The sequence below is a fragment of the Oryctolagus cuniculus genome, chromosome 12, assembly GCF_051225735.1.
Source record: "Oryctolagus cuniculus isolate XC-2025 breed Fujian yellow rabbit chromosome 12, ASM5122573v1, whole genome shotgun sequence".
NCBI classification, from domain to species: Eukaryota; Metazoa; Chordata; class Mammalia; order Lagomorpha; family Leporidae; genus Oryctolagus; species Oryctolagus cuniculus.
Window position 1 is genome coordinate 12,337,996 of NC_142878.1, and position 68,891 is coordinate 12,406,886.

The 68,891-nt window shown below is 57.1% G+C and overlaps 1 protein-coding gene, 1 long non-coding RNA gene and 1 pseudogene across 2 annotated transcripts; 2 read left to right on the forward strand and 1 right to left on the reverse strand.

Moving 5' to 3' along the window:
- The first annotated feature begins 286 nt into the window (after nucleotides 1-286).
- Nucleotides 287-45,882, forward strand: KLF13 (KLF transcription factor 13). The gene is made up of 2 exons (XM_051822252.3): nucleotides 287-1,334; nucleotides 40,588-45,882. Exons 1-2 carry the CDS (start codon nucleotides 791-793, stop codon nucleotides 40,875-40,877), a joined length of 834 nt encoding a protein of 277 aa, XP_051678212.3. The 5' UTR covers nucleotides 287-790; the 3' UTR covers nucleotides 40,878-45,882.
- Nucleotides 45,883-50,758: 4,876 nt separating this feature from the next.
- Nucleotides 50,759-50,853, forward strand: LOC138844847 (U6 spliceosomal RNA; annotated as a pseudogene).
- Nucleotides 50,854-62,315: 11,462 nt separating this feature from the next.
- LOC138844533 (uncharacterized) lies at nucleotides 62,316-63,957 on the reverse strand. The gene is made up of 2 exons (XR_011380443.1): nucleotides 63,821-63,957; nucleotides 62,316-62,777 (listed from the first exon to the last, which is right to left on the reverse strand). It is a non-coding gene; the product is annotated as an uncharacterized LOC138844533 (long non-coding RNA).
- Between the last annotated feature and the right edge of the window lie 4,934 nt (nucleotides 63,958-68,891).

Here is a 68,891-nt window from a genome sequence, read left to right on the forward strand (position 1 = left end):
GACGCGCCTGCCGGAGTCCCCGCGCCGGGGAGCGGCCCCGAGCGGGTGCACCCGGCCCGCCGCCCTGGGACGTCGTGCGTCAGCGCGCCCCGCGCCGGCTCGCCGCCGCCCCCGTTCCAACGAGGGGGCACGCCCACTGGGGTCGCGCAGGCCCCGCGGCGGGGGACGCCCCTCCGGCGGCCCGGATTGGCCGGGCCGAGTGCGCACGGGCCAATGGCACTCGCGCCTGCCCCCAGGCCACGCCCCTTCCCAGGGGCGGGCGCGCGACCGCTCCGTGCGGCCGGTGCGCGCTCCGGGATCCCCGCCCCCTCCGCGCGCTGCTCCCCGCGGCCGCCGCCGCCCGTAACCTGCGCCGCCAGGATGTGGCTGGGGGCTGACGTCGGGTCCAGATGTGGCCCCGGCCCCGCCCACCCTCGGGGCCGGGCCGCCCACACCGAGCCGCGGCGCGCACGGCGGCTGTCCCGCCTGCCACAATGCGCGGCGAGGCTGCGGCCGCGGCTTGACGCGGGCGTCCCTGACGTCGCCGCTCGGCATCCTTAGGACAGGCCGCCCCCGAGGCCGCGCGGAGCCCCCTGGCCCGCGCCCCCCCATGCGCTCACGCCTCGGTGGCCGGCCGGGCGGACGCGGAGCCGCGCGGGTGACGGCAGACAGAGGCGGCTGCGCGCCCAGCCTAGCCCAGCCCAGCCGAGGAGAGGGCGCGCCGCGCCCCCGCCCCCCGCCCGCTCTCCGGAGGCCGTGGGTGCGGATGCGCGGCTGACGACTCGCAGCGACCAGCACTGGAGCCCGCAGCATGGCAGCCGCCGCCTATGTGGACCACTTCGCCGCCGAGTGCCTCGTGTCCATGTCCAGCCGCGCGGTCGTGCACGGGCCGCGGGAGGCGCCGGAGCCCCGGCCCGAGGGTGCGGCCGCCGCCGCCGCCGCCGCCCCCGCGATGCCCCGCGCCGACGAGCGCCGCGACGGCAAGGACAGCGCCTCGCTGTTCGTGGTGGCGCGGATCCTAGCGGACCTCAACCAGCAGGCGCCGGCACCCGCCGCGGCGGAGCGCAGAGAGGGGGCCGCGGCCCGAAAGGCGAGGACCCCGTGCCGCCTGCCGCCCGCCTCCCCCGGCGGCGAGGGCGCCGCGGCCGCGCCCCCCAGCCCCGCGTGGAGCGAGCCCGAGCGGGAGCCGGCGCCCGCGGGGAGCGGCGAGCCCGGCCTCAGACAAAGGGGCCGGCGGGGCCGGAGCCGCGCCGACCTCGAGTCCCCGCAGAGGAAGCACAAGTGCCACTACGCGGGCTGCGAGAAAGTTTACGGGAAATCCTCGCACCTCAAGGCGCACCTGAGAACTCACACAGGTCAGTGGGCGGCCCGGGCCCCCCGAGCGCGCGGGCTGGGGGCCACGCCCCCCGGGGCGGCCAGGGCCGCGCCCCGAGCTCGCGCGGCGCGAGGCGGCCCCGGGCCCTCGGAGCCGGCGCCCGCCCGGCGACCGCGCCCCCGCCGGGCACGCCCCCTCCCCGGGCGCGCTGGGGCGGGGCCGTGGGGGTGGATGTCGTCATCCGGGCCGGAGCGGGGACCCCGCCCAGGCCGGGGGGCGGCGCGGGCAGGTGCGCGCGCGCCGCTCGCGGCGGGGGCGGCCCGGGCGCGGGGCTGGGGGCTCCCAGCGGGTGTCCGGCCGGCCGGGCGCGCTCTCGGGGTGTGGGGGGGAGGTGCGCGGCGGGCGAAGTTCACTCCGGGACAGGGCTCTCTTCGGCCACTCGGCACATTCTTCGCTCTCCTCTTCCTGTAATTTTTCCAGCGCTCTAAGGTTTAATTTGTCGTAACCGGAGCCGGCGGCCGCGCTAGCCGACGCGGGGGGCGGTCCCGGGTCCCTGCTCCCCGCCCGCGGTTCTTTGTGGGCGCCCCCGCCCATCCGGCCGGCGGGGCCGCGCCCGGCCCGAGGGGCTGCGGGGCGGGCGGCCCCCGCTCTCACCTGCCCGAGGCCGGATGCGGGCAGGCAGCACCTGCGCGAGGGTGGCCCGCGACGGCACGTCCCGTCGCCGACCCGGTGGTTTGTAGTTGATTAATCTCTGGGTGTGTTTTTTCTATTTTCTTTGAATTTAACGCAAAAATGCAAACGTTGGACGGATGGCAACTACCCATCCCGGTTCTGGTTTACATAATTAACGTGGTTCCCTAGAGCTCACGTGCGATCCTTGGCGACACTTAAGTTCTCCATCTCCCTGGCAGGTACAAAACTTGGCTCTTCATGCCGTGACTTTGTTTTCAAGGGCTGTGCCTTCTCCTCCGTGAAATAGTGCACAGCCCGATCGAAACGGGTAAAGTGCACCTTCAAAACCCTAGCAGAGAGGGCCCCTTGCTCCCCGCACATTCGGAGCCCAGCAGGCCGGGCTCTGCAGGTGCGGAGCCCCCGGCCACGTGGCAGGTGCGGAGGTTGAGGGGGACGCGGGTCAGAGTTACCGCAGCGTGGGCCCAGTTGCGGGTGGGATTAGGGTAAGGGTTCAGCTGGGGTGAGCGGCGGCGAGGGTGGGTGCGGCTGTGGGGGAGGGGCGGCATGGAGGACCCGGGAGGGGCAGAGCTTGGGGAGTGGCTGCGGGGCGAGGTCTGCCTGTGGCCGGCGAGGCTCGAACTGGGCGGGGACGCCGGTGTCTGAGGAGCCCCGCCGCTGCAGGCCGCCCTCCGGCCGGACCGGAGTATCGGCCCGAGAACCGCCGTGGGCGGGGCCTCGGCCAGGGGACATCTTTCTGGTCGGCTGGCGCACTCCTCCACTCTCAGTCGGCCCATGGGTTGGAGAAAGAGCCCGGGGCGGCGGGGACCGCGGCCTCCCTCGTGGGGTGAGGGCCCTGCCCTCGAAGCTCCTAGGAGCCCAAGACAGGCTGCGGCGGGTGGAACCGACCCCCTGGGTGCTTGCGGAGAGCCGCTGGGACGTCTGAGACGTCCAGGGACCTGAAGCTCAGGGTTCTGGGCGAGGAGTGGCTGGCGGGGCAGAATGCAGTCTCCCAGGCCCCAGGTGCCAGCCTATACATCGAGTAGCCTGCAGCTTGGATCCGCGGTTTAGCTGGTGCCCTAGGTGAATCCGGCTGTGAGAGCTGCACGTCCCAAGAAGCTGCCTCTGGCCGGAGTCTGGTTCAGCCCTGATTCAGGGCAGTTTGGGAAGCCCTATTCCTGCCCTTGCTCAGGTATGCAGAGTATAAGTGACTGGTGTTGGTAGGGAGAGAAGGGGCACCCACGGGAGGAGGAAGCAGCCAGGCTGGCCCCTGAGGCCAGGCTCCTGTGGCTCCCTGGCTCTCAGGTGGCTGTCGGGTCTTAGGTCTGCAGGTGGGGGATCCTCCTCCACCTCCAGGCACCATTGTGATTTCTTTGCAGGGGGTGAATACCAAAGCCATCTTAGCAGGGAAGGTGGCTGGCAGGTCTGTGCTGTTTAGCTCTGTGACCCGGGAGGGGGCTCCCCGACATCCTGCAGCTTGGTGGTCGCTGCCCAGACCACCTGGACAGTCTGGAGGAAATGAGGTCACGTGTGTGTATACACGTGCTGCCAAAGCGAGCACGAGGTCATGTATGTGAAAACCCTTTGGGAAGTACAGGGTTCAGCCTTGCTTCTGGGGACACCTGGTGTCTTTCTGCCCCAGCTCTGTTCTCCCCCTCCCCCACCACACCCCAGCAGCTGCTTACAAAGAGCTGTCTGCTGGTTGGCTGTGTGGCCCTGGGTTCTGTGATCTCTCTTAGTAGTTACTTGGTGGATAGGTTACCTCTCATGTAGCAGTAATTGTTGATGTAACAAGTGCTCGGCAAGACAAACCAAAGAAGCAAGCATGCTTGCCGCTCAGGCCAGGTGGTTACTCAGACCTGGGGAGATTGCTGAGGGGAGTAGGAAGACCAGGGGCTTTGCTGTGGGAATTCCAGACTTGCAGAAGGCCAAGCCTGACGGCCAAGTCCTGAATCTGAGGATCCCAGGTGGTTGTCGCCGGCCTGGCAGAGTGGCCACTCCATCTTTCTTGGCAGAGTACCTGTTCCCACCAAGCATTGTTTTCCCTTGCTGAGAGCCCTCCCAGCGGGGCCAGGGGAAGGGGATGGGTGGCAGGAAGATGGGTGCCTTGCTGTGCTAGCCCTGCCCCCCAGACCTTGAGTTGTGCTTGTGCCCCCCTACCCCCATGGGGTGGGGGTGGAGGGAAAGTGAGATCAGATCCCATTCTCGGCCGCTTCCTGGGGCAGTTGGGGCGGGCTCGGCATAGCCCTTGGCCTCTTGGGGCAGGATCTGGTCCTGGGCGAGATGGTTGTTAAGGAGCCCTCCCCCAGCATGCAGGCCTTAGAGCAGACTCCTCACAGGTGCTCCCTGTCCCTTGGAAAGGCAGCCGGTCAGCGCGGAGGGTGACTGGGCGGGATCTCCTTTCTCAGGGCAAAGCCCTGCTGGAAACTGGCCAGTGCTTTGTCCAAGGACACGCCCAGGCCAGTGGCTCTCGCCCCTGCACCCCCACAGTCCCGGGTTGCCTGTAGGCCCCGTTGTGAAACTGAACAATGCAGAAGTGTGTGGCAGGAACTTGCCAGCCAGGCCTCCACCCCAGCTAACCAGGGGATGCCGTATGCTGGCCTGCCTCTGTCTCCAGACCTTGGGGATGGGTTTAGGTGGATGTGTGCATGTGCAGCCTCATAGATACTTAAAAAAATACATGGATAGGATGGTAGCAGGCATAGAACACATGGATAGGATGGTAGTTGGCATATTCCCAGCAGGCTTTTGTTGGATGTCTTCGTTCTTGTCCACGGCTGCAGGGCTGTTCCCAGGTGTGGCTATGGCTGTACTCTCACCTCTCACCTCTTCACTTGTTGGAAGGACAGCTGTGTGGCTGCATTTTTGGTTCTTGGCTGCTATGTGCTGTGCAGCAGTAGGCTCTGGGGTGTGTGTGTGTGTGTGTGTGTGGTGGCGCAGAGGAGCTGGTACTAATTTCGGTAGAGTTTCCTCTGCAATTTTTTTGCCTAACTCTTCCCTGAGACCGCACTATCTCCACTTTTTTTTTTTTTTTTTTGACAGGCAGAGTGGACAGTGAGAGAGAGAGAGAAAGGTCTTCCTTTGCCGTTGGTTCACCCTCCAATGGCCGCCGCAGCTGATGCGCTGCGGCCTGCGCACCGCGCTGATCCGAAGGCAGGAGCCAGGTGCTTCTCCTGGTCTCCATGGGGTGCAGGGCCCAAGCACTTGGGCCATCCTCCACTGCACTCCTGGGCCACAGCAGAGAGCTGGCCTGGAAGAGGGGCAACCGGGACAGAATCCGGTGCCCCAACCGGGACTAGAACCCGGCGTGCTGGCACCGCAGGTGAAAGATTAGCCTAGTGAGCCGCGGTGCCGGCCTTCTCCACTTTTTTTAAACTATCTTCTGGACTGGAGCAGTAAGCTCCCTCCTTACTCTGCCATCTTGGAACCTCCACTCATACTTCTATAAAGAAACTTTTTTTTTTTTTAATTTATTTGACAGGTAGAGTCTTAGACAGTAGGTTTAGACCTAGCAGTGTCACTGGTAGTGTGGATGAATGTTGATTAATTCTGACCTGAAGGTATTGTGTTGATTTAAAGGGCACAGTGTCTGGTTGGGTTTTTTGGCATTATGTTTTTAAAGGAAATGGCCTACAGTTTTTAATCTACCATGTGCTGGGGAAGAGACCTGCTATGCCACTGCTCTACTTTTTGAAAAAGTTATACCTCTCCCAGTTCTTTGGCTCTTAGGAGAGTTTTGGAATCAGGATCCCTATTGAAAACATTTAAACATCAACAAAACCAGCCGCGCCTTCAGGCTTGCTCCGAAGGCCTGCCAGGGCCTGGCCGTTCTTTTTTTCCAGAGTCTGGGAGCACTTGGTGGTGGGCACTGCAGCTGTTAGGTGTGGTATCTGGGCACATGGACGCTGCGGCGGTAGGGAAGTTGGTGTGGGGCCATCTCACCCCGCCCTCTCTGGCTGACAAGGCTGGAGGCTGTCCTGCCTGAGTGAGCTGATAGGACCACAGCTCGCTTAACCAGAGGCCCTGGGTCTGTGAACACAACCCAGTGCTGGGCCGATGCCTTCAGAATAGGGGCCGTAAGGTTGTAGCATCAGAATGGTGTTGTGACAGCTGGTGGTGCCTTTCGGTATGTTTCTTTCTTTCTTTTTTAGAAAATTTTTTTAAAAAGATTTATTTATTTACTTGAAAGCGTGACAGAGAGGGAGAGGGAGAGGGAGAGAGAGGTCTTCTATGCTGGTTCACTCCCAAGTGGTTACAACAGCCAGGGCTGAGTCAGGTCGAAGCCAGGAGCTAGGAGCTTCATCTGGGTCTCCCATGTGGATGGCAGGGGCCCAAACAGTTGGGGCATCTTCTGCTGCTTTTCCCAGGCCACTTGCAGGGAGCTGGATTGGAAGTGGAGCATCAAGAACAGGAACTGGTGCCCTATGGGATGCTGGTGTCACAGGCAGTAGCTTTACTCCCTGTATCACAGTGCCAACACCCTTTTGGTCCTGTTTGCTCTCACCATACACACAGTGTAATCTGGTTGATTGATTGGTTCCTAGATATAGCAAATCAAAAGTAGGATGGTGAAGCTAAAGGCAGAAATGGAAACAAAGCAGCAAGTTACTGACATCCGTGACTGTGTATGTGTGTGCGTGTTTAGATATGACTGAAGAGGAGCTGGCATTGTGGCATAGCGGATAAAGCCACCGCCTGCAGTGCCCCCGTATGGATGCCAGTTTGAGTCCTGGCTGCTCCACTTCCAATCTGGGCCTCCACTAAAGGCCTGCGGAAAGCAGTGGAAGGTGGCCCAAGTTCTTGGGCTCCTGCCACTCACATGAGAGACCTGAAGGAGATCCTGGTTCTGCTTGGCCATTGTGGGCATTTGGGGAGTTAACCAGCAGATGGAAGGTCTCTGTCTCTGTCTCTCCCTCTCTATTTGTAACTCTACCTTTTAAATAAATAAAATGAATCAAAAAATTAAAATCCAAAAAGTTGTAGATTGTACACTCAGCTGTCACAGTCATGTCGTAAGACTTGTAGACTGCCTGATGGGGTTTATATGAAGCTATTCAAGTCTTTACGAAGAGTCTGGAGTAGACACTGTCTTGACCACTCTTCAAAGAAGGAAACTGGGGTCACATGGGCTGAGTATGCCCATGTCAGGTGTACCCCAGCTCACCACTGCCACGCCTATCTGCACCACGCTGCAGGTGATGGCAGGTGAGCCAGGCCCCTGGCCTGGGCACGCAGCTTCCCCCACCGATTTTCCTTTCTCTGACATGTGAAGGGATCCCCACGTGCACACGCGTATCTCTTCCAGGAGACACGTTGGTTAGCATTTTACTGTATTTTTCTGCCTATCTCCCTTCCCTTCTCTCTCTTAACAATGTATTTACTCTCCCTTTAAATACTGTATCCTGTCAGATGTATAATCCGTGGTACTCAGGTCCCCTGATGCTCTCGCGAGCGTCCTGGTAGGATTTGGGATCCTCCTGTTGGTCTCTCCTGGGTTCGGTTCGCCTCTTCAGTTTCCTTTCGTCTGGAATAGTCCACCTTTAGGTTTGGATCTGTTGTTACACTGGCATCTGAAAGGTCAAAGCCACTTGTCCTGGCCCAGCTTAAACAACTTTCAGTCAGCAGCGTGACCCAGGTGAGGCTTGGCGCTTCCATCGCCCGCAGCTGGGACAGGGGCCCAGGAAGTCAGCTGGGCCCTCGCTGTGCTGTGGGGTGAGGTGGTGTCTGCTGCGTTCCCCTGAGTGGAGGAACGGCTTCCTCTTGCTCCTTACCCTGGGGCCTCAGGCTGACGCTCAGGGATGTGGTTTTCTCGGTGGGTCAGGGAGCTGTGTGAGGGCAGGTGCTCATCTGTTCATCTGCAGGTCTTTGGCCCCCTCTGCACCTGGTTGGTTTCTACTTCATCTTCCAACTTCTTTGATTGGACAAGCGTTGGTGTCTGGGTTGTTACGGAAGCCTGTGAAGGTAGCAGGACAGCCCCAAAGACGACCCGCTAACTTCACGAGGATGAAAGTGTGGCTGGGTGGCATGTTCGGCCAGCTCAGAGGGTCTTTGACAGCATGTGCTTAGACCATCTGCACCCTGGCTATGTGGCCACAGGTGGCCTGGGCAGGGCCTACAGCCAGGGACACCCTTAGAGTCTTGGTGAGTCTGTGCTTTCAAGAAATAAAAAACAAATATTGTCTTGAGTTCACACACCAGAGCCTGTTTTTGTTTGTTTTCACAGCCCCAAGTGGGATTATTTTCCTGCAAAATAAACTTTGTAACAAGGTGGGAACACTCTTTGAGCTCTGCAGTTCTAAAGCAGCCACTGTGCTGAGATCCGGCCTGGGGTGGTAGAGACAGCTGCTGACAGCCCCTAGGGTGGGGACGTCAAGTTCAGAAGGTTTGGCTACCTCTGGGCCAGTATGATGACAATTTGACCTCAGTGTTTCATTCTTGTTGTCAGCAAATGAGCAGTCAGCACTCACTATAAGGAGAATCCTCACCTAACCGGAAGCACGTGCCTGTCTGTGCATCGGTACCCACACATGTGAACGTGTGCATACACAGACATGCTGCTGTGTGTAAGTGTGGCATCCTGTTCGTTGTTGGCATCTATACCTGGGTCGTGTTGGCCCTGTAGAACCCCTGATTCCTGGCTCAGGGTTAGATCCTAGGGTGTGCCCTCACCCTAGTAATTGTGGATCTGTGAGTCAGCTCGCGGGAGAAGGCATGGAATTCCCTCCACTGGGGCTGGGGCCCTGGTAAAGAGCCCCTCTCCCACACTGTTTCCTTCACTGCCTTCCGCCCTGTTCCCTTGCCCTCCTGGCACGAGGCTGGGGTGTGGTCGTCACTTGCTGATGAGCTGTGTGCAGTGGGGGCAGAGCCTTGCTCCATGTCTAGTCCGTACCAGCATCCTTCTGCAAGGTCAGAACCTCCACAGGTTGTTTTTTTTTCTTTTTTTTTTCTTTTTTGGTTGGGGGGAGTTGATTCTGTTTATTGTTCTCCTTTTTAGAAGTTCACACAAAAACACTTGCTAACCAGGAACTTGGCCATGCTCTGTGGCCGTCAGCCAGTCTGTCCCAAGGTGACCTGTGTGGAAGAGCACTGAGGCTTGATGCCTCAGGTGAGACGTCCCTACGCCACCGCTCTGGGGCGAGGCCCACTGCGAATGGGTGGGTGGCCCTCCACCCCGGCACAGGGTGCAGGCTTATCTCCTTGGAGCCAGAACCCGGGGTGCAGCAGCTTTGCGAGACCTTGGGAGCCCAAGTTAAAAAAATCACTCAGCAGAGAGCATGTGGCGCAGTCTTGCCTGGGGCTCCTATCTCAGAGCTCCATTCTGCAGGCAGAGCTCTGGCGCATAGCCATCTCCAGTAGACACCAGGGGGCAGGGGGAACAAGCCTGAGGGGGGGGGGGGCGAGAGTCATGTGGGCTCATCCTGTCCCCCAGATGAGGTCTGCCACTTAGACATGGAGTGAGGCTGCAGGTGATGACTGAGCAGCCCGGCCAGTGGTCAGGAGCCCTCAATGGGCTTCCTTGCTTCTGTTTGGAGAGCTGGCAGTGACCCCTTGGGGTACATGATCTTTCCTCAGCCTGGCCTTGTTGGAGGACACATGTGCCCTCCTTCCCTGGTAAAGAACACTCATACCCAGTGGTGACTTTGAGGCTTATGGCAGTTTGGACCATGGGAGTCTTGTCGTTCCACAGGTGGGCCCCTGGGGTGAGCTGACAGCTTTTCTAAGATGCCCGTCTAAGGACTGGGGTGCCTGCTAGGGGCAGATCCAAGCTCCGGACTGGAGGGCAAAGGGTTGTGGCAGGGCAGCGAGGGGCTGGTCTGCCCTGGAGACCTTCCAGAGCCCGAGTGGAGGTTTTTGCAAGGGGACGCAGTGTTGGGGATAGAGAGAAGGACACGAGTGGATCTCAGGAGAGGAGAAGGGAGCCAGACCCGGCAGGCTGCTGGGTTAAGGTTGCTCAGCTCATAGGCAAACTGCTCGAAGCTTTGGCTGCAGGCGAGCATCAGGGAGCTGGTAGTGGGCACCAGGGTTACCCCAGAGCATGTTATACCTGGGACCCCATCGGGATGATCAGCATGAGGTAATGTAATTGCATTGGTGCTGTTCATTGGCGCCTGAGATGTGAGAGTGGTGGGTAGGGCCCTGTTGTCTTGGTTAATGCTCTGTTGTGTACCTGCTTTCCTTTTATGTTCCCCTCATCCTCACCTCTGACCGCCTCGTGTGGTTTCCCCACTGCTCCCTGTGCTGTCCTCCCCCAGGTAGCTTGCGTGAGGTACAGGGAGTGGGTGGGACCCGGGTCCCTCTTGTCCCCTCACAGAGGTCTCCACCTGGAAGGGTTTTTTTTTTCTGCACTTGCCTGTCACCTGCCTGTCATCTGCAGGGGCAGAGTGGTAGGAGGAGGAGGCCCAGAGCCCTGGTCCCTACAGCCATGGGTGCTGAGGCCAGATTCCCCCACAGCCCCAGTGGCTTTCTGTGGTATCCCGTTGCCTGCATGGCAGCTTCTTTGGAGAATTAATTCCCCTGCTGCTTGGCTTAAGGTGGCAGGGCATTGTCTGGGTGGATCTGAGGCACTTTTTAGGATACCACCTCTTATCCCGATTGAGGTACAGTTTCAGCATTTTGGGGTGGATCGGTGGAGCGGGGAGCCTGCGAGTGTCCACTGTCACAGGCATCCCACTGCTGTGTTGGGGACACAGAGGTGGTTGTCCTGACTTCCTGTCAGGCCTTAGGGTGTACATGAAATTCTGCTTGGTTGCTCCCAGCTCTGGTTTGAAGCTGTCCTGAAGAGGGCTGGGCATTCCCTGGTTGCTTTGGCCAAACGGGTTACTCTCCAGTCCACTCACTGTGGTCTGAAAAGCTCCCACCTCTATGCCCCTTCCCTGAGGTTCCTCCTTGCCTCGAGTTGGGAGCCAAGAGTTTGAACTCCTTGGCAGCTTCAGCACTTGACGCCACCTCAGGAGACAGGTATTTATGTGTGCACATGTGTGTGCGTGTGCATGTGTGTGCACGTGGTCAGCCGTGTGGCCAGTGCTCTGGACAGTTGTTCCTTTGGGAGCCAGCCAGTCAGAAGGCATTCAGCCCGGTGGTACAGGCGCAGTGGGGACTTTGCTTTTCCTGGCTCCGTGAACCCCACTGGGGCTGTGTCACTTAAAGGCTGATGCCCTGCAGGAGGAGGGAAGGGAGGGACAGTGTGTGTGTGCTTGGCCCTGGCTGTGCAGGCAGGACCCTGGAGCTGAGCCTGGGGGTATCTCTTCTCTGGTTCTCTCTGCTCCTCCTCCACAGCCTGGTGTGGGGTCCTGGCTCTAGCCAGGTGAAGGGGTAGGAGTTGTGCTCTCTGCTGCCCAACTCAGGGTCCAGCCTGGCCCTGCCCTCACTTCAACTCCTCTGATACTCTCACGTCTGAGCAGTTTGTAACCAGAGGTTTCCACCAGCCCCCGTGGACATGGTGGGGAGTGGGGCCCCGAGGGGCTGGAGCAGGCAGGATGAAGGCAGTGCTCCTTTGTGCTGGAGCCTGCTCAGCCTGGGAGACCCGCGGGGGAGGCTGTGGCTTCCTCCTTCCGCCCACTGGGGACGCCCTGGCACCCATCCCACCCCGTGGGGTGCTGGGCGGAGGTGACCTGGTTGGCTGTTCCCTGCTGCCGTCAGGGTCCTCCTACACTGCGAGCTGGAGGTAAACACTGGGTTGCCGTGGCAGCTGGGCCAAGGTGCAAAGTGTTTGTGGCTGGAGAAGTTCTCATTGTCTCAAGTTTCTAGGATGGGTTTCTATTTTGATTTTTTTTTTAAATTAGCTAGAATGACTAAGATCCCAAAATGTCTGACCTGGTTCCTATAATGTCTTAATAAACATTTATATTCCCTTCATAGGGGGAACGTTTTAGTGATTCACTGACTTTTAGACAGTGGTGAGACCCTAGCAAGGCAGGGCGGGGGCAGCACAGAGGGTTCCCCCCCACCCCCACTGCTAACAGCAGGCACAGCCTGCAGCCCAGAGCACTGGCCACAAGCCAGGGACTGGGAGCGCTTATGTAAACACCATACCAGGCTTTTATTGGCTTTGAGCTGATTAAGTTCCATGGAAAATTTCGGGACGATACTTTTCTCCTCTTGGAGTATTAGATGCCCATACCTGGAGCTCCCAGAAGCCACGTCACAGACCTGTGAGTCTGTCTGAGACTAGGGAGCGGCGTCCCCACCCAGTGCCTGAGGCTCTCGCCAGGAGCAAGGTGTGAAGTGGTTAAATTCTCACTGCTCCCACAGGTGGCCAGCTGCACCCAGGCTGTCCTGGAAGTGGCCTGGCAGCACCTCACCGTGGGTGGGCCCGGCATCAGGTTCTCTGGCCTCGGGTTTCACTGGGCTTCCCTGCTCTGCCTGACAGTAATTGCCTTGTACAGAGTCACCTGTCCCAGCAAGAAATGACTTCTTTCATTTTATCATCAGTAGGGCTGACTCAGGCCACCCTGGTGAGTGGTGGGTGGTGTTTCCTTTGAGTCACCCTGGAAAGCTACACCCAGGCTTTTTTCAGGGTCCTGTCCTCTTTGTGCAGGGCTGTTCATCCCTTCCCATGACAAAGACAGAGAAATCATATGCCCAGGGGGGCTGGGCTGCCTGTGGGCCCTCTAACCACCCGTGGGCGGGCACTTGTGTGGAAAACGTGTCCCTGAAGCAGCAGCTGTTGTGGTCACCATGGGACAGGACCCACCTACCCAGCACTAAAGGAAGTGCCCAGATCTGTCATTGTTTCACAATGAGCCCCTGGTGTTGCCTGTCCCTCCCAGAGTCTCCCAGCCTTTCTGTTTCCCCTGTTGACCTGGGCGGGTGGGCGGGGGGCATCTGTCCTTGGCCTGGTGCTGGGCCCCCACGTGGAACAGACTGAGCCCTGCCCCAGGTTTTATCTGTAAAGAGGTCACCCTGGCCTCTGGGGAGCAGAAGATTGTGGACAAGGCAATCAGCAGGAAGGAGTTTGTATGCAGAATTTACCTCCTGCAAGATGGCTCTCGGGCACCTGAAAGACCTGGCATTGTGGCTGCCTTCTCTCTTAGAAAGCAGCAGATAAGCGAGCAGTTAAGTGGGTGTTGGGTCCTACCCCAGGATCCGAGCAGCTCACCCTGCCCATCCTCCCAGGGCATTCTGTGGCACAGTGAGGGGTACGAGTGTGCCAGCACCACCAGCACCACCGTGGTGCGTCTGCCTCAGCTCCTGCGTCTGGGAAGTGCTCGCCTTGGGGTCTCAGGAGGCCTTGGGAGGGTGGCACAGAAGGTGAAGCTGCATCTCACTGTTGTCATGGAAACCTGTTGCCAGGCACTGGGCTGTGCTCAGACTAGGGAGGGCGGTCCCATCTCAGGTGAGCCTTGTTTGCTGCCAGGTAACTGAGCCTTCCCGGGCACCAGCAAGTTCTACCTGGCTGAACTGGAACCACCTTGAGGTGAAGGATTCAGTCCCTGGTCACCAAAGCATTCCGGATGCACCCATTGGCCTGAGGGGGGCCATCCCACGGTGACAGGTGGCGGTGGCAGTGAGGCTACGCAGAGGAAAGGTTTTGGAGCCAAGTGCATTCTGGGAAGGATTTCAGAGGCCAGTGCCCCACCAGGGGTCCGAGGGCCCCAAGTGCCCTTCTTCAGAGATCGTGTTGGACGGTTCCCTCCGCCACTGGGCAGCAGCACCTCAGCCTCGGGCGCTGGGTGTGTGGGCCAGAGAGCCCAGGGAATCCCTGGGGCCCGCACTCCTGTGCTCTGGGCAGGCGGCTGCCTGCTTGCTCACAGGGGCTGCGGGCCATCTGCAGATACATTATTTCTTTCCTTTCTTGTTTGGGGGCAGCAGTTCTATGTTTGCCAGCAGGCGGATGGTTTCCTAGAGGGAAGTGCAGGAGTGTGAGGCTGGCTTTTTGCTGCCAGCCCTAAGCTGTGCCCCTTTCCTGTGCTGGCCCTCTTCCTGTGTATTTGGCATCACAATGCTTCCTGTGTGGTCTGAGTGGATCTTCTGAATGACTCTGAGAAAGAGGCTTCCTTTCTCTCTCTTGGCCTCTGATTGTTCCCTGGGGACACCTGTGAAGGTGCTGGGGGCGGGGGCTGTTCCTGAGCCCAGCCCCTTCGCTACCGCAGGGGAGTGCAGGAGCCATTTCGGTGCCGTGTTCCTGCGGTCTTGAGTGGATCTCTTCCCGTATCTGTTCCGAGCTGCTGGGTGTAGAGTGGACCAGAGGAGGGCGCTGTGCTGCAGAGCCGCCCTTGAGGTGCCTTCTTGACACCAGCCTGGGGGCAGTGTCGTCTCCACCCAGTCCTGAGCACAGCGTGGGGAAGCTGGGGTGGCCCCACTCAGGCAGGATGCACCCAGCTTCTCCAGCAGCCTCCTGTGTCTGCAGCACCTGGCCACAGGCCTTCGGGCTCCTCACCTGCAGGAACAAGGCCTGGAGGACCGATAGGCCGGGGCCTGGGCACTGGTGGCCTTGGCAAGGGCTGCATGCCCACCTGTGCTGTCAGCACCGGCCACAGTACTATGAACTGGATTTCGTGTTAGGTACAGTCTCCAGCCACAGGAGCTGCCCAGCTCGGGTTTCTCGACAACCCTTGTAGCCCAGCGGGCCCACCTGGACACAGGTCTACCTGGACAGCCTCCTTGGCGAGGCCTCAGGCAGACGGCCCCAAGGGCGCCTTGGGTGCAGCTGGGAGAATCAGCCCAGGTTCCTGGAGCAGCTCGAGGAGGTGCGGGGGCTTCTGCCTCCATGTCCTGGGAGCCCCACGGGGCCGCCCTCTCAGACATCTCCTTGGGGGGGGTCTCGTGCTGCCGACCTGCTCACACTTTTCCTCTGTCTCTCCCATGTGTGCAGTCGTTTGTCTGGTGCTCCCCCCCACCACAACTACACGTCGCCAGGCAGAGATGGGTGAGCTATGTGAGGCGCTCAGTAAATAAATACTTGAGCGCAAATGGCCTGGCTGTCGGGGGGGTGACCCAACCCCCCTGGGACAAGAACCCAGCCACGCTTCTCCAGCTGCTGCCATTAGCAGCTGCTACCCGTGGGCTCCCAGCCCTGTCACTCTAGAAGTGTCCCCCAAGCTATGCTTTTGCCTGTGCAGGTGGGAACACCCCTGCTCTGCCCAGACAGCAGCCTGCACTGGGAGCACAGGTACTTGGTCTTGCCCTCATCGCCCAGGACTGGCAGGGTCAGCTGAGTGGTCTCCGGCATGGCTTCGTCCCCTGCTTTGGCCTGTGTTTTCATGCCAGGCCATGCTCCCAAGAATGGGCTGTGGCTGTGGCAGGAGTGCCAAGGACCAAAGCTAGGACCCCCCAGACCCCAGCGTGCTCACAGGTTGGCTCCCTGGAGCCTGGGCTGATGGCCTGAGCCTCTGGGTGCACTGCCGTGGGTCTGGCCCCCAGTGAGAGGGGTTACCCTCCCGAGGAGCTGAGCTGAGTCAGGCCAAGAGACCTGTTTCTGTGCCATGTGGGGAGGCAGGCCCATGTTGCCTGCACAGGATTTGTTTTAAGAATGTGGAGAATGAGACCTGTTCCTTGGGTCTGTGGATCTTTCCTAAAAGCTGCAGACTGTTTGTTTTAACCAAATCTCATGGAATTCCATGCAGACTGGAGAGGGTTGGTGGGGCGGGGCAGGAGCAAGGGTGAAAGAGGTTTTGGCCATGGCTCCCTGCCCCCAGGACACTTCCCACACTCTCCTTGAGGACTGTGAGACCCTGCGCTGGCCCCAGGCTCACGGAAGGTCCTCCCTTGGCCCTGGGTCTGGAGTGGAGCCAGCGGAGTGGAGAGGGGACAGAGCCTCCGGAGGGAACCAGGAGAAGACAGGTCCCAGCACAGCTGCTGCTCTCTGTTGTCCTGGGTCACCCACACGTCCTGTTGCGGGCTTTGTGCAGGCTGGGCCTGGGGTGAGAGCATCCAGGTCTGGAGCAGGTGCTTTCTGGGTGGTAGAGCCAGGTCCTCTGCCAGATCCCCAGAGGGGCGCCCCTCTGGGCTTCCCGCCTTTGAGTGATGGTTGGGTCTCCTTGCAGTTTGGCCATCGTGAGAAGCAGAGGAGGGAGGTGCCAGGTGGCCCTATCGCACCCGCTGCTCTCTGGACCCTTGCCCCATTGGGCCCAGGGCCTGGGAGGGCTTCCCTCCTTCGGGTGCCTAGGGAGCTCTGGGGGTACAGATCCAGGCTGGGTGACTGCCACGTACCTGGCCGCGGGCAGCAAGGGGATGATCGGAGGGTGTTGCAGGGTTGTGTCCTGATCCCACAAAGAAGTGAATGAGTGTGCAGAGGAGTGGGTGGATTCAAGAAATCAGGGAGATGGGCTAGTCCCGATGCCCCCCACCCAGACTCCCTCAGCAGCAGCCCTCCCCCGCCTTCTGAGCCCCGATGTCACCCCACCTGGCCAGTGAGCCCTGCCCAGGGACCGTGGCCGCTGTTTCCAGCAGCCATGCCCTCCACACCACACTGGCGCAGGGCTTCGTGCTGTGTTCCAGCGTGCCTGGCTGCCCCACCAAGCTGCTCTGAGGTCCTCGGATGTCATTAGCTCTGTGAAGTCATACGTGCCCTGCCAGCGTAGGGAGAGCTGATGACCACCTGGAAGGCTCCTGGTGCCCTCCCTCCACCCCCGCCTTGCCCCTGCTGCCGCCTGGTTCAGCCTAGGGGAAGAGTATCAGCTGTGAGGGAGTCACCTCTCGAGCACCCACGTGTGCTGGCCGTGGGGTTGGGGTGCCCCCAGCCTCGTCCTGACAGGGACCCGGGGCTGTGAACTCACAGCCTCCTCTCCCTCCTCTTGCCGAGTCCAGAGGCCGAACTTCGGGTGGCTGGGACCTTACTTTGGCCGTGTGCCTCAGCGCCTGCCCTGTAGCCACTGGGTTTCCCCTGCTGGATTTGGTTTCTCTAACAATGCAGCTCCTCTGGGGAGGAGTGAGTGAGAGGATGGACTCGGGTTCCCCACTCCATTCCCCATGGTGCCCTCATTATTGGGCTCTTCCTCTTCAGTTCCTGCCTAGACCCTCTGACCTCTCAGGGGCCTTGGGGACTTCCAAAGCCTCACACTGTCCTCCTGTGACCCAAGCCCCGCCAGTGCAGGCCTCTGGCTGTCACAGGGCAGCGAGTCACTTCTGCATCCTCATTTCTCTTTCAAAGGTAGGGCCTCTGTGTGGAAGAAGAAATGAAAATAGCACCCGTGCCTCGAAGTCTCTCAGTTCCTAGCCAGGCACTTGGTGTTGGGGCCAGAGCTCCTGCTGGGCCCCCTTGCGGTCAGCGCCAAGGGCAGCTAGTGGTCTCACCCCTTCAGTCATCTCTGAAGGCAAGGTGAGACCCAACCCCAGGTTTTCTTGCTGGGGGAAACCAGGGGTCAGGTGTGAGGCTGGGATGTGAGCTGGCTTCCCTCGGCAGGGCGGGGTGGAGGGCGTGCAGCAGAAGCACCGAGGGTCGGCAGGTGCCTCTTCCCCTCTTCCTCACTCTCTCTTTAACTCTGTTTTGTCCTAAAGTGATGCTTAGCTGTGTCAGTCCAGCTTCTGGTGCCTCCGTGGTGGGACAAAACACCATGTCTGCCACACACACACACCCCTGCACACATCCTCACCAACATTGAAAGTGATAGGTTTACTGCGGGCAGTTTGCTGATACAGAGAAGCTCAAAGAAGATTGAATGGGCCCCACAGTTTGGCCTCCCAAGGGGGTGGTTGGTTGGCCCTGTCCTCATGAAACTTGTGAATTTACAGCTCAGGAAGCCCTGTCTGCAGCCCGAGTGCCGCGTGCCTGCTCTGGCCTCTGAGAGCTGCAGTTTGAAGGGCTAAGGGTTGGGCCTGCGCCCCGGGACTCTGTTCCTTGGGTTCCATCTGGGGGCCTTAGTAGCTGGCATTGGTTTGAGTATTGGCCGGGGCCACTTAGGAGACCCCGTGTCCTCGTCCGTTTGGGTCACAGACAGGGTGGCCTGTGCACCGCAGTTCTGGAGCTGAGAAGGCTAAGATTAGGCACCAGCGGACTCCATGTCTCCGTCATGTGGTGGAAGAGCTGGGGTCGCTCTCAAGGCGCTTTTTTTTTTTTTTTTCCTTTTTAAAGGTTTATTTATTTTAAAGGCAAAGTTACAGAGAGTGGGAGAGACAGATCTTCCATCCACTGGTTCACTCCCCAAATGGCCGCAATGGCAGGCTGGACCAGGTAGAAACCAGGAGCCAGGAGCTTTAGCCGAGTCTCTCCCAGGGGAATCAACAGGGAGCTGGATTGGAAGTGGGGCAACTGGGACTCGAACCAGCGCCCACTCATATGGGATGCTGGTGTCGCGGATGGCAGCTTCATCCGCTGCGCCGCAGCACTGGCCCCTCCGGTGCTCTCACTCCCGAGGCCTCTGCCTTCAGAAGCTCTGGGTGCCCTCCCCCTGGGGTCAGGGTTGTGCACTGGGGTTGTGAGGACACAGACACTCAGGTCTCACACCCGGCCTTCTGTCCAGAACACGCAGCCGCCACCGTCTGGACCCAGGGCAGTGCTGGACGGGGAGATGCTGCTTTTCCAGGGACTCGCCTGTGTAGAGCATGATGTGGGCGTGGCTTGCCCAGGGCCTGGATGGACTGACGGGAGCCGTTCCTGCCCACACACTGGCCCACATGGGACTCACGTGTCCAGCTGGGCAGTGTGGGCACAGCAACCCTCTCGTTGGTAGAATGGCAGCTGTGTTCGAGTACTGCAGATTGAAAGCCTGCTTGCCTCTGGTTGTGCTGACCCTGGACCTGAGTGTCTGGGCCTGGGCACAACCTCTGCTTAATCACCCCACTCGTGAGTGTGGCTTGCTGCTTCCTGAGCTTGTGGGTGTTACCCTCTTAGCATCTAGCGGAAGCCCACCAGTCCCTGTGAGGCAGGTATGGGTCAGGCCTGTGCTACTGCAGCTGTGACCCAGGAAGCAGCAGTGGGAACTTCAGGTCTCTGGGGGGCTGCTCTAAGCCCGTTTCTTCTGGGTCTGGATGGTCCCAGGGTGGGAGGGGGAGCTGCATCTTCTAGGGCCCCTTCTGCCAATGTGAATTCAAGTGTGAATTAATGGAAAGCAGATGAGTGCTGATGTCCCTGGAATCTCACATAAAGTTAAATGGTAAAATGTGATCAGCCATGTGTCCTTGGCTGAACCCAAAGCACTCAGAGTTATTGAAGTTGCCAAGTCCTCGGATTAGCCTTTGCAGATCTTGTGAACGTTTCTCGGGACCCTGGAGAGAATTTCCTTGACCTAGCTGCCGTGGAACTGAGAGGGTGCTCCACCTGACAGCTCCGTTTTTAAGCCAATGTGCACGTCGCAGGTTTGGAATGGTGTGGGGTCTGCCCAGAGCACAGTGAGTACCCAGGGATCCTAGTCAGGCAGGCTTTGGGGCTGGGGAAGGCGGTGGAGGAGCAGGACCCCTGTCCGCAGCCACATGGTCCCATTGTTAGAAGCGCACAGGCTCCCCAGCTGACCCAAACGAGGGGCTGCCTGTGACCTTCGTCTCAGTACGGATCTCAGAGAAGAGAAGTATCTGTGCCTCCAGCTGAGGGTGCCCACTGGGCTCTGTATCAGACACTTGGAACTCAAGAGCATTGGGAATTACACCTCCTGCCCCCAGCAGAAGGAGCGAGACTGGGGGCTGGGTCCTTCGTATGTTTCACTGCTGAGTGTTCAGAGGAAGCCGTGGGATGTGGCATTTAAGGTGGTCTCTGGTCTGACTTCCATGGCGTTTTTGGAGTCTGGGACTTGCTGAGGGACCGGCTCTTTGGTCCAGCTCTCAGACCCTGAAGGATCTGTCGGGTCACTGGGTTGGGTGCAGCCCTGCAGAGGGACCTTAAAGGTGGCCTCGGACAGTGGAGAAGGTAAGGCCCAGCACGCTCTTAGATGTCCCCTCGGCCAGGCCTGAAGCCAGGCTCTGTACTCCCTGTCCAAGCTCCCCAAGGGCTGCAGCAGTGGCGCCAGTGATCCATGGACTCCCAAGGCTTTTCTGTGGGAATGTGATGGTTACCGGGAGAGTAGGGAGGCAGGGAGGGAGCCTCAGTAGACAACCAAGTGCAGAGTTCACCTGGGTCTCCAGGAATGACTTGCCCTCTACCCCAAGTTGAGTCAAGGCCTGAGAAACCAAGTCAACAGCTGGAAAATGTTTGATCAGCCCACAGCACTGCCCTGGGTGTCCGCGTGGTGTCAGATACGTGTTCCTCCTCTTGCGAGTAACTGCCCTTCCAGGAGACTGTGACTGGCTGCCTTGCACGTGTTCTTATCTCTGACTGTAAAGGTTGAGTGTGGCGCTTAAAAATGTTTAGGAGACAGGAAAGTGTCAGGAGAAAAATTAATGGGAGACTCGATACCCTTAATCCCACCACCCACAAATCTCTACTGTTAATATTTTTGCATGTGTGTATTTTAATATAAAACTTGGGATCAGCCCATACAAGTATTTGATGTTCTCATTTTTCTGCTTTAACATTCCGTCATGACCACATCTCCAAGGCATAGCCGGCTTCTCACCTGACCTTTAACGCTTGCCCAGCGCCTTAATCTCTTCGTCTTCAGAGTCCTTAGCTGAGCCCAGGCCACGAAGCTGTGCCGGCTCCAGTGACTTGCTGGTCTTGCACACCCTGCGAGGGCATCCAGGCTGTGTGTGTTCTCATCATTTTTTTTCTTAAAGATTTATTTATTTATTTGAAACACAGTGACAAAGAGACAGAAAGTATCTTCCATCTGCGACTAGTGGCTCAGCAAGTTAAGCCTCTGTCTACAGCCCCAGCATCCCATATGAACGCCGATTCCAGTCCTGGCTGCCACTCCACTTCTGATCCAGCTCCCTGCTGATGTGCCTGGGAAAGCAGTAGGAGATGGCCCAAATGCCTGGGCACCTGCACCCATGTGGGAGACCCAGATGGAGCTCCTGGCTCCTGACTTGGGTCTGGCCCAGCCCTGGCCATTGTGGCCATTTGAGGGGTGAGCCAGCCGAGGGAGTGGTTGGAAGATATGTCTCTCTGTCTCTCTCTGTCTCTGTCTCTCCTCTCTGTAACTCTGGCTTTCAAATAAACAAATAAGTAAATCTTAAAGAGAAGGGGGAAGAAAAAGAAAGGAAGAAAGGTCTTTCATCTTCAGGTTCACTCTCCAGATTTCTGCAACAGCTGAGGGTGGGTTAGGCCGAAGCCAGAGCTTCATCTGGTCTCCCATGGGGCTGCAGGAGCCTGAGCACTCAGGCCACCCTCTCCTGCTTCCCCAGGCCATTAGCAGGGACCTGGATCAGAAGTAGAGCAGTCGGGACTTGAAACAACATCCATATGGGATGCCAGAGCTGCAGGTGATGGCTTAACCTCCTGTGCCACAAACGCTGGCCCCAGTCCTTGTTATTTTCACCGTGTGAGTCCGAGGAGCCAGTTAGGAGTAAGTTGCCTTCTGGAAGGAGAGTGAATTTGCTATATACCAGCAAGTCTTGAGCATGCCTGTGTCCCGCACCTTGGCAGGGAGGGTGGTAAGCAGACGAGGTGGGCCCCAGACCCACTGATCACCTAGGACGCTGGGCTCTGCCGATGAATATACTGCCTCTGGACCCTTGGGTCTGGAAGGATTGCCAGCTGGCCTTGGATACCCTGGTCTGGAGACCTCACAGTCCAGGGAAAGGCAGAGGCCTGGCCTGGGGGCTTGTGCCTCTTAGCCCAGTGTCCACAGGAGCTCCTGCACAATACCAAAGGAGCTGGACGAGAAGAGGCGCTTTGGGCTCTGTGTTTCTGCTCTGCAGGCTCCTTTGGCTCCCAGCAACCTCAGTCCTGCTCAGAATGCAGACGCGGTGGCACCAGTGAGAAAGGATAGGCTATGTGAGCCCTGTCCTGCCTGGCCTGACTTCGGGCTGTGCACTGCCTGCGCCCACCTTCTCCATGGGCCACAAGGTCGGCCGGCAGCCGCAGCAGCTGCCAAGATGAGTGGCCATGTGGCTGTGTCACTGGTGCAGCTCAGGCTCCCTGGGCTGGTGCTGGGAGAGGGCCGCTCCGTCTGCTCTCTCCCTGACACCAGAGCGCCACCCGCAGGAGGGCCTCTGTGTGTCCTGTGCACCTCCAGCTCCTTGCTTCCCAGCTCTGAGTTCCGGCCACTGGCCTGGTCGATTTCACCGGACATCCGCAAACTGTAGGGTGGCAAAGATCAACAAGTAGAAACCTAATAAAGGCTATGTTAAACCTTGTGCGTGTTGCAGGTGTGACGGCCCCAAGCTGTGGGTATCACCAGAGAGAACCCCAGGGCGCTTGGCATTGCGGCCTCCAGGGTGTGGGAGGAGGCAGTTCCCTGACCCTGGAGTGTGACCAGGCCAGACCATCCTTCCTGTTTGCAGACTGGGGGGGGGGGGGGCTTCTTGAGGGAGGAGCGGCTGCAGAGAGTGGAGGCAGGGGAGGGGTGCTGGACCAGGGGGCTAGGCTTAAGGATGGCCCCACTGTCTGCCGGCTGTATGAGCTGATGCCCCACTCAGACCCCTTTGGGCCCCGTTTTTTGGCCTGTCAGCTGCAGTTTTACGGGGTCACTTTAAAGGTGAGTGCCCAGCTGTACCAGGGCAGGGGCTTGCAGCCCTGGCCCAGTACAGTTGCCGGGGGCTGGCCTGCTCAGGAAAGGAAGTCACAGCCAACTTGGTGCTTGGGGACCCTGTCCCAAGCTTTCTGTACCTCTCTGAGGGGTGCCTCCTGGCTGTCGGAGGCCCCCTTGGGAAGAGGGGTGCCCTAGGGGACTCTTGGGCTGGGCCTGGTCCCTGCCATCTGGCCGGGTCCCTGCGGGGGTTGGGCTGCTTCCAGATCTGTTTTCATTTTCAATTCCTTTTATTGCTAAACCACCCTGGGCCGCAGAGAACAAACTGTTGTCCTCAGCTGACCTCGGAGTCCTCCGGGCCTCGGTTGTTTGCCGTTTGCTAATTTTAGCCTCTGATCATTTCTACCCGTATCTCCCCTCCCCTCAATGGGAGGTGCAGACCAAGAATAGCCTCGGAGAAGGGGGGGCTGTGGTGGTTGTGGCTGGTTCTCCCACAGTGATCCGATGGGTGAGGAGAGGGCCTTAGCATGTGGGGATCCCCTGCCCCCCTCTCTCTGAGGAGCCTACGCCGCGGGGAGGAGAAGAGGGGCTCTTCTCTGAGTTGGTTTCTACTTTTAGGCAGAAACCAGGACTTCCAGGAAAAATGTGTCCCTGCATGGCCCTGTCTAGCTCAGACTCCCGAGAGCCCCTTCCCTGGTCCCCCAGACCCCAGGACCCCAGGTGCAGAGGCTGAAGAGCCCGGACACGTGCAGCCTGGCATGGCTGAGCCATCCAGCCCTGGGGGTGAGTGCCGGGCCTGCGTGGGCCTGAGTTGGTGGACAGCAGTGGAGAGTGCAGGGCGTCAGGCCCAGACCTACGGGAAGGACCCCCAAACCATGGGTGGCCAGCAAGCTTTCGGAGGGAGAAGAGCTGTGAGTCAGGCCTGAGGCCTGGGGCTGCCCCCTGGCCCACTGCCGCACGTCACTCGGCACCTGCTGCAGGCTGCTCTCGTCTCCCCCTGCCCCTGCAGGGGCTCCCCGCCCCCCGTGTTTGTGGGCAGTCCCAGACACATGTAACCCCCGTGCTGCAGCCCTTTAAATGTGGCTGGTCTGCCAGTGTAACACCAAATAAGGGTGGCGCAAAGAATCTGAAGGCCCGATCCTCCTCCCCTTGAGGTTGGAGCCACTGCTGGAAGGTGAGGGGGCCACCTACTGCCCATGGTGGGAGCAAGAAGGCAGCCGGGAAGCAGCCCTGTCAGCGCCGAGTTCTGTGCCCACAGGTATTAGTGAAATCAAAACCAGCAGCAATTGAGAGTGCTGAGGCGGGCACACCGGGAGGCCAGGAGGAGGCCCTGCCGGTCACAGGGGCAGGTGTCCTCCACTCCCTGGAGGGGGTGGCAGGGCCTACACCGTCCCTCTGCTCCTGAAGAAAGGCTACCTGGGAGGCAGGGCTGGGCTGTCTTAAAGTCCTTCGAGGTAGCACACGCGGTAACACACAGTTGTACGGTAAACTTGTCCTCTGCGGCGCCCGGCCCTCTGTTCCCCGTGCCTGCGGCCAGGGCCGTGAGACTCCTCAGCGCTTGCCCGGGTCTTCTCCTTCCTGTCTCTCTGGAGCGGTCTTGGGGGCTCATCTTGATGTTCGGGCTTCCCTGATGGTGGTTGAGGACGTGTCACCCCCACCCCACCATGTGAGGATAGGAAACTTATGGTTAGGTCAGCGTTCCTCATCTCCGCCATCTCTGGTTGCAGGTGAGGCGTGTGTTACCTTTTCTTGAGAATTCACAGCTGCCTTTCTTTGGTTTTCCCAGTGCTGTTGTCACTTGTCCCGCACCCCGTGGCTGTGTGTGGTTGTACACAGTCTCCTGAGACCCCTCCCTTAGCATCCAGGCCTGTTTCCTTGGGCAGTGCCTCCTGCCCTTTGGTGGTGCTTGTTCCTGAGTGGCCTAGAAGGGGCGGGGTGGGGTGGGGTGGGGTGTTGAGGCTTGGACCTTTACCCAGGGTTGGGGTGTGGGTTTGCGTGGCGCTCCCTGGCTGTGCCCTGTGGACAGGGACCAGGCCTGCACACTTTCTCTGTGAGCAGCTCCTCTCCCATGTCTCCGAGTTGACTGGGGGCCCTCTGATTTGGGGCTGATCCTTACATTTTCCTGTGTTTTCCTTCTGTCATCCCAGTTTCCCATGAATTTTCTCAGTGCCCTTGTCTTGCCATCGGCACTGTCACCTCTGCCGGGGTGGTTGTGTCTTTACTCGGACTCAGGTTTGGGGCTGCTTTTCGTGAGCAGCATGCTCCGCTCGCTTCTGCTGAGCCAGCTTTGTCTCGGGATCTCAGCACTGCCCCTGGAAGCCTTCTTTCCCTGCTTGGCCCCTGCTTCCTCTGAGCGCCTTTTCTCGCGCACGGGTCTGCATCTCTGGTGGCCTGAGTCAGGGGCCCTCTCATTTGTTAGGTATCTGGAGACGCTACCCAAAGGGCCGAACACTGAGTGTGGAATGGGTGCAGTGGCTCCTGGGAGGACCTGCTGGGCCATTTTCTCCAGGCGTCTCTTCCGGGAGAATGGGGGTTGAGGGGTCCTGCGCATTCGAAGAGGGCTGGGATGGCAGCCTCCAGCTGTTCCCAAGGCCCTCTTCAGGAAGCTGCCCCTCCCTGAACCATGTCTGGGGTCCCAGTCAAGGCCCCCTCCCATGGTGACTGCTGGTCACCCTCTGATGTCCATCAGGTACAGGAATGACAGCCAGCTGTCAGGGAGGAGAGAGGTAGCTGTGGGTGTGTCTACCAGTAAAAGAAGCAGGGGCCCCCTCTGCCAGCCTCACTGTCTGCCCACCCACCAGAGGGTGCTGAGTGTCTGAGGGGCACATTGGGGAAAGAGTAATGAGCTTATTTTATTGCCCGCTCTGCTGCCTAATTTCCAGCTTCCGAATTAGAACTGTTCCTCCTTACGATGGGGCTGTGTCGCCATTGTAAGTAGGAAATGTCGCATGTCAGAGTGTACTAACGCCCTAACCTGCTGGGCACCACAGCTGGATCAGAAGTAGAGCAGCCAGGGCTTGAACCGGCACCCATTTGGGATGCTGGTACTATAGGCAACTGCTTTACCCACATGCCACAGTGCCGACCCCAGCTTGTCTTATGTTCCTCTTGGCTGTGGCAGTTTCTTATGTGTTCCTTGTTCTGCATGCTGGCAGTTTTGAGGATACTGTCCACACTTTGTCCCATGTTTTTCTCATGATTGGGTGGGGCTTTGGATCTTTAGGAAAAAGGATGACAGAGGTGAAGTGCTGTGCTTAGTACCACATGTCCGTGGAGCATGATATCCACACGACTTAGCCTGCTGTTCGTGTCGCTGTTTATGTCCCAGCCTCGGCCAGGGCCGGACCTCTGGGTCCCTTTGGTGTGACCCTCCCATTCTGTCTTGTGTCTGCTGCCCCACTTGCTGGCATTACAAGACACTTCAGGCTCCTTTTGTATTTTTCCTGCCCCAGCTGTGGAATCAGCCCGTTCTCCCAGAGCCCCTTTTCCTTTCATTGGAAAATGGGACTAGAACCTGAGATCTGGGTGCCAATGAATGACTCTGCTTCTTCAACATAGCAAAATGCATTTTGGTGTAGCTGGTGAAGCCACCACCTTATAGGCACCGGTTAGAGTCCCAGCTGCTCCACTTCTGATCCAGCTCCCTGCTGATGGCCTCAGAAAAGTAGCAGAGATGGCCCAACCGTTTGGGTCCTGCCACCCACATGGGGGACTTGGATGAAGTGTCTGGCTCCTGGATTCAGTCTGGCTCGGCCCTGGCCATTGCAGCATCTGCAGGTGAACCAGCGGATGGAAGACCCCCCCCCCCCCCCCCCCGAGAGAGAGAGACAGAGAGAAAGGTCTTCCTTTACTGTTGGTTCACCCTCCAATGGCCGCTGCGGCCAGTGTACCGCGCTGATCCAATGGCAGGAGCCAGGTGCTTCTCCTGGTCTCCCATGGGGTGCAAGGCCCAAGTATTTGGGCCATTCTCCACTGCACTCCCTGGCCACAGCAGAGAGCTGGCCTGGAAGAGGGGCAACTGGGACAGAATCCGGCGCCCCGACCGGGACTAGAACCCGGTGTGCCGGCGCCACAAGGCAGAGGAGGATTAGCCTATTGAACCGCAGTGCCGGCCTACCTCCCCCTCTTTCTGTAATTCTTTTTTTTTCTTTTCTTTTCTTTTTTTTTTCTTTTAAGATTTATTTATTGATTTGAAAGGCAGAAATAGAAGGAGGGAAAGAGAGAGAGAGAGAGAGAGAGAGAGAGAGAGATCTTCCATCTGCTGGTTTACTCCCCAAATGGCTACAACAGCTGGGGCTGGGCCAGGCTGAAGTCAGGAGCCAGGAGCTTCTTCCAGGTCTCTCGTGTGGGTGCAGGGACCCAAGGACATGGACCATCTTCTGTGGATTTCCCAGGCGCATAAGCAGGGAGCTGAATCCGAAGTGGAGCAGCCGGGACTCAAACTGGCACCTATATGGGATGCCTGCAATGCAGGCGGAGGCTTAACCTTCTACACTACAGTGCCAGCCCCAACTCTGACTTTCAGATAAATAAATAATAAAAAAATAAAAAATAAGATTTCTCCATCTGTGTCAATCAATAACTTCTTCCTTTTTATCACTGAGTAGCATTCCATTGTGTGATTCTCCACACTTTGCATATCTGTGCATCTGTAGAAACTGCTTTCTTCTGGATAAAGTTGCTGTAAGCATTTGTTTATAGGTTCTTGTGTGAACATAATTTTCAGTTTTGATTGCTGGGTAGTATACTAAGTCTCTGTGTAACTCATGAGAAACTGCCAAACTGTCTTCCAGAATCGCACACTGTTTAACATGCTCCAGTGGTGGAAGAGTGGCGAGCTGGCCAGCATTTGGAGTCATCAGGTTTTGGGTTTTTGCTGTTATTATATGTGTATGGTGGCCTCTGAGAGGCTTAATCTGCAGCTTGGGATGGCAGGTGACAGTGAGCGCTGTTACCCATATGGCTTTACCATCTGTCCATCTTCTTTGGTTGAGTGTTCAGATCTTTCGTTCATCTTTTTTTTTTTTTTTTTTTTTTTTTTTTTTTTTTTTTAAAGATTATTTAGTTGTGGCCAGTGCCGCAGCTCACTTGGCTAATTCTCTACCTGTGGCGCCAGCACCCCGGGTTGTAGTCATGGTTGGGGCGCTGGATTCTGTCCCTGTCGCTCCTCTTCCAGGCCAGCTCTCTGCTGTGGCCCAGGAAGGCAGTGGAGGATGGCCCAAGTCCTTGGGCCCTGCACCCACATGGGAGACCAGGAGGAAGCACCTGGCTCCTGGTTTTGGATTGGCGCAGGGCGCCGGCCGCAGCGGCCATTTGGGGGGTGAACCAATGGAAAAGGAAGACCTTTCTCTCTGTCTCTGTCTCTCTCACTGTCTAACTCTGCCTGTCCAAAAAAAAAAAAAAAAGATTATTTAGTTGAAAGGCGGAGTTACAGACAGAAGAAGAAGAGATAGAGATCTTTCATCCATTGGTTCACACCCCCCCTCCCCCAATGGCCACAACGACCAGGGCAGACCATGTTGAAGCCAGGAGCCAGGAGCTTCTTAGTCTGCCACATGAATACAGGGGCCCAAGCAGTTGGGCCATCTTCTGTTGCTTTCCCCAGGCAAGTTAGCAGGGAGCTGGACTGGAAGTAGAGCAGCCGGGACACAAACTAGTGCCCACATCGGATGCCAGCATTGCAGGCGACAGCTTTACCTGCTATGCCACAACACCAGCTCCCCTTGTTTATTTTTTAAGTCAGGTTTAAGTTGAGATTTATCAGTTCTTTATATAATCTGGATACAAGTTGCCATCCTTTTTTTTTTTTAATCAGCCACAGATAAAGAATTTTTTTATTATTATTTTTAAAGAGAAGGAGAAACACAGAAAAGGAGAGGCAGAGAGAGAGAGAGGTCCTCCATCTGCTGGTTCACTCTCCAGATGGCCACAATGCCTGGAGCTGTGCCAATCTGAGGCCAGGAGCCTCCTCCAGGTCTCACATGTGGGTGCAGGGGCCCAAGGACTTGGGCCATCTCTGCTGCTTTCCTAGGCCATAGCAGAGAGCTGGATTGAAAGGAGCAGCTGGGACTTGAACCGGCGCCCATATGGGATGCCAGCACTGCAGGCAGCGGCTTTACCTGTTATGCCACAGCGCCAGCTCCAGATGAAGAACATTTTAATCAAATAATTAAGACTGGCTCTTTAAGTGTGGCTTTCAAACTCCTGCTTCTGTTTTTCCTCAGTGTTGCAGAAAATCCTAGAGAAGGCTGGAGGCAAAGCCATCCCCGGGCTGCCGGCCGCTGTCAGCGCTCTGCGTGTGCAGCAGTCTCGTTGTGATGCCCAGAGCGAGACTGAGGACGAAAGCTCCTGATGTAGGGGAACTGCCAACTTCCGGCTGGCAGAGAAATGGGGTCGGGGCCTGGACATGCTCCTAACCCAGTGATGGGGCCCTCAGAACAGAGAAGAGGGGCTGGCGTCATGGCACAGCAGGTTAAGCAGCTGCCTGAAGCGCGGGCATCCATGTGAGTGCTGGTTGAAGTCTCAGCTGCTCTGTTCCCACCCAGCTCCCTGCCATGTGCCTTAGGCTCTGCCACACGTGGGAAACCTGGGTGGAGTTCCAGGCTCCTGGCTCTGGCCAAGCCCAGCCTCGACCATTGCTGCCATTTTGGGGAGCAAACAGAGTGGAAGATCTCTCTCTGCGGTTCAAATAAATACATCTTAAAATAGAACAGAGGAAATAAATGGGCACATTGGCTCCTTGGGTTCAGCTCACGGGGGTCCACTGATGGCGCTGATCAACGGAGCCTTTGCATGTGGCACTTCTGGGTGGGGGCAGGAACACCTGTCAGCGCATCCCTTCAGGAGCAGCCAGGGGTGGGAGAGACGGAGGAGTCCAGAGCCGTTGTCTGGGGTGGTTTACTGGCAGAAACCATCGGTATTTTATTGTTGCTGTTTTTAAAGGGACACTGGAAACGGAAATTTTCAAATGTGTTTTGTAACCCTGAGCATAAGGAGAGAAAACACCTTTGTGAAATTCCCGGCATGGGATCCTTTTGACATTTCCAGGCAGCGTACCAGGGCATGCAAGCAGTGGGCGGGCTGCGGGATTCCGAGGGAGCGGTCCCAGAGTGGGCGGGAGCTCGGGTGGGGTGTGTGTGTGTGTGTGTGTGTGTGAGAGAGAGAGAGAGAGAACGTTCCTGCACGCTTTCTGCTCACCCAAGGCAGTTCAGCTAAAAAATATCGAATACAGAAAGGATGGTCCCAGACAAATGGCGTCTTCCCCACGCCGGCCACTTCCTTCCTGCAGGAACAACTCGGGAGCGCAGCGTCTCGCGTGCACTTGTAGGTGGGCCTGGGACTGCTCAGAAGGGGCCCCCACCTGTGGCCCGGGAGAGCATGAGGGCTACTCCCTTGCCCAAGGAGTGTTGGGACTCCACCCCCGCCCAGGGTCCTGTGGGAGGGAGGCAGGGCACGGAACAGGGTTCCTGCATGGGAGGCTGTCCCAGCGTTTCCTCCCCTCCCTCGCCACCAGGCAGACCCCTGCAGTGCTCTTGAGGAAGCTGGGACACCCCAACCTTGGGGGCTCTGGGGGCCAGGAAGGGGGCAGTGTGCAGTGTGGCACCCAACCTTACCTTCCTGGCTGGCGGCCCCTGGGTCACTCCCTTCGGATCCTGTTCTCTCTCCAGGTGTGGACAGGAAGAAGCCTAGGTAACGATGGGGGGCCAGGCTTGCTGTGAGGAGGGAGGGAGGCGTGGACAAGCCAAGGGGCAGGCCTGTGACGGGGCAGGGGCTGGACTCTCCTGTCTACACAGCGGTGTGGAGGTCTTCAGGCCGGGGAGGATGGGCTGCTGCCTCCCTGCCAGGCAGCCTGCTCTCTGCAAGACATTTTCTGAACACAATGGGTTTCCCAAGTCTTGGGTGTAAATCGCTTGGATGGGGAGGCCAACCAATGGGAAGCATCTGGGGGGTCGGAGGCTGAGGCCCAGGAGTGTCTGCAGCAGAAGTCTCTGATGTTGTCCAGCTGGTTTAGAAAGGAGAGATCCTTGTCCAGCGTTTTTGTACTTTTTGTTTCAGCTCCCTTCAAAACCAAAGGCAAACGTTTTGCCCCATGGTCAGAATGACATACACACTTTTAATCTAATATGTTTCCTTTAGAAGGCCGGCTCTTAGAAGTAGCTTGCTTTGGTAGGTTCTCCTGCAAACCTCCTGACTTTCCTGGGAGACAGAGCCTGCTGCAGGGGTCGGCCCAGGGAGAGGTGCAGGGCAGGCCCAGTACCTGTGCCTCAGCTGAGCGCCACTGATTGCAGCAGCTCTCTAACAAGCCAGGCCTCTGGGAAGGGGCTGCCTGCTCCTGCTGCAGGAGACCTGGTGGCTGCTGAGGTCCCCAGGGGCGCCTCCTGCTGGGATGTCCCAGCCTGGGAAGGCCTACTGTGAAACTGCAGCCTGCGGTGGAAGAGGAGCTGCTGGCCCGCCCCTGGGACACTGCAGCCCCCCCCCCCCCCACCGTGCGGAGGGTGGGGTGCCTCATAGTATGGAGTGTGTCAGGCCTGACCCCAGTACCTGTGCCCGAGATGGGGAATTGACATCAATAGGTTTTCTGCACCCACCTTCTGTGGCGGGAGCAGCCTCAGCACTTCCTATTTTGTGGGCTGGAGGGGCTAACAGAATTCTTTCCTTGTAGGCCAGATCTAGCCTGGGAGGTCCAGCTCTAATGGGTGCATGACCTGGCTGTGGGTGGGAGTTAGGGGGACATTTGACGCCATATCTCTGAGATGGTTTCATACGAACAGCTTCCTGTCTCCTAGGGTTGGTGTGGAGTCAGGTGCACCGTCTATGGTACATGCCTGCAGCTGTCTCTGCTGTGGGTGGTGCCTGCCATGGGAGTGCCTGTAGCAGGGCTTGGTCCTTGCTGGCAGGGCCCACCCAGCAGGCTCTGGGGAAGAGGCCAGGGGGAGGAAATGGAGGCAGTGGGGGAGGGGAGACACAGGAAGAGGAAGTAGGGCACACTGGTTGCCAAAGGCTCTGCAGAGGGGCTCCTGCAGTTGCCAGGGTGCCTGCAGGAGAGGAGGCCTGCTGACCACTGTGCCTCCCAGGGGGCCTGGGATGGCCTAGGAATGTGGTTGCTTCTCTAGCAGGGGAAGGGAGGGGCAGCTGAGCTCTGCAAGGCTCCACAGGCCTCCCTGGTGCTGCCTGCCTGGTGCCCCCGAAACAGCACAAGAGGCTTTCCCATGCCGTGCCCTCCCGCTGTCCCCACATGTGCCCTGCCCGCCCTCTCCTTTGCTTGCTTTCTTTTTTCTTTTTCTTTTTTTTCTTTTTTGATCTGAGAACCCTTTCCCAGAAGTCTGCAGAACCGCTGGTCCCCACTCCTCAGCAGCTTGCAGACAGACAGACTCTCCTGCCTTGAACTTATGTCTGGGTAGGTGGATGGACTTGGCCGGCAGGCTGCCAGCACCTGGCCGTCCACCCAGTTTGTCTCTGGGTGCCCAGCTGACTATCAAATGGGTTTTGTGGCAGGAGGTGGCACTCAGGTGCTTGAAGGAGGCCTCCTGTTGGCACCTGCATAACTTCTCTGCTGAGTATTTGTCTTCAGTAGCCTTTTACGTCTGATGTCCGAATTGCCTGTCAAATCTGTGATCGGGAAACGCCCTCCAGAAGGATGATCTGAGTGAACCTGGGCTCTGGAGCCTGGGCCCCTGCCCCAGGACCTCTCCTGTGAGGGCTTGGCGATCTGTGCGTGCCAGCTCATGAAGAACTCCTTCTGCTTTCTTATGGTATTCTGGTACATGGGTGTTCCGGAATTATTTTGAAGGGGCCCCCGTGGAAGGACACTTGTTGGTTTTTGGCTTCTTTACAGGATAACCAGACACCCAGTCCCGTTTTGTAGGTGTGCAGCCGTGTCTGTGGGCAGGTTCAGTTGCTGGGTCAGAGGGTGTGTGCATTCATAATTTTGACAGGTATTGCCAAATTGCCCTAAAAAGTTTGCCGCAGTTTGTGTCCCCATCAACAAAGGATGACAGAGCGTGTTTCACTGGGGCCGCACCAATCTGATGGGGGAAAAGTGTTTCCATGGGGTTCCACTTGGCTTTACCTCCTGATGGGTGGGGCTGAGCATCTGTTCAGGCGTTTGAGAGCCAGTTGAATTTCATTTTTCATGTATTTTCATTTTTCTGTCCTCTTTCCATGGAGTGTTGATTTCTTTAATTTTGGTGAGCTGTGTCTGTATTGGAGATTAGTGTGATAGGTGCCGCAAACACAGGCTTTTTTTTTTTTTATCATTTATCTTTTTGAAAATTGATTTCCTATTATTTGAAAGATGGCCTCGTGAATCTTTTACCTTTGTTTATGATGACTCTATCCATAGAGAAGTATTTTATACTTTCATGTAATCAACTGTGTCCATCTTTTCTTTTATGGTTTCTGGACTTTCGAGTCATAGAATTTCTTTCCATTTCACCCTTTGGTCCATTTTAGAATTGATTCTGGTGTAAGGTGTGCAGCATGAATGGACCCTTCCTTCCACACGCTGCCTCTGTCCTAATGCACTTACTGAGACACACCCCTCGAGATGTACACAGTTGCCACCACCTGGTCTATTCTGGCTCGCCACTCTGCCCTGGTTGGTTAGCAGCTTACGCGACAGTGTGCTAAATGTTTAGTGGTCTCAGTCCCCCTCCATTGTCCTTTTGCAGAATTTTTCTGGCTATTTCTGTTTGCTTATTTTTCTGTGACCACATTTTAGGGTCAAGTTACCCTATTCCAAAACAAAGCAAAGTCCAAGTGACAGGAACACCTGCTTTGAACAGTGTCTTTGGATCCAGGGTAGATCTGTGGAGACAGACAGATTCCCTGGTTGAAGCATTGCCCGAGGCTGTGTGTGGTGACAGTCCTGTCAGCTCTTGCATGAGGGACAATGCACAGGAGCGTGTGAGCAGTGCCTCTGTGTGTCCACAGCCACAGTAGTAGCTACACAGCACCCTGGGCGGGGCGGGGACCCTGAGCTGCTCCTGGAAGATGAATGCTGCCTCTTGTGGGCCTTGGACCTGCAGCGGCTGTTTGTCCCTGTTCTGCCCCTGCTGCCTTGCTCATCCCCCCCCAGGGGCCCTGGCCACAGGTGATAACAGCTTATCTCCCCTACAGCAGGCACAGGCCTGGGCCCAGTTGTCTCCTGCTTAACCCGCACAGTAACCCAGAGTCCACTGAGATGAGGACCCCGGGGGGGGGGGGGGGGCGGGTAGCGCTGCATGGGGCTCCGGCAGCCCTGGCTGTGGCTTTGCCGTCACCTCCAGCCAGCTGAGTGGCTGCCCCTACCCTGCACTGCCTGTGCTCCTGGGCCTTGGTTTGTTCACTCGTTCAGTCGGCAGCTAAGAGCTTCCAGCCTGGACTCCCTGAGGCCCAGGTCATCTGTCAGCTCCTCCAGGGTTATCCAAGCGCTGGCTTTTGTAGTGAGCAGCAGAGCAGCCGGAGGGCCTCCCGAGGAGTGGGAGAGGTGCACTGGGCTGAGGGCCTGCATTTCCTCCCAAGCCAGCAGTTGATGGGCCCCAGTGTCTGGTGGAGCCTCCCAGGAGTGAAGAGCTTGGCACTGGAGGTTGGGAGCTGGAAATGGCTCCAAGCTGGTGCCTGCAGATGAAGGGTGTCTGCTGACAGCGGCAGCCTGCCCTGGTGGTGGACAGCCCAGGCCAGCGCTGTGGGCGGGAGCCCAGGGAAGCTGCTTCTCTCAGGAGTCTCCTGCACTGGCTCCGCCCCTCTGGGTCACCGCAGACACCCACGTGGATTCCCTGTGCCCACAGAGGCCTGCTCCTGTGATCCAGGACGCCCCATGAGCTGTGGATCCATTGGCCTTTCTTCCCCCCTCCCCCGCGGCCTCCCTTCTCCCTGCCACAGAGGGGAGGCCTGCCAGAGCAAAGGCCTTTGTCCCTGGCCTCTGCCGGAGCTCTGGCTCAGTGCTGGGCACTGGGGAGACAGAAATGGCGTCCCTCCCCCAGACACACACGCCGCCCACTGGGGTCAAAAACAAAAAGAACCGTGCTGGGGCTTGGCCAGGTGCTACTGGAACCAGTAGGGCCCTGCTCGCCTTGGGGGCGGGGTGGGAGGCGGGTCACGCAAGATAATTGGGACAGGAGGTAGAGCCGAGGGCAGTGCGCGCCCCAGTTCTGAGCCCCGGCTTCGAGCCTGCCGCATTTGCCTGTGGCTCCCGTGCAGGAGTAGGAGTGGGCTTGGGCCGGGGGCTTGGCGAGAGGCGCCCTTGCTCTGCCCTCCCGGTCAGCCTCTCGGAGGGAACACGCCGTCCCGCCCGGCCTGTGGCTTGGGCAAGAGGCGTGTATGGGACGCCGTGTTCCTTGATAAGATGAGGCAATCGCTGTCGGCCGCGCTGCGCGCTCGGCTGGGCGGCCGCCTCGCTGCGGCGCCAGGGAACATTTATGTAACCCGGCCCGTGTGCCCCGCGCGGCCCCGCCCCGCGCCGCTGCCGCCGCCACGCCCCGAACCATGGCTCTCCCCAGCGCCGCCCCGCTCCGGGCCCGCCCCCGCCGCCGCCGCCGGTTCGCGGCCGGGCACCCCAACCCCAGCCTGGCTCTTACTCCGCGCCCGCACAGTGGCTAGATCCTCTCACAGCTTCCCTCGCCTGCGCCGGCTTCTCACCTGGCCTGACCTCAACCCGCTTCCTCTCACAAAGTCTAAACCTCATCTTGCCGTGCGCCCCCCACCCCATGCACAAGTGCGCAGAGTCAAGGCCTTGACGCCCTTCCGGTCTCTGAGCGTGGGGGTCCGCTGGACCTGGAGCGGCCCGGGATGCACCGGAAGGCAGAGCTCCCCTCCAGGCCTGGAATTTCGGATCCTGGTTCCCATCCTCTGCTTCTGAGGGCCCTGTCGTATCTTTGTCTTCATGTCACGTGTCCAGGACGGTAGTCAGGACCTGAGCCCAGCAGGGATGCAGATTTTAGTGCCTTAGAGCGGAAGGTGGGCCCCCTGCCTGCCCTGGTGGCCCCCGCGCTTACTCAGCTCAGCCACGCCACCCTGAGGTCAGTGCCCAGAACAGCAGTTTCTAAGGTGAAGCTGGAGGAGGCACCTGCGGCCACCTGAGACCCTTTTAGTATCAAAAGTCCGACAATGGCATTCTTCGCCCGATTCTCCCAAAGAGTACATGGAGTATTCCAGATGCTGCACAATGTGTGTGCTTGGTTAGAGATTGCTTTCAGTTTTCATGCCTAATCCGGAAAGTATCTGGATATAAAGCCATGGGGCCGGTGCTGTGGTGCAGCAGGTTAATACCTTGGCCTGAAGCACCGGAATCCCTTACATGTGCCGGTTCTAGTCCCGGCTGCTCCTCTTCTGATCCAGCTCTCTGCTATGGCCTGGGAAAGTAGTAGAAGATGGCCCAAATCCTTGGGCCCCTGCAGCCATGTGGGAGACCCGGAACAGGCTTCTGGCTTTGGATTGGCACAGCTCCAGCCATTGCAGCCATTTGGGGAGTGAACCAGCAGATGGAAGATCTCTCTTTCTGTCTCTACCTCTCTCTGTAACTCTTTCAAATAAATAAAATAAATCTAAAAAAAAAAAAAAAGCCGAAGCTCTTTGGGCCCCTCTTGAAAGTAGGAGTGGGAGTGCCCTGGAGACCCCTGTTTTCTCTCAGTCCCCCACCCCCACTGCCCCCGTCAGCCTCCTGGGTGCTGCTCACATGTCCCCGCTCAGCGGCTGCCCCGCCAGCGCCAGGGCTGCTCCTTGCCAGCGCGAATCAGGACTTCTGTTTGTGCACCAGGTCGTTTGTCATTACCTCTCCTGAAATAGGCTGGTAGAAGCAAGCCTGGGTCAGGACTGTGTCCCCGGGGCCAGGCCTTGGGTACGTGCTCAGTGAGCTCATGGCACTGCTGTTGCCCAGGGAAGCCAGGGTGTGCTGGCTGAGGGGCGACTCAGGCTCTCCCCAGCTTCCTCACCCCCGGCTGCCTGGACCAGCTGCCCCCCCCCCCCCCCGAGGCCGCGCTTCTCCGGCCCCAGCATCACGAGATCCTTCCGTGGCGAGGCCCACCTCACCTGTTTCCCATGGTTGCAAGCAGGACTCCAAAGAGGACAACCCCAGCAAGGATGCGGGGCTGCTGGGGAGCGAGGGGGCTCTCAGTTTGGGATGCATCGCCATCCTTCCCCGGGGCCCAGTGGACTGGGATGCTGAGAGCCGGTGTTTCAGGAGTGGATGTGTGGGACATGCTCAGGGCTAGGGCTGCTTGTGGACAGCCCCGTGGAACCACCGTGTGGGCCCCACGGTGAGGATGAGGCAGTGCACGCCTCTCCTGTGGCTGCTGTAACACAGGACCACGTGCTGGGGGCTCTGGAAACCAGAAGTCCAAAACCAAGGTGTTGGCAAAGTTCATTCCCCGGGGCCTCCAAGGAGCATGCAGCCCTTGCTTCTCTCTTGACCTCTGCCGCCAGCAACCCTTGGTGTTCCTTGGCTTGTGCTGCAGCCAGTCGCTGCGTCCATCCTCACATGGCCTCGTCTCTCTGTGTCCTCTTCTGAGGGTACTTGCTGTCTCTGCTCAAGCCCCTTACCTTAGTTACACTGGGAAGAGCCTGGCTACTTCCAAGTAGGGTCGCCCTCACAGGTTAGGGCTTACCTCTGTAGGGACCACATTCACCTCCATCCGTACGTGGAGGAGCCGGGGTCTGAGCCTCACCTGTGTGAGGACACAGGCATCCTGGAGCCGTCTAAGCTTTTACTCACTGATGTGATCTTGAGTCTCCAAGAGTGGAATCACCATGGGACAGTTTCCAAGCTTTTCTGTTGACGAGATTTTATTTTTCTTGGAACTAACTAGCAGTTTCTTCAATACTAAAGTTTCTTTGAGCATGATTTGGGATATATTAAGCTAGATAGAGGATTATATTTAAATAGACCTTTTTCTTGCCATTAAAGAAACTAGGTGATTTTTTTAAGAATCATAACACAGAAGAGCTTACAACCTGAAGCACCCTTCCCTTCCCCAGTCCACCCCACCCGCCAGCACTTCGCGCTCTGATTTTCGTTGTCTTGGTAGTTACTGCTATAAGTGAACTGTGTGATTGCGTTGCTGTGTGTTAGAGTTAGGTAGTCTCTGTTTGTATCAGTTCACCGTTCCTCCCACCTCTTCCCTCATTGGTGGATGTGTTCTTACTCTGATTCTGTTGTTGATCATCCTTGTAACTCTCACCCTCTATCACTCACTTGGACTTTCTCTGTACGCTGTGTAAGCATCTTTGTTCCTTTGCATAAATGCACCGTGTCTGCTGGGCTATGGGTCGGTTGTAGATGTTTGGTCTCTCAGATTGATCCTGCACACTGACAGCAAGTGCTGGGGTTTATGTGACCATGACTATAGCTTGTCTGGCTGCCAAGGCTTGTGCTAGGATTACATTTCTTTCTGCCATCTCATGGGGTTGTTATGAAGGATAAATAATAGAACAGCACTTGGCTCATTTCACCCGTTGCTCATAATCATGTGGCATTTAGTTTACTTCTAATTTGGACTAAGTTTCTTCTGTTTTTCCTGGAGTTTCTCACTGCCTCTCTTTTTTCTTGAAAACAAAGAATAGCCGTGCATCTTCTCTGCGTTGAGGAGTTCACTCAGCGTCTTGGTTGTACTCTTTGGCACCCAGAGCTCACTTTCTTCCTGACACTGCCCCCCTGTGAGCACTGGTGTTTTGCTCCCATGGTCTCTCAGGCCACTGTGTCACTGTTCACTTGTCCCTGGCGTCAGGTTTCTTCTCGTTTTGCTGGAGTATGGAAATTATGCACGCAGAAGGCTCTGTCCTGTCTCCAGGCATCCCGTGTGCCCTAGGAGAGGCCTGCCATCTGTCCCAGCCTTGTTCCCTCACGCTCACTCTGGTGTTTGTTTCTCCTTTCCCTCTCTGTTAAGTTTTGGGAGGCCGGCGCTGTGGCGTAGCTGGTAAAGCTGCTGCCTGCAGTGCCGGCATCCCATATGGGCACCGGTTCGAGTCCCAGCTGCTCCTTTTCTGATCCAGCTCTCCGCTGTGGCCTGGGAAAGTAGAGGATGGCCCAAGTGCTTGGGCCCCTGCACCCGCATGAGAGACACAGAAGTTGTTCGCGGCTCCTGGCTTCAGATTGGCCCAGCTCTGGTTGTCCCAGCCATTTGGGGAGTGAACCGGTAGAAGACCTCTCTCTCTCTCTCTCTGCCTCTCTGCCTCTCTGCCTCTCTGCCTCTCTGTAACACTGCCTTTCAAATAAATAAATAAATCTTTAAAAAAAAGTTTTGGGACCTCCTGTTTCTCCTGGAGTTCTGACACTGCAGAATTGGAGACAAGGGCCTTCACTCACTCACCCTGCCGGCTCCCACGCCACCTCTTCCCTTGTCGGTCTCCCCTCTTCTCTTTCACTGACAGATGCTGGCCTTTTATTTCTTTTGTAATGTCCTCTCTTCTGTTTTTTCCTATTTTTTTTTTTTTTTGACAGGCAGAGTGGACAGTGAGAGATAGAGAGAGAGACAGAGAGAAAGGTCTTCCTTTGCCATTGGTTCACCCTCCAATGGCCGCCACGGCCAGTGCACTGCGGCCAGCGCACCGCGCTGATCCGATGGCAGGAGCCAGGTACTTATGCTGATCTCCCATGGGGTGCAGGGCCCAAGCACTTGGGCCATCCTCCACTGCACTCCCTGGCCACAGCAGAGAGCTGGCCTGGAAGAGAGGCAACCGGGACAGAATCCGGCGCCCCGACCAGGACTAGAACCCGGTGTGCCAGCGCCGCAAGGTGGAGGATTAGCCTAGTGAGCCGCGGCGCCGGCCCCCTATTTTCTTAATAGATGCTCCTATTAGATGTTGAATTCCCTGGACTGGTTCCTTGTGACTGTCCAAAGGGTTTGGAAAATGGTGGCGGCTAGTTGGTTTTGAATCCCCTCCCCAGCACCCTTCTCTGCAAACATAGATCCAGTGGGGGGAGCGAGTACAGCTCCGTGTGGCCCTTGGCCTTGGAGGTCCAAGGAGATGGGACATGGTGGCATTCACATAGTTTCTAGAACTGTTTTTGGTTCTGTTTTTCTGGGATATTTCCTGGAGTGTGTTTCTAGCTTTTTAGTGGAATTTTTGTTGGGGCAACAGGATTTTCAGTTTCCAAATGCTATTTTTTTTGTTCCCTGAACTTCCTTTTTAATGGTATCCTGTTTGCTTTATACATCAAATTTTGTCTGAGATCCCTCTGAGAATACTGATTAGCACTTTACGTTAGCATTTCCTGCCTTCACTCCTTTTCCTCTGGAGTTGGTGGTTTTGTTGCTCTTGGCTTTTCCCTTTCGTGCTGCGAATTTTCAGTGGCTGGCTGGCCATCCCTGAGCCATCCGTCCATGTTTAAAGTGGGTGGGTGGTGTGGGTCTGCTCTACCGGGCATAGGTCGGCCCCATTTAAGGATCTGAACACCCTGCTCTAGCCTGTGTGCAGTAAGGGGGGACAGGTAGCCGTGTGGCTGTCCCCAGTGCCCACTGGCTGTGTTATGGGGTGCCAGAGCCCCCCACTAGTTCTCCTTGAGCAGTTGGTGTTGCTTTTGTAGTTCACAGTTTGCCTGGGTAAATGCTGCCCTGTCGGTGCCCTGGGTAAGGGATGGGAGGAGGGGTGGGATCTGAGCCCACCTTCACCACCGCCCGCCTGCCTGCCTGTGTTCTGCTTCCCCCACCTGCATGCACCCCTACACAGACTGCTCCAGGCCACTGCCTTTGTCAGCCACCGTGCTCCCACCCACGACCTCCTGTGCTGGCTTCCACTTTCAGGCCACGCAGGCCCTTGGGCAAGAGGGAGCAGCAGACTCGGGTCCTGGAAATGGCCCAGTCTGATGCCCTCGGGCTGCAGACAAGACAGGGTCAGGGCAGTGGCTGGCGCTGGAGTTTGGGAATTGTCCTCCTGTCCTGTAAGGACTCCAGGGTCTGTGTGTGGGTGTCGATCCTGGACGGGAGCCTGCAACCCCCCGGCTGGGGATAGCTGAGCCTGCACTGGTGTTGGGTGTACTTCCTGGGGTCTACTGGGACCTCAGGCCCTGAGCGCTGCCCACCGCAATGGCCACCAGTGCTTCAGCACCCGAAATCACTGTCTGCTTCCACCCCAGGTGTGTGTGCGCGCGCAGGCATGTGGGTGTGGGTGTGTGTGCGCGCGCGGGTGTGTGTGCGCGTGCGCGGACTGCTTTGTCACGGAGCTGGCCCCTGCGAAGTGACACTGACCCTGTGCCCCTGTCGCCCACAGGTGAGCGGCCCTTCGCCTGCAGCTGGCAGGACTGCAACAAGAAGTTTGCGCGCTCGGACGAGCTGGCGCGGCACTATCGCACGCACACCGGCGAGAAGAAGTTCAGCTGCCCCATCTGCGAGAAGCGCTTCATGCGCAGCGACCACCTGACGAAGCACGCGCGCCGCCACGCCAACTTCCACCCGGGCATGCTGCAGCGGCGCGGCGGGGGCTCGCGGACCGGCTCGCTGAGCGACTACAGCCGCTCGGACGCCAGCAGCCCCACCATCAGCCCGGCCAGCTCGCCGTGAGCACGCCGGCCCCGTCCTGTCCTTTTGTAATGAGAACGAAGCCGCGAACTTAGGAAAAGTCCACGAGAAAACACTTTTCTTCACCTCAGGTGTCAAAGTCAGTTTGTTTGTTTGTTTGTTTTTTTTTTTTTAAGAAAAAAAAAAAAAACCACAACGAAAAATTTCCAAAAATACCATTCACAAATTGCACAACAGACGTACCCATGAAGTTGAGATTCAGTGGTGTTGAACCCCCTTTCTCAGGGATGGACGCGTTCTGTGAGGTCAGTGAGGACACCCCTTCCTGGCGCCTTACTCTGTACATAGATTTGCACTCTGGAGTTTTCTGTTAGGTTCGGGAACACGCTGGGGACAGCGCGGGCTGACCAGTGCAGGCGGAGTCCGCCAGGGCCCGGGCACATGCCGTCATGGACGTTTGTACTTCTCCCACAGATTCCCAAGCGACCAGGCCCCTGCCCCTGCCCTGCCTCGCCCCTCAGGCGTGGTCGGTGAGGGATGCACCGCCTCAGAGGGATGCCTTAAGCCAGGACAGGCCAGAGGAGCACTCCACCAGGAGGAGCCATGGAGGGAGCCTCGCCCGCCGGCCCCACCTCCAGGAGCCCTTGCCTGGGGCACCTGGGAGAACCAGAATCAGAGCCTGAGTGGGCACAGCATTGCACCATCTGACCTGGCAGGAGACAGCGGCTGGGCCCCGCCTGCCCAGGACCCCGACCTCTGTGTCCCTGCAGAAGGCACGTGGGGACCCTGTGTTGTGTGGCAAACAGAGGCTGGGGACCGTGGTCGTCTGCACAAGTGTCAGGAAGTGCAGTGGGTCCATCCAGCCCCCGCGGCTGTCCCCCAGGCACTTCTGTGGGCGAGGCCGGCAGGCCAGCTTGTCAGAGGGTCTGCGTGGTGGTGGGCAGTGTGGGGACTCTGCAGAGTCCACCCTGTACTGACAGATCAGAGCACTGGGACTTGGAAGTTGGCAGGAGTGTGGCCGACGTTGTGGGAAGCGCTGCTGGAGAACGTGCTGTTGCTTCCCACCGCCCCGGGAGCGCCGAGGACTGTGGGAAACGCTCTCAGACCCTCTGTGTCCCCAGCGCAGACTCATCAAGTCTCCAGCTTCTCCTGGCCCCCTCCTGCGGGGCCCAGGCCACAGCAGCCTGCAGTGCCCTGTCGCCAGCCTGCTCCTGGGAGGAGACGAGGACCACAGAGCTGTGACTTGCGCTGGGTTGAGGTTTGAGGCCCAGGCTGGGACAGTCTGGCCGTGTCCAAGTGAGCTCCTTCGCCGGGCCCTCGAATGACCACTCCCCATCCCTGTGGCCCAGGGTCTTCCTTCCCTTCTCCTGGAAAGCCGGGGCCTGTAATCACAGGGCCCCAGGACAGTGTGTATGTATGTATGTGTGTGTGCCCGCGTGTGTGTGCACACGTGGGGAAGCAGTGGGGGCGGCTTGGGGTATCTTGCAGAGACCTCTCCTTGTTTTGATGAGGAGCTGCCCTTGGGGTCTCAGAGGGCCATAGGTGGGCTTCCCGGGCCCAGAGTGCCTTGGTTGTGGCCATACTGCTTCCACTCCGGCCCTCCCATGACATGGGGTGCAGCACAGAGAGACCCCAAAGGCCCCAGGTCCCCTGCAGCCCCTGGCTGCTGTTTTCTGTTTTAGGGTGACTTCAGAGTAGATGGGCACCCTGTGTGCACAGCCACTGCGTGGGGACAGCCCAGTGTGCCGTCTGTGACATCTGGGCACCCAGCGCTAACTCCACTGTGCGTCAGCTAGATTTGGCTAGTGTTGTGGAAGCAGCTTATCAGTAGCATTATTATGGGTACTGAGCTGGTGGGTAGTGTTGTTCCTGCTGTGGGTGGGGGCTGGGGGTGGTGATGCATTGACCCTGCCCTGGCCAGATGCAGAGCTGCCCTGCCCCCACCGCCGTGCTTGTTGCACGGGTCTGGGGGACAGGGTGGAACATGTGGTGGGGTCTTGACCGAAGAGAGCCCTGGGTACTTGGGGTGCAGAGATCTTTGTACCCAGTTCCAAAGTGAGGTCCCTCCCAAAGCTGTTTCTGCATGAGGTAGAGAGAGCCACACTCTACATTTCACGTCTCAGGAATTCACATTCCAGGTTCAGGAATTTTATTCCAAAGTCCTTTGGTGCCCTCACCGTCCACGGTTCTGAAGGCAGGGAGAGGGGCAGGCAGAGCGCCCTGGGGCCGAGGGGAGGAGGTCGCCACATCACCGTGGGCGGTTTTTGAACTCCACATCTGTCTGCACATGGGAAGGGAGAAAAAGGACTCCAAACCCAGTCATCTTGGAATAAAAAAAAAAAAAAAAAGCTGGTTTGTTTTAGAGCGGGGTGGGGGGTGGGGGAGGGAGAGTGGGCGTTGGCTGTTTCCAAAGAGAGCACTTAATTTAATTTTTCCTCTAAATGACCCAGGGCTGTTCCGTCTGATAGATGGAAGGGTAACATTGCCTTAAAACAGAAATATGCAGGCGCTGGCTATTTTTGGCAAATGAACCTCTTCACTCCCAAAGTGGTTCTGGTTAGTGGCAGGGTGTGGTCCTGCAGCCTTGGGCCTAGCCTGGGAAACGGGGCGGGGGGGGGGGGGCAGGGCACCACCACCGGGGTGTTCTCACCAACCCCCCCATTGGGACCCTCCTACATCATCTGGGGCGCAAATTCATCTCACTTGACGGGGTGGGGGGGACCCATGAGTCTCAGGCTCAGCTCAGCAAGTTCCCGTCTCATCCCTTCTGGGATGTGGAATGTCTTCCCAGCCTGGGTCCCTCGCAGGGTCTTTGGTTTCTGTGGTTTATGGCCATGCTTGCCAGTTTCGATGGGATTAAGGAAGCCATAGGGTTCTTCTAAATAATAATGCAAATGCAAATGCAAACCTTTATTTTGGGGGCAGACTTCAGTTCTAGAGGCCACAGGAGCAGAGGTCTGGAAGCGAAGAGAGAACCCCTATCAATAGGCCTAAAAGTGACTCTGGACCCAGCCACTGGGGCCAGGGTTCAGCTCATGTCTCAAACGAAAAAACCGTTTTTGCATCAGCCATATCAGGGGGACGGCTGTCAGCCCCCAGATGCCTACTGAATCCTACAGCCATACCGAAAAATGCAGCTGGACACAGCCCTTCCCCCAGGGCCCTGGAGTCCTCTGCTGCTGGGTGCTACGCTGGGATGGAGTGCAGGCCTGGAGGTGCCCTACTGCATCCTGCCGCAGCTCCCTCCCCATGGCACTGGAGGTACGAGAGCCCCCGCCCCGCCCCCTAGTTCCCGACATTATTCTGAGGCTATGCATCGGGGCAGGTGCAGGATTCGCCAAGGTGCAGCCTCTCGGTGCAAACATCCACACGCTGGCGGCCCAGGACCTCGCTCAGACCAGGGAAGGGTGATTCAGAGATGGGTGCGGGCAGAGCCGTCCCAGATGGGTGGCCCCCGGCCCAGCCCAGTGGGTTCAGGAGCCCTGGCCTCTTTCTTGCCAGAGGGTTGTAGGCTCCAGGATCTCGGCAGGCAGCGTGCGTGCCAGCCAGCGGAAGGCTCCCACAGGCGTGGCTGTGTTTACAAGGCTACCTGACCATTTTGACTTCTGACAGTGATTTATTTATTAAAAAAAATTTTTTTTTTGGAAACCCATTTAGAAAAGGTCATTCATCAAAGACACAGTGCTGGAAGGCTCGAAGGGGTTTCATGTGTTGGTCACTTCACAGCCAGGGAGAAAGGCTTTGCAGGTCACGCACGGCTTTTGCCATCCGAAGTTTTCCTGTGTGAATTTTGGTGACCATTTTTTCCAAAGCTAAAATCGAGATGTGAAATCAGGTTGGCCCCCCCGGGAGAAGAGCCGGGGCCTGTGCCTGATTCTCCTGATTCTGAGGCTTTGAGTGTTTGCCCTAGACACATGCCAGAGAAGTCTGCCCCAGAATCTGGAAGCACAGTCCAGCGTATACTGACATGCTGGCCTTCCTGCTGCCCATTGTCAGTCAGAAAAGTGAGTTTGGCAGCAAGTGGGGACCCCCATGTCCCGAAGGAAGAGGGGCCACACTCAGTTTCTGCTGGCCCCTGTCGAGATCCGGGCCTGGCCCTGCTCAGCTCTCCCTTCTTTAGCTTTAAGACTTGGTTTTATTTAAGAATAAACAGGATGAGAGAGAAGTAGTGTCCCCTGCTCCCCTGCCACCCACGTCACACATTCCGGAGGGGGGGGGTTGGGCACAGGAAGTGGGGGATGGGGGCTGGAGGTTGATGGCTGCTTGCAGGCTCATTTGAAGCCAAGGGTGTGAGCCAAACGCCTTCGAGGCCGCCACGTCCATCCTCTGCGGAGCTGACTGTACTCGGCGGATCCCTCCCCAGGCTGCCTGAGAGGAGCGAGGGCCACGTCCCAGCGGGACATTGGTCCTAGCGTCCATGCTTGTATCAGAGTGCCTGCCTCTGGGTGAGTGAGTGGGGGACTTGCTCCCTACCCTCACCCTGGAAAAGCCGGCCTGGTGCTGAGTACTGGGGACCCCAGCATCACACGGGGCTCCTCACTGGGAGACTATGCATTGTCAGGTTTGGGGCTGGCTGTGTGGCTCCTTGGGGACCTGGAATTGCGTGTGTGGGTGTATTGGATACATTGATCCCCAGGCCTCACTGGCGACCCCTTCTCATCCCAAACCATGGTGGAGCGTCTCTGGAATCGTTTGCCAGCATCCCAAGGCAGAACGCAAGGGTCCAAGACCATTTCCATCGAGCTCACATTTCCTTTCCTGCAGGAACTTCTCCCCCCCCCCCCCCCCAGCACCCACCACACTTCCGAAGGCCACGTCTCGTCTTTCCTGGATCACTACAGTGAAGTATTACAGTGTACAGTTCCCAATCTGGCCTTGGCTTGCTCGGATAAAACTTTGTATGTATTTTGTATGGCATAGATTCTATATTGTAATGATGTCCTATGCAAAAAGGAAAAAAAATTAACGAAATTGTAAATTTTATTGTTTTAATGTGTATGCATGTTTAGTGACGTTTCCATTTTGAAATAAAATTTATGATTCATTATTTTATCGGCCAGCACGGCTTTCCTGGAAGGGCACGTCTGGCACTGGGAGGGGAAGGGAAACCCAGTGGCTGTGATCACCAAGGTGCACAAAGCCTTGGAGCCCCACAGGCCTTGCAGAAGCCCCCTGGCTGTCTTCCGCTGGAGCAGGGAGGGAGGGTTCTTTGCAGCTCACTGCGTCCCCACCCCTCCATCCATTCCCCAGAGCAAAGGTAGTGAAATCGGAGAAGACCCCCTAAAATTCACACTGAAATGTGGCCCCTTAAAGTTCCCTAGAAATGCTATCTGGGGTGCCACGTGTACTACCGGGATTTGGGGTGCCATACGATTTCACCACGGGCTTATTACTAAATCCCCGATATTAATAAGCCCAAGAGGGTTCTTGCCTAATATTTAGAGAAGAATTCTAAGTACCGGCACAGATAAATGAGGCAGCATGAGACATTTTAAGCTTTTATTTAGTGCAAGACTTATCTAGGAAAGTGAAGGCTTTAGTTCAGGTAGGAGAGAGGGGAAAGGCTGGGAGCTGGAGTAGCGTCCACACCACTCGGAGAGCAGGCCAGAGCCACGTGCAGCGAGCACCTCCAGCTGCTGTCCACCGCTTATCACCGGCAGCACCGCAGAGGCGGAGAGCGACACTCCCTGCCTTTTTATTGATTTTCCACAGGGGAGTGGCTTGTGGCCAGATGGGCGCTCAGGTATGGTCAGGTAGAGCCTGATGTCACATGGGGGCGTGGTGGGGTATCAGGTAGAATGTAAGGTCACACAGAGGCATGGTGAAGATATCAGGTAGGGCGTGAAGTCACGTAGGGGCGTGGCAAAGGCGTGGTCTTCCGGCTCACAAATCTAACCAATTTTAGCCTGTATGCCTGCCTGCTTCAGTAGGTGGTGGCCTTTTGCCTTGAAAGGCGCAGAGCCTTGCTCTAATGTTCACCCCCGCCCCCCAACACCACAGTCTCCCCACTCTGGGCAGCAGCCACATCTCTCAATCCCTCCCCCCTCTGCCCAGAATCTCGAAGCACCTGTTTCCAGCCGTGGTGGTTCTTGCAGTGGACTGTGGGCACTGACCCCAAAATGCCCTGCCACCGAGGCTGGGGGGATCTGGGGCAGTAGGTGTGCCTTGATAACCAGGGCCCGGAGTTCCCACGCGTCCACAGCAGAGACAGCGGGGAGCCCATAGCTGCCGGGGGAGGGGGCAGCACTGCAGGTGCAGCCGCGTGCTCAGCCCCCAGCCGGGGTAGATCCAGCACTGCGCTGTTCTTAGCACCAGCACCTGTGGTTTATGGGGTGAGGGAAGGCGGTGGAGAAACTGAAAACACTGGTAACGCCCGAAGGCAGTGCGGCTGATCAAAGATGATTTTTGCTGGAGCCGCCTGACCGCGGCAGGCACATCCTGATGGATGTTTGTTTTCTGTGTCGTCTAGGAGGAGCAGTCATAGAAACAAGCTCAACAAGTGGAAGCAAAAGGCGTTGGTGCCACGACAGTGGGAGCCCTGCCTCGCTGGCCAGCCCACTCACTGCCCTGCGTCCTTATCTCAGGAACTTCCCGTCGCGCAGCTACAGGATGGATCGGCTGCCATAAATAGTTCTGTGTCAGGAGGATCCCAGATGCTTTAAAAATAGTGACACAGGAAAAAAACCTGCCCGTGACGACGTCACTGCTGAGCCTGGAGAGAAGTTAGAGTTCCTGCAGGGATGGAAGTGGCGGGGGGAGGCCCCCACATCAGACCTGAGGGTCTCCTGAGGCTGGGAGGGGCCCCAGGAGGGGAGGAGGAAGAATACACTCCAGGCTAGCAGTAGGTGTTCCTGGTGTTTAGAAAGCACGTTTTGGGGTGGTACAGCAGGTAAGGTCCCCGTGTGGCACAGTGGATGCCTGCATTCAAGCCCCAGCTCTGCTCCCGATCCAGCTTCCTGCTAATGTGCATCTGGGGAAGCAGCAGTGATGGCTCAGGGAGTCGCGTGCCTGCCACCCCCGTGGGAGACCTGGGTCAGGCCGCAGGCTCCCGGCTTTGTCCCAGTGAGGGACGGTTGCGGGCATTCGGAGAGTCCATTGGCGTGGGAGATCTCTTTCTCTGCCTTCAAATGAAATAAATAAAAATTTAAAAATTATTCATATGTGTGGCATGCACATAGCAAGTTTTCTTCCCATCATGTGTGGACAAGGCACAGAAACACGGCTGGGGTTGGGTGTGTGGCTGATGGCGTCCTGGGCCTGGCCCGCCCTAGCAGGACTTGGGTCAGGTCAGTTGTGTGGCCATCCAGGAAGGTGCTGTGGCTGGCTGTACACCTCCCGCCCTCCCGGAGGGCAGGGCCTGACCAGGACTCCCATACCCACCAACCTCTCTAAGGAAGGACTTGCCATCTGTCTGAGCGTTCTCTTGCTAATAACATAATACCGCAGACTGGATAAGTTATAAAGAAAAGAGGCTTAATTTGGCTCCTGATTCGGGTTCAAGGTCAAGGGCCCGTGTCCAGTGATGCCCTCCCTGCTGGCGGAGTGCGGAGGCGGCGCAGGGGATCACGTGATGCGAGCACATGCGCGCAAGTGCTGGCCTCTTTCCAGCTGCTTAGAAAGCAGCCAGACTGAGTCCTGGAGGTTCTGCCCTGGTGACCTCATCTGAACCTACTCCCCTGCCACGGCCGCAGCTCTAAACTCTAATCCATTACCCTTCCACCCCCCCACCCCTCACGGAGGGGTTCAACCCCAGCGGGTGCTTCGAAGGGGCCAGACTGTGTTCAACAGCAGCAGCGTCCCATGGTGCTGGCCTGCAGACAGTGAGCTCCCCGTTTCCGGAGGTATTCAAGCAGACAGGGAAACACTACCTTCCAAGAATGCCACGAAACAGCTTGTGTTTTGGAATGGAGCCAGGTTGGTGTACAAGCCAGGCCACGGTGTTGCCCTGGGGACTCACCAGGGCTTGATCATCAGACTCCCCTCCAGCCTTGTCAGTCGTGGCAGGTTGAGTTCAACTGCAAGGGGTCTTGAATAACAGGCTGGGCCAGGTGGGGTTTGCTCTGGGCACATGGGTGGCTCCATCCCCACAAGCACACCATCACGGCCTTTCCTAAGGTCTTCCAGGTGGAGAGCAGTGGAACCAGGTGCAGGCTGCTGCTCCAGGGGCGGGGACAGTCTGTGCACTGACTCCTCCACCAGCCTGGATCAGGGACCGGGATTCCATGGCCCTGGCTCACAGGACAGGCAGCTTGGTACAGAAGATGGTGCTGGAATCTTGAGGCCTGCATTAATTTCTTACCGTTGCTGTAATCAGTTGCCACAAACTGTGGCCTAAAGCCACACACTTTTAGATTCTTACAGCTATGAAAATTAGAAGTCCAAAGGGGTCTTTTTCTTTTCCCTTTTTTAAAAAGATCTATTTTATTTACTTGAAAGAGTTAGAGAGAGGGAGAGACAAAGAGAGAGAAGTCTACCCTCAGCTGGGTCACTCCCCAAACAGCTGTGCTGCTGGAGCTGGGCCAGGCCAAAGCCAGGAGTCAGGAGCTCCATCCAGGTCTCCCACATGGGTGCACAGCTTTCCCAGGTGCATTAGCAGGGAGCTGGATCAGAAGTGGAGCAGCCGGGACTTGAACTGGTGCCCATAAGGGATGACGATGCTGCAGGTGACGGCTTAACCTGTTACGCCACAATGCTGCCCCCGCCCCCACAAAGAGGTTGCACGAGGCAAATGGCAAGGCTGGTCCCTTTCCCTTTCTAGCTGGTAGAGGTCACCCACATTCCTTGGCTTGGGGCCTCTTCCTTTGTTGTCCAAGCCGGCAGCGTGGCGTCTTCTCGCGTCCCTGCTCTCCTGTCTGTCTGCCTTGTAACGCATCCAGGCTCGTCTCCCCTGCCTGTTGCAGCCTGCGTGTGCTTCCTGCACTGCCTGAGCCAGGGGAGCAAAGTGGCAGCCCAGGCCGCAGTCGGAGAAGCACAGAGCTTGCTGAGCTCCTGCCTGGGCAGGGAACCCTGCAGGCTCCTCCTTCCGCAAGGGCGGCAGCCCGTGCTCGGAATAAAGCTGCCTGAGCCGGCCTTCCACGTTCTGTAGGACTTCTTTCACTGGTTCAGTTTTGAAAACCAGAGCTACTAATGCCAATGTCACTGCACTGCGGTTCCTCCACGGCTGCACCCCACACAGCCTGCGCCGCCACTCGTGGCCATGGCTGCACGGTGCTCGCGAGGACTTAGGTCTTGGCAGCGCCCCAACCCCCGCTGTGAAGTTCGCAGTGAGGCACAGGATGTCAGGTGCCGCCGAGTCCACTGGAGCTGTGCCTGTGCCACACGCCCAGCCCCTTCCGGGCTTGGTGTCCACCCCTGTGCAGCCAGCCTGGCTTCTCTGCCCTCCACCACCGCCCGTCAGGAGTCTACCCACCGTGGGCCAGGTGGTGTGCTGGGAACGTGCTCACTAAGTCATGGCTTTTGAACAGCATTGGAGGGAGGGGCTCAGAGAGGTGAAGTGGCCTTCCCCAGGTCACACCATCGGCAGAAGCCCGGGAAGGCCTGGTCCCAGTTACCTTACTGGACACAGCCGCTTGAAATTCTGGGTTTATTAAGGATTATTACTATTTAAAGATTTATTTTAATTTTTTAAAGATTTATTTATTTGAAAGTCAGAGTTACACCAAGAGAGGAGTGGCAGAAAGAGAGAGAGGTCTTCCATCTGCTGGTTCACTCCCCAAATGACCACAACGGCCAGAGCTGTGCTGATCCGAAGCCAGGAGCCAGGAGCTTCTTCCAGGTCTCCCACAAGAGTGCAGGGGCCCAAGGACTTCGGCCGTCTTCTACTGCTTTCCCAGGCCATAACAGAGAGCTGGATCAGAAGAGGAGTAACCAGCGCCCATATGGGATGCCGGCACTGCAGGCAGCAGCTTAACCCGCTATGCCACAGCACCGGCCCCAAGCTTTATTTATTTGGAAGAGTTACAGAGAGAGACCCCCGCGCAAGGATGACACACAAATTCGTGAAGCGTTCCATATTTTTTTTTGAGCCTTCCTCAGTTTGCTTCCTAAGGTTGCAATAAATGTATTAGGTTCTTTATAAAAAAAAAAAAAAAGAGTTACAGAGAGAGAGAGAGACAGAGACAGAGACAGAGACAGAGAGAAAAATCTTCCATCTACTGGTTCACTCCCCAAGTGGCTGCAACGGCCAGGTCGGAGCCAGGAGCTTCATTCGGGTCTCCCACGTGGGTGCAGGAGCCCTAGCACTTGGGCCATCCTCTGCTGCTTTTCCCAGGCCATCAGCAATTAGCTATCAGCAGAAGTGGAGCAGCCAGGACTTGAACCGGTGCCCATCTGGAATGCCAGCGTTGCAAGTGGCAACTTTATCTGCTATGCCACAATGCTGGCCCCCGGAGGATTATTTTTAACTTGTCTAGGGGTAGCCCTGTCTGTTCATTGGCATCGTGGGGCTGACTTGGAAAGACTGGTGACACCATAACATGGGGCTGGTCGCTCAGCTTTTTTTTTGACTGCACGTTTCTGGGGCCAGAACCCTGCCCCCCGCAGCCAGTGTGTCCTGTGCAGGGTCCTCCAAGGTGATGTGCAAGCTGCCCCTGGGGACCCAGTCCCAGGCACTGTGGGACTCAGGACGCTCTTCAGGACCCTCCAAGAAACCTTCATACCTGTGATTCCCCCATCCAGGCTGCCAGCGTCTGGGTGCTCCCCACCCCCCTCAGGCCTCCTGGGACCCATAGGCACAGCAACAGCAGTGACAGGTACCACCCTCAGCTTGCAAACATGAGGGAGGCCCAGAGCTGCGGCTGGGGCTCCTGGACCCCAACTTGGGGGCTCATTCTTTGTGTGCTTTATTTTGACTAACGCGTAATAAATGCGTGTGTGTACATAATGCACACAGTAGTTCACTACATGTATGCCTTATGTAATTATCAAGTCAATGTAAATGGCACATCCAGTGTTTTAAACATTGATCAATTCTTTGTTGTAAGGGCATTCAAAATCCCCCCCCCCCTTTTTTTTTGACAGGCAGAGTGGATAGTGAGAGAGAGAGACAGAGAAAAGTCTTCCTTTTGCCGTTGGTTCACCCTCCAATGGCCGCCACGGCTGGCGCGCTGCGGCCAGCGCACCATGCTGATCCGATGGCAGGAGCCAGGTGCTTCTCCTGGTCTCCCATGGGGTGCAGGGCCCAAGCACTTGGGCCATCCTCCACTGCACTCCCGGGCCACAGCAGAGAGCTGGCCTGGAAGAGGGGCAACTGGGACAGAATCCGGCGCCCTGACCGGGACTAGAACCCAGTGTGCCGGCGCCGCAAGGCGGAGGATTAGCCTAGTGAGCCGCGGTGCTGGCCTAAAATCTCCCTTTTCTTTCTCTCTCGCTAAGATTTATTTCTTTGTTTGAAAGACAGAGTAACAAACAGGGAGGAAAGGAGAGAGAGATCAGGAGAGATTTTCCATCCTCTAGTTCATTCCCCAAATGCTCACAGCAGTGGGGCTGGGCCAAGCCAAAGCCAGGAGCCAGAAAGTCTATCTGGAACTCCCACGTGGGTGGCAGGGGCCCAGACACTGGGACCGTCATCTGCTACCTGTCTAGGTGCAGTAGCAGGAAGAGGGATAGGAGATGCAGATGCCCCAACGATGGTTTAACCTGCTGTGCCACAATGTCTGCCCCCATCTTCCTCACCCTTTCATTGTCGGTTATAGACACACAGTGTTCAAGACAACACCAGAAGGCGTCCCTCCCATCTGGCTGTACCTGTGCACCTGTTGACCAACCTCCCCCCGTCTTCCCCAGCCCCTGCTTCCAAGTCTGGGATTCCCCACAGGAGTGAGAACACGTGCTGTTGTGCCTCTCTGCCTGGCACGGTGTCCTCCGGGCTCGCCCGTCTTGCCGCACACGACAGGATCTCATCCTTTTCCATGGCGCGTAATTCCCCATTGAGTATTGGTTTATCCAGTTCCCATGGGTGCACACTGAGGTTGGTTCCACTTCTTGGCGCCTGTGAGAAGGGCTGCAGGAAACAAGGGAGTGGTACACTGATTTCATTTCCCTTGGATATAGTCCCAGTAGTGGGATTGCTAGATCGGATGGGATTTCTGTTTTGTATTTTCTGATCAACCTCCACACTGTTTTCCACAATAACTACTAATTAACATTTCCGCCAATAGGGTGCACGAGTTCTCTTTTGTCATCAGCTTTCACTCATAACTTCCGTCTTTTTGATACGACGATACCAGGGCCCATTCTTTAACTCCCCACACTCCTGCCCTCCACCAATGTCTTCCGTTTCCAACCCGACAACAGCTGGGTCAGGGTTTACTTCTGAACCCCACAGGAGCATGGGTGGCAATCAGTAGATATCCATGTGATCTCCACAATCGGCAGACTTCCCTCAGCCACACCCACTCTAGCATGTGCTGATTGAATGATGATTGTGTTTTTGGAAAATGGTCATTGCAGGTCTGGCACTGTGGCATAGCCGGTTAAGCTGCCACCTGCAGTGCCAGCAATCCTTGTGGGCACTGGTTTGAGTCCTGGCTGCTCCACTTCCGATCCATTTCCCTACTAATGCTCCTGGGAAAGCAGTGGAAGATGGCCCAAGTGGTTGGACCCCTGCACCTACGTGGGAGACCCAGATGAAGTTCCTGGCTCCTGGCTTCGGACTGGCCCAACTCCGGCCATCACAGCCATTTAGGGAGTGAACAAGCAAATGGAAGTCCTTTCTTTCTCTGCCTCTGCCTCTCCCTCTCTATAACTCCATCTTTCAAATAAGTAAATCTTAAAAAAATAAAAAAAGAAAAGGAAAGAAAATGAAAATGGGCGTTGCCTGTGTGCTCTGGTGGACTGGTGGACGGCCTACTCCTTGCGTTCTGTCTCCTGCTCTGCTAACCAAGAACACACCCCCGAGGCTTCTGGGATGGATTGCCGGCTTGTGCCCCAGCACCTTCAGGACGGGGAGAGTGGCTCCCTCACTGGCCCAGCAGTGCCCTCCCACCACAGTCCAGGGAGCGCCTCACATGGGCCTTGCCCTCTGGGAAGACCAGGGCACAGCGCTTGGAGTCCAATGGAAATGCAGACGTGCACAGCAACGGCGTCTCTGCAGAGCGGGGCACACAGTGAGTGTCCGGGAAGCAGGCTAGGGCTGCAGGTGGGTGGGGGCAGTCAGATCTCAGTCTCTCTACATCTATACCTGCGAGCGCGGCGAGTAGTACATGATAAGAACATTAAAACACGGATAACAAGATTTTAAAATAGCTCGAATGTTGGGGAAGAGGGCACAGGTTCAATGCACCGCATAACATCCAATATTTCCAGTGCTCAATACATTAGGTGAGAAGGGCAGCTTGCAGAATGGTAGGCAAAGTCGAATCCCATTTTTCAAAAACTTTTCTCCAAAGTTACATCTGTCGCTCCCCCTCTTCGTGGAGGAACGACACAGGACCCTGTGCTGTTCTTTCGTCTGCTCGGCCCTCCCCGGGTTTGCTGCTGGTTCTTTCCGGGTTGGCTACTGACCCTTCCACCTCCGTGGAAGGGCGGTTCCACCTGGCCACTTTCCCCACTTCCGCAGGGGAGCGGCACACCGCCGGCCGGCTCTCTCGGGGGCTGCACAGGTGTTCCTTCAGATAGATGTTCCCCTTAGATGTTCCTGGTGCATGTTGTCTCTCTCCTCCTTTATAGTCCTCTTCCGCCAATCCCAACTCGGCTGCCCACACGCCAAGTACGCTGCTCTCCTCCAATCAGGAGCAGGATCAGCTCCTGGAGGTCATCACTCAAGTTGGCAAGAGGCAGCTGCGTAGAAGCTGTTTCCTCCTCTCCCAGCGCCATATTGTGGGAGAGCAGATGCGTAGAATAAGTCTTAATTCCAGTAACTCAGTCCAGTCCGGGTTGCTCCCCACATACATCATTTTTTTTTAAAAAATATTTATTTATTTCATTTGAAAGGCAGAGTGACAGAGAGGAGAGAAAGAGAGCGAGATCTTCCCATCTGCTGGTTCACTCCCCAAATGACTACCATGCCTGGGGCTAGGAGCCAGGCACTCTATTCAGGTCTCCCACGTGGGTGGCAGGGGCCCAAGCCCTTGGGCCATCTTCTACTGCCTTGCCAGGCTCATCAGGCAGATCAAAACTGAGTGGCTTGGCCTCCAATTGGCACTCTGATATGGGATCTGGGTACCCCAAAGGGCAGCCTAACTCACTGAGCCACAGTGCAGGCCCCTATTAGATTGTTTCAGCAGCCTGAGCTGACTGATATCCATAGACCAAGCCATAAAACTCTATTGGGACCAGAGTGTGGCGTAGCAGGTAAAGCTGCTGTCTACAATGCTGGTATCTCATATGGGCGCCAGTTTGAGACCTGGCTGCTCCGCTTCTGATTCAGCTCCCTACAAATGTGCCTGGGAAAGCAGCAGAAAATGGCTCAAGTGCTTGGGCCCCTGCACCCACGTGGGAGAACTGGAAGAAGCTCCAGGTTCCTGGCTTTGGCCTGGCCCAGTCTTGGGTGTTGTGGCCATTTGGGGAGTGAACCAGTGGATGGAAGAAGCGCTCTCTCTCGCTCTCTCTCTCTCTCTCTCTCTCCTACTGTTTCTTCCTCTCTCTGTGTAACTCTTTCAAATAAATAAATATTAAGGAAAAAAACTATATGGGGAAGTCACGATGAGGTTGCTTAGGAGGGCCACAGGGGTTTCAACTGTGCCTACAATGCATCGATTCAGGATGTATCAGAACCGGGCTCTGGGAGCAGGAAGTGTTTTGCTTTCTCTGTGTTATAGGTGTGAAATGCCTGTGCATGGCTGTGGCTGATCCAAGCAGGTCTGCGCGTGTTCGGCGAGGCAGAGACTGAAACGTAGGTAGGTGGCTGCAACCAGGCTGCTCCCTGCACTGGACAGAGCGTGCCCCAAAGTAGAGCCTGGCACCTGGAGCCCAGCCACTGGCTTGGACATAAGCCATCCAGCAACATGAAATAAAAACAGGACACTTCCGGCCAGACAGGAGAGGGAGCTGAGCTCCCTGCTGGGAAGCCATTGATCAGAGACTACAGAAGGAAGCTGCCCGAGCACAGGGAGGGGTCGCAACCCATCCCGGTTCCTGGAGGTGCCTGGACATAGTGGATGGGCCGCCGCTGTCACTCTTATGCCCACCCTGGGGTGGGCACGGCAAGCAGTGTGTTTTGTCTTTGTGTACGACGGTACTTCAAAGAGTTTGTGGAAAATGGAATTAAAAGATAAGTTTATTTCCTGCAAAAAAAAGTGAATCTATACAGTTTTTTATAATAAAAATTTTGCATGGCGTTGTGGAGAGGAGACCCACGCGTGTGTGCACATGCATGCATGCACACACACACATACAGTGAGAGAGAGAGAGAGAGAGATCTTCCATCTGCTGATTTACTCCTCAAATGGCCACAACAACCTGGGCTAAGCCAGGCTGAAGCCAGGAGCCAGAAACTCCATCCAGGATCTCCCATGTGGGTGGGCAGGTACTGAAGTACTTGGTTCATCATCTCATCATCTGCTGCTTCCCAGACGAATTAGCAGGGAGCTGGATCAGAAGCAGAGTAGCCAGGACTCAAACCAACACTCCAATACGGGATGCGGGGTCCCAGGTGGTGACCTAACTGGTTGCTCCACAACGCCGACCCCAGAATTTTCCATGAACTTTTTAAAGTATTTTCACATGCAGAGTGTATGCTCTGTGTACATTTGGTGGTGGTTGTAAAACTAACTGAGAAAGTGACAGTGAAAATGCTTTAAAAAGTGAAACAGCAACATATGTTTTATTTAGTGGCGTGTTGAGTTATGGTGTCCAAGGACTTGGGAAGTCACTTGGTTCATGGTTTTATTATTTTTTTCAATTGAAGAATTCTAATCAAACATATAACAAGGTTGAGGAAAACCAAATAATATGAAAAAAAAAAAAAAAACCCTAATGATAGAATGTCTTTCCACCCTACCTACCCTACCTGTTCCACCGCTACAAGGGTAAACCTTTTTTTTTTTTTTTATCACTTCTATTTTAAATATCTTAAGCTTGTCCTGTTTTGGCATTTATAAGCGTCTGACAAACTCTACTGGCTTCCTGATAGGAGAGATGAGCACTGTAATTGCCTCCCCCTCCTCCCCCTCCCTCCCACACCTCCACCTGCATTTACAATGTGAGTGGGTTTTTAACTCTTCCGCAGGCTCTCGATGAAGCTCCGAATATTGCTGCACACCCCCCTGTCGGCTGCTACCCCCTTGCTGTGGTCTCGACTCCCCTACGCGGAAGGTGACAGAAGGGTGAGCCCTGCCACCCCCCCTATCTGCGCTCTCCACTGCACCCCTCTGGCCTTTGCATATAGTGGATTCCCAGGGTGCAGCAGCAGGACCCTGCACCTCCTGGGCCTGAGCGTGTCCTTGTTACTCACCACGCAGCTAAACCCTGGGTCAGGAGGACATTCCCTCCTCTGCGGGCCTAACGTGGTCACTGCACCTTTGTCCTCTCAAGAAAGACACTGCCAACATCAAGAGGAAATTGAGTGAAGCTGTTTTTCATTCCATTAGCCAAAAATCATAACACATTTTAGTTTGCTTTGTAGTTGAAACTTAATTTTCTTTATTTTTAAATTTTTTTTTGACAGGCAGAGTGGACAGTGAGAGAGAGAGAGAGAGAGAAAGGTCTTCCTTTGCCGTGGTTCACCCTCCAATGGCCGCCGCGGCCGGCGCGCTGTGGCCGGCGCACCGTGCTGATCCAAAGGCAGGAGCCAGGTGCTTCTCCTGGTCTCCCATGGGGTGCAGGGCCCAAGCACTTGGGCCATCCTCCACTGCACTCCCTGGCCACAGCAGAGAGCTGGCCTGGAAGAGGGGCAACCGGGACAGAATCCGGCGCCCCGACCGGGACTAGAACCCCGTGTGCCAGTGCCACAAGGCGGAGGATTAGCCTATTGAGCTGCGGCGCTGGCCGAAACTTAATTTTCTTACATACAGTTTTTCCTCTGTGGCCTTTGCCTGTCCTCCTTTCTGCTAACAGAATAATAATACACTCCTGCTATTGCCTTAGTTTTACCTTTTTTTTTCTCCAGAACTCCTCTCCTGCCTTCTCCTGCCCCGTGGGCCTACCTGTAGCACTGTTACCACCCCCTGGTGAGTCACTTCATAGTCTAAATCCTCTGTCTTACTTAGTTTTTCTTCTCACTTTGCTGGAATACATCCTAAAGTAATTGCCCTAGAAAGAAGGTGTAGGAGATAGTTTTGTTTTGCTTCAATCCTTGAAGGTTTGAAAGTCTCTTTACTTTGGGGCTGGCATTGTGGTGTGGTGGGTTAAGTCACTGCCTGGGGTGCTGTCATCCCATATGAGTCCCGTTTCAAGTCCCAGATGCTCCACCTCTGATCCAGCTCCCTGCTAATGTGCCTGGGAAAAGCAGCAGCAGATGTCATGTGCTTGGGCCCTGCACTCATTTGGGAGAAATGGATGAAGCTTGTGGCTCCTGGCTTCCACCTGGCCCCGTCCTGGCTGTTTGGCCATCTGCAGAGTGAACCAGCAGATGAAAAATCTCTGTTTCTCCCTCTCTCTAACTCTGACTTTCAAAGAAGAAAATAAATCTTTTCCTTTAAAAAAGAAAATCTCTTTATTCTGTTTCCTTTTTGAAAATACCTTTATTCTGCCCCGCACTTGATTGATAACTTGGCCCAGTATAGAACAGAAGGTTCTAAATGACTTGCTGATTATCTTAGATTCCCTGCTACTAATGGGAAACCTGATGCACTGTGGTTCTCAGTCTTTGCAACATTTTATTTTCCCTCCTTGAAATCTGTCAACCAATATTACTCCCCGTTGCTCTGCAAAATTTTATGTATTTGCTTATTTGAGAGGCAAAGAGACAAAGAGAAAGACAGCACCTCTCTCCTTGTTCACTCTGCAAATGCCTGCAACAGCCAGGGCTGGGCTGGGGCGCTAGCTGGGAGCCAGCAACGCAATCCAAGTCTCCCGCATGGGTTTTGTGGATCCAAATACTTGAGACATTACTGCTTCCCCCCAGGGTCCACATTAGCTGGAATCCAGAGCTGGAGACAGGATTCAAACCCAGGTACTCCAATATGGGACGGGAGCCTTAACTGCTAAGCTGGACACCGGCCGTCGTGTGGCCGTGTTAAAGGCCGGCCATTGTTCCTTCGTGCTGCATTCTGCGACCACTCCGCCTGAAGCTGCTGCGTGTCCTCAGGCCTGCAATGTTTTCTTCTGATATCATGTGGCTGATTTTCCTCCTGCGCCTTCTCTCCTTTTTGGGTCCATGTTGGTGGAATGCGGCAGTACTGAACCACCTTCTGCGGCTCTCGCTGCAGTCTGTGCTCGCATGCCCTCCGTCTCCAGGTCTGCTCCCCCAGCTGGATGAGGCTTTCTCACTCAACTCCCACTCATCCTCTGAGACCCAGGCGCAGGTCCTGTGGGGTCCCAGCCTGTCCTGGCGCCTCTGTCCTCAGGCAGTGCCCAGAGCCCACCTGGCCATGGCGCTGTGCCAGGGGCCTCACTAAGCTGCTCACACAAGAAAGGGTGCGCCCTTCGCACCTGCCGGCGCTCCTCCAGGAGGGGGCTGTGGGGGAGCTGGGAGGGGCTGGGACAGGCTGCAGGGGGCTTGGGCTGTAGGGACCCTGCTCTCCAGGCCATCAGGGGCTCCGAGGGACAGCAGGGCCAGGGGATGGGGAGGAATGGAGCCAGGGGCGCCTTCTAGGGCCTCTCAATCTCCAGGAAATTCCTGGAATTCATCAGCGGTTTGCTCCCAAAGGGATTTTCCGCGGGAAGTCGAAGGCTGGGGGGTTTCTGTCCAGGCCAACAGGTTGGGACAGCACCAGTCACTGGAGCCGCAGGGCCCGAGGCAGGGGACCCCTCCTTGGGGCAGGGTCCTAGCCGCCGCCACTCCCTGGGAGCCAGAACCGCCCCCACTGAGGCCCGGCTCTGCTCTGCTCCCCAGTGTCCTCGAAGGCCTGGCCCTTGCTGTGTTCTGCCTGCAAATCCCAGTAGCCCGAGGCCCGCCCACCCAGGACTCCGGCCCGGACCCTGCCCGGGGCGTGGCCTCTGGGGGGAGCGCGCTGCAATTCCGCCCCGTTCTGAGTATGTGGCGAACCCACTCTGTCCCAAGTGTCCCCAGAGGGGGAAGCGGACTCCGCCTCTGTCCTTCGCGGAGGGGGCGGGGCCCCGTATCTCGGGAGTGGGTGGAGCCCCGCCCCCAGGCCCAACTTCCCCTTCTGCCATGCGGAGGCCGCGTCCTTGTGACGGGAAGCCCCGGGTTCCTCTGGCCCTGACCACCCATGTGGATGTCCTGTCCCCGCAGGGGCCCGCAGCGTGTCCCAGGCACACGGTCGCGTTTGGTCCCCCAGGGCCTGTCCTGGGAGCCGTGGCTGCCCTGCTGGCTCCCGTGCGCCTTCCTGGGCGTCCTGGAGGCCTTGGGGAGAGGACCTTGGGGAGGACCTGTGTTAGAGCCGCCACGCAGAGGGACTTGGGCAGAGCAGTGCCGTCTCTGCTTGTGGTATGCCGACATCCGGGTTTTGCAGCCTCGGGCCTTACCTGTGGATCCCCACGAACCTCCACAGTCGCCCCTTCACCTTCCCCCACACACCCGAGACCCTGCAGCCGTGGCATGGCGCGTGCTCAGGCCCCGGCGAGGCCCTGCTGCACACCGGGGAGGGTAGATGTCTTCAAGGTAAATCCCACACTGCTGCCTCTCCCGCTGCCACCTGGTGCCCGGCCAAGCCCCCTGGGCTGGCCCTCAAGTCTGGAGGCACACAGCAGGGTCCTTTGCTAATGAGATCCTGCAGCTGGTCTCTTCTCACTCCAAAGGCCTGTGGACCCTCCGCAAGCCAGGCACCTGCCTCTCCCACAGCTCTCTTGCCCCCACCTTCCCCCCCAGCCCCACCCTGCTGGGGCCTCACCTGGCTCCCTGTAGCTGCCTTGGGGAGTGAGCCCACTCCAGTGGCCTGGGCCTTGGCACTTTCTGATGCTCAGGTTTGCTCACTCAGTACAGGCCCTCCTTAAAATGTGTCTACCTTCTCTAACCGCTCTCCGCCCCCTGAGTACTCCCAACCTAGGATGCGCTGCCCCCAGGGTGTCTTGGCACAAGCGTGGGGGTGCCTCTTCCAGCACCCTCAGTGGGCTGGTTCTCCCACTGATCCCCATGGCACTGTGGCGCTGGGGGGGAGGTAGCTGTAGCTGCTTCTCCCCCCCCCCCCCCCCCCCCAGGTAGAAGAGGAGGCTCTGTGGGAAGCAGGGGGCAGAGCTTTCTCAGCCAGGCCTGGCTGGCTTGGCCTGCGGTGAGGGTGATGATAGCAGGAGTTCCCACTGGGATCGTGTTCATTATGTCCCAGACACCGCAGTCGGTCCTGGACCTGTGTGGACTCGCTTCGTTCCCACAACAGCCGGGCTGGGGTGAGAAGCAGGGGGCGGATGTGGAGGCTTTAGGCTGTGGCTGCAGGGGGCAGAAGCCTGGCTCGGCTCCCACCTGTGCAGGGGAACACGGCTGTGTCTGTGTCTGCCAAACCTGCCCTGCATTTGTTGCTGTGCCCCAGGAACCTGCCCCCAGGGCGTCACCTGGACAAGGCTGAGGTGCCACACAGACAGCATTGTTCCTGGTGGCACACTGTGTGATGGTCAAGGTCCCTGTCCCACCTGTGCTGTGCACACATGCAAAAGGAGGCAGAGACTGTTAGGGAGAAAGTGTCGAATACTACACAACAGCTCTATGACTTATGTAAGAAGGGGACTTGAAGAAAACCCTGTGCCTGTGTGAGTACAGGCAGTTCCCGGCTTCGGAAGCCTCCTCCCACTGAGGAGTTTGTACTTTAGGGTGGTAGGAAAGATGGGCAGTCCGTGGAAACCAACCTCAGAAGTCGGAATCGGGCTCTTCCCCCAGGGATAGAGATGCACTGAAACCCTCTTTTGCAAGGTTGAGCAGCGGCAGCAGGTGCAGCTGCAGTCAACCGCACCGTCACAGGAAAAAACCCCAGCGCTCCACAGCGTAGCTGAGCCTGGAGGGTGGATAGGCCATGTGTTTTCAGTACACCTGTTAAATGTTTGCTTACTTGAAAGGGAGAGATCGAGAACAAGAACAAGAGAGAGAGAGAGAGAGAGAGAGAGACACCCTTGGTTTATGCCCTAAATGCCCACAACCAGAGCTGGGCCAGGCCAAAGCCAGGAGCCAAGAACTCCCTTGGGGTCTCCCCTATGGGTGACAGGTCCTTGAGTTATCATGTGCCGTCTCCCAAGAGGCATTGTCTTTCCAGGAAACTGGATTGGAAGCTGAGTGACGGGACTTGATGTGCTATATGGCTGTGCCGAGCAGTGACGGCATCGTACCCACCTCAGTAAATGTTCGACTTAGAATGGTTTCAATTTACAAGGGCTTTCACCAGGTGTATCTCCACTGTAAGTTGAGAAGTACACACACACACACACACATCTTATTTTTGCAAAGAGAAGCTCTGTGGGTAGAGGGGAAAGAGGTGGGAAGCAAAACTTCTCCAGTGCAGATTTTCTCTAACTATATTGAAGTATGATTCTCGCACCATGCAACCCATCCATATACACTTTGATGCATCTTAGCATATTCATAGGTATGTGCAGCCATCACCACAGCCAGTGTGGGACATAACCTCAACAAGAAACACTGCCTGCCTTAGCTCGCGTCCCACTACCCCTGAGCCCACGTCTAAGCACCGGTAACCTGCTTGCTCTCTCTATGGACTTGCCTCTTCCGAAGATTTCATGGAAGTGGAGCCATACAACAGGCTGTTGCATCTGCTTCTTCCAGGTAACACAGTGTTTGCCAGGTTCATCCACGTGGTGGCTTGCTTTGGTGTTTCATTCCCTGTTAAGTGTGAGTAATCATCTCTCATGTGAACACACTTTACAAATCCATTTGCCATTCTGCTTTTCGGCATGGACGTTCGTGTGCAAGTCTCTTCGTGGACAGAGGTTTTCCTGTGTCTGGAGGTATAAGTAGGAGTGGAATTATTAGGTCATAGGATCACTCAAGAATTAACGCTGGGCTGTTTGCTTCTGCACCATCTCCCACTCCCCCAGCGATCTATGAGAGCACCACTTTGCCTGCAGCCTCTCCAACGCGTGTCTTTTCAGCAGAAGCCATCCTGAAGGGTGTGAGGTGGTATCTTTTTTTTTTTTTTCTTAAGATTTGTTTATTTATTTGAAAGTTAGAGTTACACAGAGAGAGGAGAGGCAGAGAGACAGAGGTCTTCTATCCACAGGTTTACTCTCCAATTGGCCGCAGCGGCCGGAGCTGCAATGATCCAAAGCTAGGAGCCTAGAGCTTCTTCCGGGTCTCCCACGCGGGTGAAGGGGCCCAAGGACTTGGGCCATTCTCCACTGCTTTACCAGGCCACAGCAGAGCTAGATTGGAAGTGGAGCAGCTGGGACTTGAACCGGAGCCCATATGGGATGCTGGCACTGCAGGCAGAGGCTTTAACTGCCATACCACAGCGCCGGCCCCAGTGAAGTGGTATCTTATTGGGCTTTTGATTTGTATTTCTCAGGTGGCTAGACTGCACATTTTATCTACAGTTTCAACTTTTATTTACTTAATATCGTGTCAAAATCCATCTGATGAAAGTTTAAAAAAAATGGGGGCAGGTGCTGCTGGTGGGTGGCGGAGCCAGGGTCCCAGTGTAAGAAGGCTGCCTCAGGGCCAGCGCTAGCGTGGAGCCTCCACCCTCTGCCCCTGGACACTCAGCAGCTCTGTTGGCCGTGGCTCCTTCGGGCTCTTAACCCAAGCATCCCAGGCCAAGGCCCGCCATCCTAACAGCTCTGGGACTGCATGGTGCCCTAGAATAGAATTCTTTAAAGATTTCCAAACATGGTGTGCCAAAGCGTGTCCCTAATGCCCTCCAGAAAGAAGTTGCTGGGGGAAGGCCCATGGAAGGCAAAGACAGGGCCGCGTGGCTCCGGGTCTCCAGCAGCTCCTCCAAGGCCATCTCAGGTTGCGGCCCCTCCCACCCCCAGGGACTCCAGCTCACCAATCTCCCTGCTGCTTTGGAGCCTTTGTGCTTCTGACTCCTTCTGCCGGGAACCGGGGCGGCTGCAGGTCTCGAGGTCATCGAGGGTGTTCCCTTGGAAGGCTGTTCTCACCAGAGGGTTGATGCAGAAGCCTGAGCTTGGCTCCCCACACCCCTGCTTTCCAACTCACCACGTGATCCTCATGCGCTCGCCCTCTGCCTTGGGGCTTTCGCCAGAGCATGCTCATGCCCTTTGGACCTGCAGCCTCCAACCCCGTGAGTTAGACAAACCTGTCCTTTCTCCAGGGGAGCCTGTCTCAGGCAGTTCCTTGCAGTAACGGAAGCTGAGTGACGTGAAGAGGTCTAGCTGGAAGCCGGCTCTGGGGGCTGCCGTGCTTGGTGGATGGACCTTGCTCCCCACTCCGATTCATATGCAGTCTAGAGACCTCTGTTACCCTGTCACTGCTGCTGGACTTCCAGCTGGGGTAGGCTTGGGCCACCAGACAGCACAAATTATTTTTGTAAGATTTATTTTAGGCCAGTGCCATGGCTCACTAGGTTATCCTCCTCCTGTGGCGCCAGCACCCCAGGTTCTAGTCCCGGTTGGGGTGCCGGTTCTGTCCCGGTTGCTCCTCTTCCAGTCCAGCTCTGCTGTGGCCCGGGAGGGCAGTGGACGATGGCCCAAGTCGTTGGGCCCTGTACCCACATGGGAGACCAGGAGGAAGCACCTGGCTCCCGGCTTCAGATCGGCGCCGCATGCCGGCCGTAGCAGCCGTTTGGTGGGGTGTGTGTGTGTGTGTGAACCAATGGAAGGAAGACCTTTCTCTCTGTCTCTCTCTCTCACTAACTCCACCTGTCAAAAAAAAAAAAAAAAAAAAGATGCATTTTATTTATTTCAAAGGCAGAGTTACACAGAGAAAGGAAAAGATAGATAGATAGATAGATAGAGGTCTTCCATCTGCTGGTTCACTCCCTAAATGGCTGAAACGGCTGGGGCTAGACCAGGCTGAAGCCAGGAGCCAAGAGCTTCCTCTGAGTCTCCCACATGCGTTCAGGGACCCAAGGGTTGGGCTGCCTTCCCAGGCACATTAGCAGAGAGCTGAATTGGAAGTAAAGCAGCTGGGACTCGAACCGGTGCCCATATGGGATGCCAGTGCTGCAGGCTGTGGCTTAACCCGTTGTGCCACAGCAGTGGACCCAAGTCTTTTTTTTTTTTTTTTAAGAGGTTTAATTAACACAGTGTATGAATGGAACAAACACTCGTAAATCAGAACGTCGTCTTCTTCCTCTGCAAGTGACAATTACAATAAGAGCATTCGTACGTTGGATTTAAAAGCTTGAGGAAGAACTAGACTTTCAGGGTTGTGACTTCGGTGAACTGAACACTCATTTAAAAGTTTTCAGTAAAACGAGCTCTGAATTTTGAGCACCAAATGCGCCCTTTGGGGACACTGACAACGTCCTATGGAATCGGAGCGGAGGCGAGGGCTGCAGGGTTGTGGGGAATTCCACGTGCTGCTCTGGCTCAGGAATCCGGGGGCCCCCTGGCTGCCCGGGGCTGCCCTGCCGCAGTCCAGCAATGCGCCCACGAGTTCCGTGTGCACCTGAGCCACGGTGGTGCTTTAGAAACGCCCCTCCTGCTAGTCCTCTTCAGCACGTTCCCCATAGCCGCCAGCTCCACACGCTGGCGCGGACCGCCCACAGCCCCCATCCTGCGTCCTCCAGGGCTGGTCTTCCCCACCCACCCCTCGCCTTTGTGTCTCTCCCTTGAGTCTCTGGGCTGCTCCCTTTCACAGGACGCCTACCCCAACCTGCCCCTTCACGCCGCGCCTCTGCAGGGCCCCTCGCCCCCCAGCCTGCAGGAGCCTCTGTTGCTTCGTCCCCTCGCTCTCCTCGCCATCTGCCATTTTCCGTCTCCTTTCTGTTGGGTGTGAGGGGATACAGATGCCTCCTCCATGCCTGAAGCCCTGACCCCCCGCAGGTGTGCCGTCTGTCTCACTGAGCACAGGACCAGGTGAGGACCGTGTTGGAAGCACCGTGGAGACCACTGTCGCTCAGCTCCCTCAGAGCAGGGCTGGGGTCTCTGACACCTGCAACAGCCATGGGCCCTGGTCTGCGGCAGGGCTGGGGGCAGAAGGAGCACAGGTGGCAGCGAGTAACGGCTCTGCCATCAAGGACAGAAAGGGAACACTGAGGCCGGAGATCTCACGCAGTGGGTGCTGTCTGGATCCCCTGGGGGCTTGTGCAAACCCAGAGTTCTGATTAAGTAAGTCGGGGGCTCGCCGGGGCCTGGGGGTTCCAGCAGGGTCCCGGGGCTGCTGTTGCTGCCGCTCCCAGCTACGTCCACTGCTGCAAACCAAGCTGGGCCCTTCGTTCTGACTTCACGAGGCCAGGAGCTGGGCACATCCAGCCAGGCCTGTTCCGTCCAGTCTGGAACTTGATGTGCCCTCCCCCACCCTTTTCTTAAAAAGCCCAGGTCTGTCGTGGCGCAGGGGCCTGGCTATCGACATGGGAGACCCAGAAGGCTCCTAGCCCCTGGCTTCAGCCTGGCCCAGCCCTGGGGAGTCCACTAAAAGAAGATCTCTCTTGTGTCTTTCCCTCTCTCTGTAACTCTGCCTTTTAAATAAAAAATGTTTTAAAGCCCAGAGTCGAGGTGGTAGGGCAGGAGAGGCAGGGACCTTGGGGAGGGATCTGGGCTCTCAAGTGGCTCATGGTGGCCCCCAAGGGAGAGGCCTTTTGTCCTGTTCTGCCTCTGGTTCTGTCTTAGCCTCCTCCCCGTCCCCCCACCTCCCTGGAGGCAGTGAGGGGTGGTGTGCCGGAGTCTCTGAGCTGTGAGGCAGACCTGGGTGTTCAGAGAGGAGCTTGGCCAGGTGACAGAGGGTGACAGGTCTACTCGATGAGGCTGGCCAGGGGCTGCAGGGCTGGGGAGTGGGAGGGGCCTCCCGTGGAAGCCTTGGGCCACACTTGGGGCTGAGGGTAGTGCAGGGTCCCCTTTCTGCCCCAGCGAGTCTCGTGGACAGGCTTGCTTCTCCAATCCAGGTTTTCCTTTCGATGTTGCCTCCGGGATCATCCTCAAGGGATTGGGTGGAGTTGAGCCAGGTGCCCATCTGCCAGGTGATCAGGTGGGAGGTGGGCCCAGGGCAGGGAGCCCCAGCTGTGCCTGGCCAAGGAGCTAATTACCTGACTGGGCCCAATGTGCCACCCTGGGACCTGGCGCCCGCCCCTCCCCAGTGACGCCCCTGAAGGCTTTGAGCCAAGAGGCCCAGGCCAGAACCCCTGCAGGTGCCTTTGTCACTTGCCACCAAGGGAGGGGCCCTGGGGCTCCCCATTCTGTGCTGGGGGTAGTTCTGGGCCTCTCTCCTTGGTAGGGCCACGGCTGCTTCTCGGTCCTGACTCTGACAGCTGTGCCAGCAAATCACTTGGTGTCTCCAAGCCTCGGTTTCCCCATCTGTGAGAGGAGGCCAGGTTTCCAGGCCTCACTGAGCTCATCCCAGTGCGGGAAACGCTGATCTGACGAACAAGGTTGTCATTCGCACCAAACCACAGCAGGCCCAGCCTTGCCACACAGCCCTGGCGTCAGAGAAAGGGACTTCACCGAGAGGGGGTGGGGGGCCGAGTTTGGGGCTGGGTGTGGGGTCTTTTGTGGCTTCTCCCGCCTGCCTCACTGCTTCCGTCTTCCTCCCCTGCCCCAGCCTGGGCACCCTTGGCAAGGAGGCCTTGCAGAAACCACATGTGCAGCTGCTTAGCCCACCTGAGTTTATCCTGGGTTTCAAGCAGCACCGGCGGGCCCAGGAGCCCATAATTAGCCTAATAAGATGCCTGCTGCGCACACGTCTGTGCTGGGGCTCCAGCCCCTGGCTCCCCAGTAATTTGCCTGATCTCTGGGATAAGGCCTTTGCCTGGACAGGTTCCCACCGCAAAGCACCCCATACTTGGGTGGGGCTGGTGATCAGGGCTGTCCTGCAAGCTCCCCACCCCCACTGCCAGCCCTGTAGAGCTGTCCTCCAGGGCACGGCCACTGTGGTAGAGAACAGAGCTGCCTCCAGTGTCGGCACGGAGCAGCATGGGGACCGGAGCAGGCCGCCTGGAAGTTAGGAGGGGCACGGGTGTGAAGCCTGCTGCTGGCATTTGGGTACCTGCCTGGGAGGAGCCACTCCGCCTGTGGGTCCACCTGAGCTCCCATCTGTGCTGTTGCCCTTGTCCCCAGGGTACCCCCTGGCGCAGGGTCACGCTGGCTCCTGGACCCCAGCAGGAAAGGAACTCCCCCATCCCAGGACCTGAGCTCAGGGCCCCAATGCCTGTGTGGCCAGCAAGGCCCTTCCAAGCCTCCTTTGTCCCCTGGGCCTAGTACCTTATCGTGGGGTTGACTTCGGGGCAGGACTCAGGCCCCGGAGGCAGGAGCTGAGAGGCAGGAAGACTCTGCTGCAGCGCCAGTTTGCCCCCTCCTCCCCAGGGCGGCCACAGACGTCCGTGGGCGGGAAGAGCCCGCAGCCAGGCCCGGAAGCCCTGGGCAGTCGACTGAACGCTCACCCACGCAGCTGCCTTTGATCTGCCCAGGGCTGCGTCACCAGGTGGGCTTTCCCTGGAGACTGTGCCCAGGGAGGTTCAGCCTCACCCCAGCAGGGGCACCTCGGCAGAGCGCGAGCCCCTCGGCCTGCCTTTGTGGAGAGAACAGTAAGGGAGTGGTGTAGGGGGAAGAGGCCCAACAAAGTCCTCCCCAGCCCCCAGCCCAGGCTGCTCTTGTCCAAACCCTGGGAGGGGAGCTGGTCTCCATCTTCAAACAAGGGGCCCCTCAGCCCCACAGGTTGGGGGTGCCCCACCTGGCAGGGGATCTGCACTCCTGCCATCAGCTGTGCCAAACCACCATATAATCCTTGGGTTCCCAGAGCCATCCTGCCCACGCAGGTGCTAAGGCCAGCCCCCAGGTGATTCCAAGACACCCACTGCTCCAGAACCAGGCCCAGGCCTGCCCCCTCTGTTCCCTGATGAGGTTCAAGGGCACTGGGACCTGTGCTAACCTTGCAGGACTGGGCACAGGACAATGGGTGGGGCTCAAGTCAGAGCTGACTCACCCCTGGTGGGTGTGCCTGGG

Excerpts from the sequence above, each read along its gene's own strand:
- KLF13 (XM_051822252.3), top strand. The coding sequence starts at position 791 with ATGGCAGCCGCCGCCTATGTGGACCACTTCGCCGCCGAGTGCCTCGTG. Across the intron at positions 1,335-40,587 it reads GCACCTGAGAACTCACACAG|GTGAGCGGCCCTTCGCCTGC; the intron begins GTCAGTGGGCGG and ends TGTCGCCCACAG.